The 72089-nt window shown below is 40.5% G+C and overlaps 3 protein-coding genes and 2 long non-coding RNA genes across 5 annotated transcripts; 4 read left to right on the forward strand and 1 right to left on the reverse strand.

The window, feature by feature from the left end:
* Positions 1-2521: 2521 nt before the first annotated feature.
* Positions 2522-3434, forward strand: iapp (islet amyloid polypeptide; the record flags this gene model as incomplete). The annotated part of the gene is made up of 3 exons (XM_080050747.1): positions 2522-2601; positions 2990-3130; positions 3260-3434. The coding sequence occupies 3 exons, from the start codon at positions 2522-2524 to the stop codon at positions 3432-3434; spliced, it is 396 nt and encodes a 131-aa protein (XP_079906873.1).
* Positions 3435-7750: 4316 nt separating this feature from the next.
* pyroxd1 (pyridine nucleotide-disulphide oxidoreductase domain 1) lies at positions 7751-14410 on the forward strand. Its single transcript, XM_080051395.1, has 13 exons — positions 7751-8070; positions 8185-8265; positions 8496-8615; positions 9094-9222; positions 9486-9559; positions 9858-10054; positions 10586-10683; positions 11263-11365; positions 11468-11583; positions 11899-12021; positions 12338-12475; positions 12658-12747; positions 14085-14410. The coding sequence occupies exons 1-13, from the start codon at positions 7993-7995 to the stop codon at positions 14241-14243; spliced, it is 1506 nt and encodes a 501-aa protein (XP_079907521.1). The 5' UTR covers positions 7751-7992; the 3' UTR covers positions 14244-14410.
* Positions 14411-17331: 2921 nt separating this feature from the next.
* etnk1 (ethanolamine kinase 1) lies at positions 17332-31815 on the forward strand. Its single transcript, XM_080051146.1, has 8 exons — positions 17332-17620; positions 19565-19824; positions 20418-20558; positions 22194-22336; positions 26979-27062; positions 27158-27318; positions 28685-28758; positions 28988-31815. The coding sequence occupies exons 1-8, from the start codon at positions 17474-17476 to the stop codon at positions 29058-29060; spliced, it is 1083 nt and encodes a 360-aa protein (XP_079907272.1). The 5' UTR covers positions 17332-17473; the 3' UTR covers positions 29061-31815.
* Positions 31816-46320: 14505 nt separating this feature from the next.
* On the forward strand, positions 46321-47226 carry LOC307268144. The gene is made up of 3 exons (XR_013845437.1): positions 46321-46391; positions 46851-47018; positions 47165-47226. It is a non-coding gene; the product is annotated as an uncharacterized lncRNA (long non-coding RNA).
* Positions 47227-54227: 7001 nt separating this feature from the next.
* Positions 54228-55166, reverse strand: LOC307268278. The gene is made up of 3 exons (XR_013845447.1): positions 55033-55166; positions 54516-54615; positions 54228-54366 (listed from the first exon to the last, which is right to left on the reverse strand). It is a non-coding gene; the product is annotated as an uncharacterized lncRNA (long non-coding RNA).
* Positions 55167-72089: the final 16923 nt, after the last annotated feature.

Consider the following 72089-nt stretch of genomic DNA (forward strand, 5'->3'; position numbering starts at 1 on the left):
TTTTGATTGGTTTCAATCAAAGCCCACATTCCGCGGAGAAAACATCAGCTCTTCTGCAGCAGAGGATTTTTCTTGCTAAAGATACAGCAGAAAGTGAGAGTTGAAGGTCATCTAAACAGCTTTGTCAGCAGTGGGCTTCTTAATGGACAAAGTTTGTTAGGTAACCGCTCACTCCAGAGGGTAATACCTGGGTCGTTAGCTGCTTAATGCTTCACCAAGCTAACCATAAAAGTCGCTTACCCGCTGGGCAGCTAGAATGCAGTCAATTTTATCAAAAATTGGTCCAAAAAAGAAAACTACTGCCTGCTGTGGCACAAAGCACTGATGATGCAGGGATGCTGCAGTAGGGTAAAAATCCCCAGTGGGTTCGTCACTACCAGCAATATTAGGGGAGACCGGGTTAAGTAGGCACACTTTTTACTCTAGTGAGAATTGCTCATCACCTAAACATCTTTCAATAGTCATTCCTACATTAAATTGAAGCTTAAAGTGTTGGCTTGAAATGTGAACCCCTCACTTTTTCTAACTTATTGTACCGTTCTCCCCTACATCATCGAGTCATTTGATCCGTTGTTAATATATAAAACTTTGATCATCTCTAGAACTACATAAAACTATCTCCCAAGAGTTGTGTTTGCTAAAACTATCCACTTAAACTAGTCATAATTCCAACTCTGGTGCCTGATAAGTGTTCCTCTCAAGTTTTACCATCATTAATTAGTACTTTCTCGGTTGTTTGTGACGTGTTCCGTCAAAGTAATGAGACACCTTTCAATTATTGATGATAATTCATCTTCACATTTATTATTCATTGTCAGTGAAGCCCAGGGGGAGGCAGCAGGGCCATAGTTTGGTGCCCTTAAACTTCAAACTTCAAGTGTCTCCAAGTAAAAGGCGAGACAGCTTTCCTCTCCCCCGTGTGGGTCAGTCCCTTCACGAGCGCTGAGGATAGTGATGACGAAGGTGATGATGAAGACGATGACGTGCAAAGATTGGTTTGTGTGTGTGTGTGTGTGTGTACTGTGAAATATTTGCATTTTTCTACGTGTGCACATGTTAAAGAGTTTACATTAGGGTACAGCTCAGTGTGCTTACGACATACTGTATTGAAGATCCCCCTTGGACTACCCTATGCCCGCATACTCCCCTCCTCCCCCTGTCCTCCCCATTCTGTGTCAATGAAAATGCACGGCTATATTTGGAGAGAGCTGATGTCACAAGTGGTTTGAGCGATGAGCCTATAACTGTTGGAGTCGGTTTGTGTGACAGTCTGACAAACCCTGGACTGCGCCAGTGACAGACTGGGATCTGCTGGCTACTGGCTATCACTGAAAGTAAGTACTGTCTTTCTTATACAGGACCTGTGACTGTGTCTAAGTATTGTGCATTTATACAAACTGGGAGCTACAGGAAATGGACAGTTGTCTTAGTTTTTCTTGTAGATATGAAAAGGATATTTTGCTATGTTGCTTCTGCACCTCTTTTTAGCTTTAATGTAATTTGTAGACATTTGCAATGTCAGTTGTTTGTTGTTCAGATAATCAACATTAATGTATATATGAAATGATAGATCCAAAGAATTTTCAAAGACTCCAAATATCTTGTTGCAGAAATTATGTAGAAATGTGGGATATTCTATTTAATGTAATGAAGCATTTAAAGCAATCAAATAATGCAATTACATTTCAACATCGATAGATAGATAGATAGATAGATAGATAGATAGATAGATAGATAGATAGATAGATAGATAGATAGATAGATAGATAGATAGATAGATAGATAGATAGATAGATAGATAGATAGATAGATAGATAGATAGATAGATAGATAGATAGATAGATAGATAGAAGCAAAAATGCTAAATATTTTCTAGATCCAGCCTCTTTGTTAGGATTTGTTACGTTCCTTTGTCTTATTCTGTCTTATTTAGTATCCTTGGTTTTGGACTGTCGGCCGAACAAAGCAAGCACTTTTTTGTTAGTTTTTACATTTCTTTGTTGAAAATATTAATTGACTAATCAAGAAAATAATTGGCAGATTAATGGATAACTGAAATAGTTGTTAGTTGCATTGCAACCCTATTTGTAAGCCTTAGGCAGCAGGAAAATAAATAATAATTACATCAGAGTTGAACGGGTTAATGCATCCGTAGGTCCTTGGGAATTATTGTCACTGAATCCTTGAGCACAGCACTTTAATTTAAACTGTACATGAATTATTATGGATTCATAGAATATTGAAATACCTCTCTTTTTTCTAATTATGGTGACTCTTCAAATTCAGAATTTCCTTAGCTTCTAGTCTTTTATCTGGACATTTCTTTTTAACTATATTTGGAAAAATTCTGACAAATATGTACTGATCATGTAATTGGTAAGCAGGACCAGATCTTGTAGTTTAAAAAAGTTTAAATTCAAAAATCAAATAAAACAAATTCTGTATTATTTTGTTTGGGTACTTGCCTTGCGTAAAAATAATTCCAATTTTGTTGTGTCTACTGTGTCTCCAGGTAACCACTATGTATCACCTGAGGGTGCCTGTGCTTCTCCTCATGCTGCTTGTGTTGCTGCGCTGCGTTACCACTGCCCCAAGCCACAGGTAAGTGTGTAGAACACAAGCAGAGCCATGAGCTCTTTGGTGTTAGTGCAATGACTTAAACATTCATCATATCAGATCAAACACCAGCTTAACTGATAATTGTCCTAACAAGTGGGAAACCTTCAGGAGTTTAACCTAAGGTCAGCAGACAAGCAGCTGAATATCATGGAACGATATGAAGGGTTGTAATGATGTGTGTGAAGAGCTGCATGGCCCTGATAACGCTGTAGGTGACAGACAATTGTGCTTGTCTGTGGGTAAAGTGCTTCATTGGGCCGCTAAGTGGCCACTTTTTCTTGGTGCTTTCGGGACTAGTGAATCTTTTGAAGGGGATATCATCAGCTATCAGTGAAATGGTTTGGCCCTTTTCCCTCCCTCTGTGATTCAGGTACTTCAGTCCTAGCTCATCCAGCGAGCAGGAAAGTGCTTTTGCGGATGGCGACGGCTGGTTAGCTCCCGGGCTAATCTCCAACCCATTCCTGGACTTCATTGTAACACGGCCACAAAGGGGGCTCACAGATATGAACAGGTAATGGCATTAACAAAAACCAGCAATGGCATTACAATATCATTACATGAAATTTGTGAAAATCTGTGATTGTTATTGTGACGTCAGTGCATCTCTCGGTGTCTGTACTTTCTCTTGTCCTATACCCAGTCACCACATACAGAAGAGGAAGTGCAACACAGCCACCTGCGTCACCCAAAGGCTAGCAGACTTCCTGGTACGCTCCAGTAACACTATTGGTACCGTCTATGCACCAACCAATGTGGGATCTGGGACCTACGGCAAGAGGGACCTACTGCAGTCTCCCATCTTCCTGCCCCTCTAACACCGACTGAGGAAGCTCCACAAGCATTACCATGATATAACCAGAGACATCTTATGTTACAATGATTGTTGTATAATGGTGACACTGATGGTGTTGATGATGAACAGTTTTCTTTTTTAATTTATAAACCTTTAAGAAATAGTGCCTTTAATTTATATCATTAAATTCAGTATAAGTTTTTAAAAGTATTTTTTCTTCTTCTGGCATTCTGTGTGTTGTGGCTCTGTTAATGCTGTTCCACAAAATATATGAAACAATAAATAAAAGAAATCATATGTAAAGCCATGTAAAATAAATATTATCTGTGGATTTTGATAATAAAATTGTGAAAAATATATTTTTAAAAATCTTCATGCATTTTAAGCCGCATTATTACATATCGTGACAGCTGCATGTAGCAGCTATGAGATACTAGCATATATCATCAGCTAATACACTCCGCATGACAACAATTAATAATGTAAGATTTGGGAATCAGCCTCCAACTTGATTCTCCATATCCTACTTAAAGCTATAGTGCGTAACTTGTTCATATAAATGAATGGAAGTTACATTCAAACTATTGCCAAACAAGTTTAAACAAAGATGATTAAGCATATTAGCTCCACAAACCTATATGTAGTTCTTAGTATGTCAGCGTTTACAAACTGGTGTCAGCCCCTGACCCTGGCGGAGGAACTCAGAAAAATCCCAAGGAGGGCCCAAGAAACGTTTCAGTCATCACTAAACGTTCCTACGTGCTTGTTGTGGGTCTTGTTTATTTACCACATTATGTTGCATAGGCCTACTATTTTTTTTGTTTCAGGATTTGCCATTTAAAAACAAAATACATACTGTAAAGAAACCAGGAAGTGCAATATAACGTGATAAATAAACAAGTCCCAACAAGCATTTCTAAATCAAAAATGCATGTACAGTTACAGGAATGGTTTCTGTCGCCTTTTCTTGAGCCGGAGACGGAGGCAAAAAGCTTTAAAAAAAAGTTGAACTATTCCTTTAATTAGATGCTATAGTGCAATGTGCTGGGAGTTGCCCATGGAGTTGCCACTGGTAACCCAAGAGGAATGCCTTACTCCCTATAAGTTGGATGGTCTTGACCTATAGACCATCATACCACATGCTGAAGTCATTGCCTGGAAACATAAAGGCCAAAAAGACCTGCACATTTGGTATGAACACTGTTAACATATACTTACTGAAATGAGTCTTTTCTGTTTCGGTCCAAACTCATTCTGAGCTTTAATGTTGTCCTCCAGGAACAGTTCAACAATTTGGGAAATATGCTATCTGCTTTTATGCCAAGATTTAAAAAAGGCAGACTGATTCCACTATCGATAGTGGACTATTTAAAAAATGTGATCGAAATAGCCAGATTCGACTGCCAATTTCACAGTCGAAAAGCTTAAAAATTTGATTATGAAACAGGGATCATTCCTTTCTGGTTGTATAGGGGTGCTGCTAATGGATGTTTGATTTTACATGGAGTTGCTTGGTTTATCCCAATAAATAATGATCCATTGCCTATTGTGGTATAAATATGAGCATATTAATAATACTGTGTTGTCATTGTCAGTCCGATCTGACATTTCGTCAGGTATTACATTACTTCCGAGATCGTGGTATGTTTTTAATGTTGTGTTATAGAGTCCGGGGAACCCAGAAACACTTCCTCTCCCTATCTGCTTGGTGTCGCTTTCTATTCGTTCAAATTTAGCTCTTTTCTCTGTCCTCTGATCAGGGCCAAGCTGTTTCGCCCAATTACAGTCTTAATGCTAGGATACACAAAGCTAACAGCTAGTAGTAGAAAAAGACACGCAAGAAGGCAAATGAGATAAAGGTCAAACCATTATTTTATCAAAAAAACAAACGCTAACAAACACGCTATGTTTTCCTGCATGAATTATTTCCTGAACATTTACATTTTTGACAATCACAAGTTGAAAAACTATTACCGGTAATAAGAATGTATTCAATTATGAAATTTAAATATAAAGTAACATTTTGGTCTTTGGATTCTAAGGAAACATGTAGCCCATGCTACAGACTGAAATAAATAAATAATAAAACAGGCTTTCGATCAATGTTACGTCCATGTTTACAATGTAGGCTAAAATAGCTCATTCATAGGTCATACATGTGATTGAGACAAGACAGATTAGGTGCAGAGTCAATAGCTCTCTGTGTGGGTGGAGAGAGTAACCCACAATTCCGATGTCAGTGATATTTCTCTGTTGTTGTTGTACATGTTGTGGTTGTTCTAATGTCTAGTGTCTGTGCACCGTTGCACAATAGTTAAGGGCAAACATCTTCTATGGTAGACTGTGAATGTGAATTGTATTGTTTATTGTTACAACCGATTTCCCAGTTAAATAATTAATTTAATTGGTATGTAACACAAAGGCCTTGTCCTTTTAGTTAATCAAACTCCTTTGCATTTAATGAAGGCTGCCAATCGAATTTAATTTAATTAGTGTAAAATGGCATTTGGTTGGCTTTTAAGTAGAGTAAAAATGCTTGGTTAATTTCAAAAGTAGCATGAATTCAACAAAATGGTCAAGGGGGGCCCACAAAAATATCCACATTCACATCCAGAAGGGGTTTTTATCAATGAAAAATAAGTCTACTACAGTCACAGTTTTTATATTGAAACCCCAAATTGCTTTGTGTGGTGCTCTGTGATCACAGTACTGTATTCATATGTTCATGTGTTGCCTTCCTGAAATGGGGAGGGGGTTATTCAGGGTAAAGTAATGCAAATCAAGAGGGAAGGTATGACGCACAACATTAACCTGCGTTTGATTACCAGTGACCCGATCATCTCAGACGCTGACATCAATACTCCCATGCATGGTTAACACCGGCATAAAAGGTTTTTCGAAAATAGAACAAGTGCCGGCTTTTGCTGATGAATCCGAAAACAATGCGGCCCATTATCCGCCAAAACACCCTGACAGAGAACAGGGACGGTGTCAAGATCTGTCGATTGCCTCATGTAAAATCACAAATGGCACTGTACTTCAACTGTTCATCTGGTGGGGAGTTGTTTATGCCTGCAGTAATGACACCCGATGAATGTTTTAATGGAATTTTAGATCTGAATCATGACCTGCTGACCACATTACTATCTGACATTAAATATAGAGGTAAACATATATCACATATAAACAAGAGAGTTGCCCTGCCAGCAGAAATTTCCAAACAAAGGACTTTAACCTGCTCTCACAGGAAAACTGATCTAGGCCTACACCTTTTTATACATTAGCTAAGAAGATAACAATAAATCAGCTGGTAACACTTTACAATAAGGTACACAAAAAAAGAGTAGTTACCCTTTTAAAAAGGGTAGTTTACCTTTTAAAAAGGTTAGTTTACCTTTCAGCTTTTTCTATAAGGCCTATAATATTTCTTGCTATTAATAATATAATATTGTTTAATTGTCAGATTTTCTAACACATGGAATATGCTGCACATATTCTACATATACAACTGGCATACATAATATAGAAACACCTTTTATATTAAAGGCTATTCAGTATTTAGAATTCACTGTATCTGATTTGTGTTCATAAAAATGCTCTTTGAAAAAAAGTAGTAGTGACAAACTCACAAATGTAGTGATTTATTTGGCTATAGAGTAAATAAAAACAAGAATTTTTGCTTTTAACAATGTCTACATAGGCTATAGTGGTGACACAGGGAGATAATTGACTGTTAGGCCTATAGAAGTAGCCTAGCAATACAAAAAATATCAACATTTTGTTTTATGCCGACAGAAAAAAACTGTGTATTTAATAGCCTATAAGTATGGTCCTAAAGAGGGTCAGCCCCAAATTAGATGGCAGGGTAGACGGATGGAGGGAATGTTCTGTGCAACAAAAAAATACAGGCTCTTTTTAAAGTCACTTAGGCTACCCTATCTCTATTTGATAAGCAGTTTTCACAGCAGATATTATGATTGAGCAAATGTATGTGAAAAAAGTACAATAGCTCTGTTATAATGTAAGTGTAAATGGAATGCAGACATTTTTCTTCATTTCTAATTAATTATACCTGTGAATTGAATAGGCCTACCTGTCCGTCCCATTTACATATCATTGCAATGAACCAATACCTCCACTAAAATGTATCACGAAGCAAACATACTTACTTACCACGTATCTTGACTACTTTCTTGCTTCCATAGACATCGTGTCACAAACGCGCGTGACTCCTAAATAAATGCCTTTGTTTAGTAGGTGCTTCTTTTACTTTGTGCGTTTGAGAAACGTTCCGTGCTACTTGCCGTAGTTACTTGTAAACACGGAAGTTAAGTTGTTTCAGTCAGTGCTCTGTTGTCATGTGCTGAATTAAATGTTGGTCGGGTAACATTCAGAAGAATTGTCTTAGGGAATTTTGACACTCTTACCATTTTCTAGTTGATCAACTTGTCCGTGACGAGAGAGAAATTGAATATTACAGCCTGTTGACAGTTTAACCAAATCAATGTTTCGCTAAATGCAAGTGAGCTAGTGTTAGCTAGATGCCGTTAGCTTAGCTTTTTAAAGTAATTAGAAAGAGAATGGCAGGTAAAAAGGAGAAAACATTTAGGTTTGTGATCGTGGGAGGTGGGATCGCGGGTGTGACGTGTGTTGAGCAGGTGAACATGAACTGATAAGTAACACAATTAAGTCCAAACATAATAATACGGAGGCTTGCTACTATAATGCATGCCATGCAGGTACCAACATTCATTCTGCATCTCTATTGACAGCTTTCATCCCAGGTTCCGTGTGCTGATATGGCTCTGATTACTGCAGGCCAGCATATCAAGGCAGTGACAAACTATAAACAGGTTTGGAGAAGGATGAGTTATTACACGCAAACACAAACATACACCATCTTGCATGTACACTAACAACAATGATGAAAAGATGCATGTCATTTGAGTCATCCACCAACATTAGATATTAAAACTTGCTTTTATTTAACATCCTCGTTTATACCTATTTGTCAATCACCTGTTTATTCCATGTTATTTTCACTGAATAGTCTGTGTCTTTTCTCTCTGCTATTATTTGCCAGGTGTCCAAAACACTAGAAGAATTTGATGTGGAGGAGCGACTGGCCAGTGTTTTGGAGGAGAAATTTCCCAACCTGACTGTCATCCACTCTGCGGTGAAGTCCCTTCACACAAAATCACATGTAAGTAGCTCTTGCATTGTATAATAAAAACAGGTACAAACACAATTATTTTGTATTTATATTTTACCAGTTTGGTCATGGTAGATTTAATAGAAAGTTGTGATAGTAAAATGTACTATGTAACTGTCAGTAACAAAAGCCACACTATTTTACTGCTGTAATTCCCCATTAGTTGTTTGTTTATAATGCTTATAATAATATAATTTATTATTATGACACATTATTATTTCAAAATAAATCAGACAGGTTTTTTTCTGAAAATATATTTCAATAAAGGCTTTTTGGTGATTTTTCATCTGTCTGCTATCGCCATCTTGTGGACATGTGGTTACAGTTCAGTGTAAAAAGACTGATTAGAAATGTGGGAAACAGTTTTATCAACAAATCCCTAAATTCAAAAAAAGAAAGAAAAGAGAAAGAGAAACAAAGCTTGCTGTGAAAATGAATTACTATTCATCAGTGGTCTTTCTTTTCTCAGACTGTGGAAACTGCAGATGGCCGTGTTTTTGGTTACGAGAAGCTGTGTATCTGCAGCGGGGGCCGACCCAAACTCTTGACCCAGGACAACCCGTACGTGCTGGGGATACGGGACACAGACAGCGCCCAGGTATACCCTCCCCCCCCCCTCAAATTATATGTTTGAGTTGCTATTGACAAGCGAGTGTGAAATTTCTCAAGTCCTTGTAATAAGACATAGCCTACTTAAAGTAGCAAGAAGCAGTTTGTCCAAAGAAAACAAACATCCTAAAATCTCTTATGTCCTGGTATTCGACGAAGTGTCAAAACAATAGGACTGATAACCCTCCTAGGTCTGGGTTCAAATCAATATTGACACTCACAGACAGCTTTTCCTCTATATGTGTTTTTCAGGAATTTCAGAAGCGGTTATGTAAAGCAAAGAGAATTGTTGTTGTCGGCAACGGAGGGATTGCACTGGAATTAGTGTAAGTAAACTATAAATACTATATAATTATAGATATATATAAATATAAATTACTAACCAAAATACTGAAACTAAAATTTCCGGTGTCACTTTTTTGGGTAAAATGTGATTGTGTTCGTATTCATCTGAGACATTTTCTTAAATGGAACCAGATGTAAGTGGTGTATGTTTTTCCATTTGAGTGTGTATGTTATTCCAAGAGCCTATATGAAAATCCCTTACATAACATTACATAACATGCTCAGGGGTTATTGACACTGCCTTGTTCTGCATGTTTGAACATGCTCTGTGTGCTAAAGGTTTGAGGTGGAGGGCTGTGAGGTGGTCTGGGCTGTGAAGGACAAGGCCATAGGAAACACCTTCTTTGATGCCGGGGCGGCTCAATTCCTCATCCCGTCACTGGAGACGGACAAACCGGAAAGAGCCGCCCCCTGTAAGAGAACCCGCTACACCACAGAGACACCAGCACCCGGACAGTCCCAGACCTTCACTGCAGGTCTTTAAATGTTTGATTTTAATTCAAACTTCTTCTCTTATGCTACAATAATCCGGATACCCGCATGGTCGGAAAAGCATAATAATGATAATAATAATAATAATAATAATAATTATTATTATTATTATTATTATTATTATTATTATTATTATTATTATTATTATTATTATTATTATTATTATTATTATTAATATTCTCAAACTAAGGCCTTTAAAGTGTTGAATTTCTTTACAAATGTCTTACATTTATTGATTGCCCTTTCGTAGGATAAAATAAATACTGAATGTCAGAAACATGTTTTCCAGGCAAGGCCTTATAAAGCGGTCGTTATATGAAAAATAAGTACTTTTGTTATATGAATGTGAGTTTATAATGTTCTTTATTAAAAGTACCTTAAATTGCGTACAGATTTTCCATTATATCCTTCTTACTTTTGCCAGTATGGCCCTGACGTTGGCATTACATTTACCCTCAATAGTAGAATCTGTCCCAAGTTCATCAAATTCCTTATATGTGTGTGAATGTGTCCAGACAGAAATGCACGAGGACACTGTTCCAGTACTACAGAGTCTGGCAGCGCTCTCGGTCCAGACTGGCACGAAGGAATAGTTCTAAAGGGAGCGGAGCAGGTGAGATGAGCGAGTCAACCTTTTTTAATGAACGGCCCTGTGCTGATCCTGAAGAATTTGACACATTTCAGTGTCCATTTTAGGGTAATTGTATCTCTGCATTATGAACATTTGTGCTAAAATGGAAAACATTCCTGCACTGCCCTCATTGCAAAAACACCTCTCTGAAAATATAGTAAAATCGAGAATGTTTATATGACCGCAATCCCATAACTGGGAATAATCAGGTAATGGTAATAATATGATTTGACACGATAACATGCACTTTAGTAATGCAATAACTGGAGAAAAACAGGTTTACACGATTCGGTCAATTCATTGGATTTCTTTCCAAGTACAATCCTGAAAACACCATGTCAACATGACGTGGCTTATGGCTTCTCTGCCCGGTCATAGTTGTCCTTGTGTGGGAGTTGTTAGACTATAAAGATAGATAACTACAATATGATTATGTGTAGTCATAATTCCAGATCAAGATATCTTCAATTTCCCTAAATAAAATACATGATCTATCTGTCTTTATTGACCTTGTGTAATGTTATACCTTTCCTCCTCTTCTCTCTGCTGGCTCATGCTCAGGTGTCCCGCAGAGTTTCACTGGAATACCAGTGTGAGGTGGAAAATATCTTCACTTCAGAGGAGCTGCTCAATTCCCCACAGCAAAGGCTCAGAACTGAGAATGGTGAGAAACAGACACATTTGAGCTCCGGACTTATTCTTTTCATTATTGTTTTATCCCCACTCCCCCTCATTTTTCATTCTTCTTTTTATTCTCCCCTCACAGATGGGTCCTGGCCAGTTTACGTGCGTCTGACCAATGGCAAAACCGTTGGCTGCGATTTTGTCGTCAGCGCCACCGGTGTCGTGCCAAACACAGAGCCGTTTCTGCACGGCAACAATGTAAAGAAAAGGAGGAACAAGCTCTCTTGTGCTCATATGTTGTTCATGATACATGTTCATGATATTTTGATGTTATGTGATGTTTTGTATTTTGTCACAAAAATAACTATTGTCCAACTGTGCTGATCAAATGTGGACAATTGCTTAACAGTAGAACAGATTTTAAACACTGCAAGGCTCTCATCAGCTACATTTTAATGTCAATAGATGTCACCAAAGGATGGATCATGAGTGTAAAGGGTTTACATATTACTTAGTATGTTTATCCTTTCTTAGTGAACATAAAGTATTGATCCTATGTTTAATGTGTTTTAGTTTGCCCTAGCAGATGATGGTGGCCTCCAGGTAGATGACCACATGATGACTTCGGAGCCAGACGTGTATGCAGCAGGAGACGTGTGCACTGCATGCTGGGAACACAGCCGGCTGTGGCAGCAGGTAAACTGACAGACCAATCATTGCACCCGCAAGTAAGATGCCATTTTTATTCCATTCCTCAGGCTTTGCATCTTTGGACACTATAATAGATCTGACGATATATTAAGTGTGCAGTCAGTCAGCACCACTATAATTCCCACACATGTCAGTTTTTTCCGGAACTGGGTCGATATAGGTCAACAGGCCTGTTTCACTTCCTGTGGCATTCCGCAGGAGTTTCCCTGCTCTGTTGACAGATTGTTCAAGGTGTTTAAAGAAGAGTGTTTTTAGAAGAACAGTTTTATATTTCCTGTGTGTGTGTGTGTGTTTTGTGCAGATGCGTTTGTGGACACAGGCCCGTCAGATGGGCTGGTACGTGGGCCGCTGCATGGCTGCACACGTCCTGTCAGAACCCATAGAACTGGACTTCTGCTTCGAACTCTTCTCGCACATTACCAAGTTCTTCAACTACAAGGTGCGTGACATGTCACTGCAGGGGGAGGGAAATGGATCAATCAATCAATCATCTACTGTGCAAATTATAGCTATCTCATACCTTTCGCGGTCACTTGACTGTACTATTTAGTGTCCTTTGGTCTCTACCTCTGGGCTCCTATACCATGAGCTTTGCATTCAAACAGCTTCCTCATTCCACAGGTGGTACTGCTGGGAAAGTTTAATGGGCAGGGGCTGGGGCCGGACCAGGAGCTTCTGTTACGCTGTACCAAAGGCCAGGAGTACATCAAGGTAGAAACAATGTGTTAATCCTTTGTGTGTTACGTATCAAACCGTTCAAATGTATGTAGAAGCAAAGCATTGCCTGTCAAAGCACTGTCAAACGTCTCAAGTTGTTTGGATTTATGTTAGACATATTTGAGGGTCCAGCGGCACTGGTATCTAGCCTGGCACCGCCCGCCTACCTACTTCCGCTCAATTTTCATTTCACTTCAGTAGTCAGTCTGGGGCTGCGGTATATTCATGGCTTCCTTCTCCAGCCAGACTTTTGGCGGTCCAATCAGCGAACAGAGCGAGTGACTGAGAACGATGACGTCGAAGTCGCGCGCGAATGCTGCGTTCCTTTATACTCGGAACTCGGAAATTTCCGACTTGGTAGTTCCGAGTTCCGACCTGTCTGTGTTCCAGTGCATCTGCTCGGGAAAGTATGGACGCCTACAACCGTTCTCATCCAAATAACTAAACGTTAGGCTCCAGCAAGTTACCGTTGCCAGGTACCGGTAGATCCTTAGACTACAATATGAAATAGGAAATTTCCGAGTTCCCTGTACAACTGGAACGCACCGTCAGAAGCCGGCTCATGACATACGCCACGACCAAACGTTATGCGATTGCTTGGCTGAGTGGAACTGGGCAGATCCAATAGTTTTAAACTTCAACAGACACCAGCCTCCAAGTGAGTGAACGTTTGCCAATAGGGCAGTTCCAGACCTTCTGTACAAATGAAATGAAGTAGATGGTCTGGTTGGACCAGGCTAACTGGTATCTATGCTATTTAAAAAAAATTGTATGTGGGTGTGAAAGGAACCAATGTTTTCCTGAAACCAAAACTGAAACAAGATCAGTTATCTGTTAAAGGTGGAGGCGGCGAACCTTATCCCAAACACTTGTTGTCAAAATCAGCGCTTATCTCCTCCCGGTCCACTACTTGTCTGTACTGTGTGTACGCTGATGAAAAGGTCTGGTGTTTATACACAGTGCAGGCTCCGTAAATGGCTATGTAAACAAACTGATTCGGCGCGAGCGAGAGCTAGCCCGGCAACGCTTCTCCAACCAATAAGCTACAAGCAGCGTTTGTGACATTAGTAACACCAACGCTATAGGACAGGTAGTTAGTGACGACTGATGTTGCTAAGGCAAGGCATGTCAGGGGGGTGCAGCTTCTGAAGGAGCAGGATTGGAGGGGGGGGCATCTAGCATGCTGTCCAATGGCTAAGTTTAACTTTAAAACTGTATATAAACGGAGTGCATATAGAAATGTCTTGCAATCATTGTCATAATGACTTCATTGCATACACGTCAAGCATAATTTTTTTCACGGAGGTCCCCTTGTAATTCCTCTGTTCCAGGTGGTTCTCAGTGGAGGCCGGATGGTGGGAGCGGTGCTGATTGGAGAAACAGACCTGGAGGAGACTTTTGAGAACTTGATCCTCAACCAAATGGATCTGACCCGCTATGGAGAGGACCTGCTCAACCCCAACATCGATATAGAGGACTACTTCGATTGATAATGACGGCTGTGATGCCATCGTCTAAGGTTTCTTATCATGTCCACGCACGCTAGAGGCTGTGCCGCATATTTTTTGTCGCTGCCTGATAAAGCATTATCAGTGATGATCTTGTTTCCTTTTCAAAGCAGTTATACGTTTATTTAAGAAAATACTTTTACTTTAAAATAAATTATTTTCAAAAAATAACTTAGAACTTGAGTGATATGTTCTAGCAAAGGCGTTTTCATTTAGTTGTAGAAGCATTGCAAATCCATCACTTCTTATCCTTAAATCAGAAATACTTGCAGCTATGAAACACTGACACTTTTTCACTCAGAAGAATGAGATATGTTCAGCTATTTCTTGGTGGTATAAAAAAAAAGAAAACACTTCTGGTTGCCAAGTTGTCTTGTGACTCCTGATCAAATTTCCGCCTAAACAGCCACTGTAGCTCCTCCCGTGCCTCAACAGGCGTTCTAACAATATACATTATCACACTCGAACAATGCATACTTTTGTTCAGTGGATTTGTTGCTCTTGGGGATGCTGCTATTTGAATAGCCACTTTAGAAAGTGCAAGAAACATTAGAAGTAAAGCGGAAAGAATTATCTCCACAAAGACACTTTAAACGACTGAAAGAAAGTCAACCGCCCCATTTCTGCCTGTAGGTATATAGGTAAGGGCTTTTTGGGTCAGTGGTTAACCAACAGGGACATGCCCCAACTGATTTATCTCATCCCATTGGCTGACAAAACATTCACTATATGTCAACCTTGTCTTCTAACTCGCTGAGCATTATGCTCAACAAGTGTGTCAAAGTGTGGAAAGTGCAGATAACTGTGATAAGCAAACTAGCAGCGAGGAGGAAATTGGGACGTGTTAAAGTATTTTTCCCTAATTTACAACTGAGGAAATATGTCACTAGTCTTTGAAACAGACTGTAGAAATACGGGCAATAAACATGAATGACAAACCACTCCTGATAAGGTCCGCCTGAGCATGATGACACCATCCATTTAGCTCAGCTGATGCTGCCCCGTGGCCACAGGAAATGACTTACTGTTTGCACTTGGCAGCACTCACTAGTGTAAGGGTGCCTATACCTGTCTGTGTCTGTCTGTGTGTGTGTGTGTCTGTCTGTGTCTGTCTGTGTGTGTGTGCGTGTGTGTGTGGAGAGCAGGGCATTGTTTACAAGGTGGACGTACACTGCCCATAGTGGCACATGGTATCAAGATAAAACTCAAGCCTCTTTTGGATTGTTAGAATGGAGGGTGGGACAATGGGTGTAATATGATCTCATGGTATTGATGCAGTTTGTTACTGAGCAACTAGTTGAACTGACATGAATGAGATGCCTGCGTAGAACAGACATCACGTGGCTGCTTATGTATGGTCAAAGTGGAAAAACACCGGCTGTGTCACCACTGACACAAAGTGTATTTAGACTAAGCCTCTTCCATGGGAGGTCAATGGGTGGGTTTCCTTAGGTAGGCTGTTGTAAACAGCCATAAATTGGTTGCTGCACATCCATTTAGCAAGTTGCAATGTGCCTCAATCTTGCAAAATGATTTCATGACATAGTAAGATGTCATGAAATAATTTTGCTATGACAATTTGATTTATATTTGAATCTTAAAGGTGCAGTGTGTAATATGACATCATCAAGAAAGTTCTAGAAAGTTCTAAAATGCAACGCTCCCTGGGTAATCCCACCCCTCTTGAACAATAACAGAAGCTACAGTGGCCTTCAAGGACAAGAACAATTCAAAATTTTAAACAATGCACCTGATGACATTCCAACTATGACACTTCCAAAATGGCGGCGACTAGGCCTTGGTCCAAGGTATGGAGAAATATGGACATATATGAGACCCTTTCTAAGGGAAAAAATAATAGTTATAAATTTGTTTCAGCTATTATGCACTATATTTAACGTACAAAATCTGCTATGAAATAAAACCCAAAATTCTACACACTGCCGGTTTAAAGGTGCAGTGCATATGACATCATCAAGAAGTTCTAGAAAATTCTAGAAAGTTTTAGAATGCAACGTTCCCTGGGTAACCCCACCTCTTTTGAATAATAACAGAAGCTACAGTGGCCTTCAAGGACACAAGAACAATTCTAAATTCTAAACAATGCACCTGATGACATTCCAACCATGACGCTTCCAACATGGCGGCGGCAATGCCTTGGTCCAAGGTATGGAGAAATATGGACATATATGGGACCCTTTTTAAGGGGGGAAAAATAATTCTAAAATTTGTTTTCAGCTATTATGCACTAAATTAAATGTACTTATGGATATTATAATTATTTTCTACAAAGTCTGCTAGGAAATAAAACCCAACATTCTACACACTGCAGGTTTAAGATCAATCAGCAAAATATATCTACTGGTCATTGACAGTGGAAATAATTATATGGCCATATAAGACGATGACTATGAGCCCACAAAAAAATTATTTCGCTCCTTGATAAAGATCTGCGTGTTCTTGTTCTGTCTGTCATTCAGTTCTTATCTAGCCTATAGGCTACAATAAAACCAAAGGTAAAGGTATTTTGTTGAGGTTGATATAAGCTTTTCCACTATGTGGCTACTACATAAATAAGACTGGGTACTGGTGTTAGCAGTGCAGAGAGGGACAGAGGAGAACAATTGTCAAATATTTTATATTATCCATGTCGCACCATATAATAGTCGCTCGCAGCTCTGACTTTTAAACCGCTCAGACAGGACACAAAGCTCATTTCATTCAAGCCGATTCCGGATGTGACGTCACTCGCATCGTGCGTTACGTTTGCAGTGAGTGTGCGCTTGTTCCTAATCACCGGGGACTACCGACTTGAATAAACGTTGACACTTTAGGCACGTACTTGTAATGTATTCATATATTTCTACGTTCTTGTATTTTCTTTTATTTGGTGTTAATAAATGAATTAGTATCATTGTAGATTAGAATGTTTCCATTACTCTAAAAGATATGTTGATTTGTTAAACTCCGCCAACGGTGTACGCTGGCGAATTATACACGCGCTTCTACGTGAGTCATGCAACTACTAGCAAGTGGAAACCTTTTTTTCTCCAGTGGGTGGGATCTTTTGAGAGGCGTTGCCGCACACCGACTACACCAGCATTACATACAAGCGCCTGCTCAAGCATTTCCATAGATTGTGCATTTCGCCGCCGCGTACAGTCAACAGTAGCCTTGAGTTTAAGATAATCAAAAACGTCAAGATTTTTGCCATGGCCAACTTCATCCACGTACCCGACGAGGCTCCCGCAGTGCCCAAAATAGCCGTGACAGTTGACGAGAGCGACTACAGGTCTGGTGCACTGAAGCTCATCAAAGAGCTGAGACCGAGTTGGAAGCCATCCGAGGTCAAAGTGAAGGTAATTTTTCTTAAACGTATTTATTTATTTTATTTATTACATATTTTATTTTTATTTTATTTTTTTAAATGTTCCTGCTAGTCTGCTTGGTGTTTGCAATGTCTCCACAATCCCCCATACCATGTACACTGCTGTCTTTGAAGTTGAAGTTATTAAAAATCGCCAAACCAAATGTTAGCTAGCAACGACTTCCTTCATGAAAATCTCCATTGCTAGCTAATGCTAACACTAATTTATTCAAAGAACAAATGACGCACGAAAAAATAAATTGCCTAGCATTACTGTGGCTATGACATAGCTGCTGACATCTTCAAACAGATGGCATACAATGTCCTCCTTACATTACGAGCTCCGAAGACATTGTGTTAACGTCTTCCCTCCCTATGGTTAGGGTTAATGTTTTGGCCTTGGCTGAAGTATCTGCGTCAGCTCAGCACAGGGGGGGTTAACCGTGTGAGCTTCTCTAGCTTTCCGACGCAACGTCTGCGTCACCTTATCGCGTATTGTATACCATAAGTTAAACATTATGTAATGCTTGTGCCACGCTATATAGGGTACGTGCTTGTTTTGGATGTGGATATCATGGTGGAAATGAGTGAATGACAAACGCAAGCAGCCATTGGCGTTAGTGGAGGAGAGGTGTGTGTGTGTGTAATGTATGATTGGTCGGGAAGGAGAGAGGCTACTATCTGTGTTGAGTATAGCTATTACTTTATTATACTATCTATGGGTATTACATAAGTGTAGTGGTATCTGGACTTTTCTTGTATACATGTAGAAGAAACACAGAAAGAAAAAAATACCATGATGACTAGATTATGCTATGTTTGCAGAAGTCATTAACTTAATCCCAGTAATAGTTCTGTTTTCTTTTTGGTTGCTGGGGCCAGACACTTAAAAAAAAAAAAGCAAACAAAAAAGGGCTCAAACATTATCTTCTAACACAACATTATATTTTCCCAGGGAGGTAGCCTGGGCAGATCCCCAGAAAGTGACTTATTTTCGGTTCCAGTAACAGGGCCCTGGAGGGGGGTGTGGCAGCTTCAGCTTGGTAAACACATTGAGGATGGTGAGCTGGTCACATGTGCTGCCGCCACCACCACCCCTGCCTTTTTTTAAACGTCAATGAGAGAGAAAGTTGGAACTCAGCAAAATGCCTGTTGTGGTTTCCCTAGTGCAAAAATAAAATTCCTGTCATTCTCAGTCAATCCCTTATAGAGTGAACAATTAGGTCTGGTATGTTGATAACAACCTCTCCCTAAAAAAATGTCCCCCGGCGGCTTCACAGCAGAGAGACGCCCCCAGTTTAAATCAAACCAGACATGCCCTCATTATTTAATAGCTACAGAAATTCCTCTACTCTCTGGGGTTTAGCCAAATCCTGGCTCTTCTCAGGACTTATGTAATACTCAAAAACCAATGTAGGTTTTCAGGCACATTGCTAAAAAATAGGGCTGCACAATTAATCGTAAAAAAAAAAAAAATTAACTTAATTCATAATATATCTATGCAATCTCATTTCTAAATGATGACGATTCTCTGGCTCATATTCCCTTATGAATTCCAACTGCTATATCAATGACAATAGACTTGTGCACCCAGTCCGTTGTACAACCGGACTGGGTGCTAGGTTGTATATATTTATATTATGTATTTTTCTAATGCTGTTACTTTACATTATATGTTTTTAGGGTGTCTAAGTGTCAGTAAATGTATTTTTTTGTGTGATATAAATTCCTCAGGAGAAAAATTATGATTCACATTTGAGCGAGAATCTTAGAGGCCCTACTAACAAAGTGAGTGATGCAGAGGGTGATGGTCCCCCTGTCGTTTGACCGTAGGCGGCAAAGCTACTTTGTTGAAGCATGAGACAAATTCAGATTTTCTTTCACCATACTAATTCACTTGTCCTCCGCCTCTTTCCCTCTGCTTTGTCTTGTGCAGTTTTTCACAGACGGAATAACCAATAAGCTGCTGGGCTGCTACGTGGGCCCGGTCATGAACGACGTGGTCCTGGTCCGTATCTATGGAAACAAGACGGAGCTGTTGGTCGACCGGGAGAACGAGGTGAAAAGCTTCCGAGTGCTGCAGGCGCACCGCTGTGCACCGCGCCTCTACTGCACCTTCAACAACGGCCTGTGTTATGAGTTTCTGCAAGGAACTGCCCTGGAGCCAGAGAACATCCGCAGCCAGCCCCTGTTCAAGTACGTTACAGAAAGTCTCAGTTAAGATTGATGTGTCACCTGACGACGCTTGACACGCTGCACGCACCCAAACTCAGATGTACATTTGCAATGTCAATACTGTTGACCACATTTATTTACATTTATTATCCTGCCAGACTTGAAGGACTGTTTTTGTTTTTTTGTCCGTTTTTCTCTCTTGCTCTCCTTCAATTTGAAGTTCTTCTCTGACACGGTCGCACATCAGTCCGATCAAGTCCAGTCTTCATACAAACACAGCATGGAACCATTATTCCAAATTCAGAATGTAAAAATCCTGTAAATGCTTCAGTGTATTTGCTACATTAAGCAAATGTTGTAGATTAATTGTAGTCTTAACTTAACATTTTGAAATTAAGATATCAATAAAGCAAAATAAGTTTCATTCAAACATTGTAATTAGGTTTAATTGTTTCTGTAACTTGAATCTGCCTTTCCTTGTATGAAAACCTATGCATTTTTTCCACTGTCACTCAGAACCAAATTAGAAATGGCATACTGGAGCCCAGTCACGTACTGCTGCCTGCTGTATTTTTTTCAAATCCTCAAATTTCCTTGTCTCTTTTACCTTACAGGCTCATTGCCAGGCAGCTGGCCAAGTACCATGCTATCCATGCCCACAATGGCTGGGTGCCCCAGTCTGACCTGTGGCTGAAGATGGGCAAATACTTTGCTCTCATCCCCAAGTACTTAAAGGACCCTGAGCAGAACGCCAGGTGAGGCCATTTAGAAGAAGACCACAGTGTCTTATTCACTGACTTTTTCATGTTGTCCTTTTTCCTTCTTTCTTAAAGCTTTGATTCATTAATGACAGTTGAAAGCGTACCACTAATTCTGTTTCATGCTCACAGTAGAGGCAAGCAAAATGTCTTCCAATCCACAACAAATGTTAAAGTTCATGTATTTATAAAGGCATGAACTTGCAGAGAAAAAGTAAGCACTGCAATGATAGATTTAAGGAAGTCTCATTTCTAAATCTTTTTTTAGAAGGCTCTAATTTCGTCGTTTGTGCATCTTGTGGGAACAGCCAAATCTGTTAAAGGAAAGGAACCTGGCTGCTGTTCTCAGTGCTTTGGCGGGCTGTTTGGCCCTGCAATGATGCAGAGTTGGCTTGTTTTAGTGACTTACCGCCAAAAGCTTCATGAGCATCAGTGGCAGCCAGCAGTCATTCAGATGCCACGGAGAAGGTCGTCTGGTGCCTCGGATGCAGGCAGAAGCTCAATGGCAGCAACCTGAGTGCCCAGAGGCGTATTTGAAGCTGTTGGTGCAAGTCCACAGTTACTAACAAGCTCGAGTTAGTAAGCTAGCTAACACTGATAGTTATCTCTAGCATACTTTCAATAGCTCTGCATAGTTCAACTCTTATGTTTGAGGGTTAAACACCACAACCCTTATATCTTAACTATGTAGGTTACATGTCGGTGCCAACACAAAATAAAGGTGCAGTACATCAAAGGCAAATGATGATTCCGATCATACATATGCTTCAGGCGCTTTGGCATCATTAAGTCTTGATTGAATGTAAATTGCGTTGGCAATAACGGCTCCCTTGGTTGAAGGTGACACCCTTAACAAATCCAAAACAAAAATGGTCTCCTGCAGGGCTGTTCATTTCCATGGAGGCCACCCGAATGTTAACATTGTATGAGAAACGCTGACAAAGGCCACGATCACCCGCAGTATCTCAGGGGTCCAAGTATGTGTGTTGCAAAACAATTCAATAGGTGGAGCGCTTATAATCGCCAGGATTGAAGCCTGCCATCTCGCATACTCTGAAATATTAACTAATGGACGAAACTAAAGCAAGAAGCCAGAGATAGGAAATGAGCTCTTTTGCGGAGCTGGCGAAAGCCTATGTGTCCTTTTTTAATGAAAATGTCTTGGTAGTATTCATGAGCATTTTCTGGCAACTATGGCTAAACTTATGTAATAATGGAGCTAAATCAGGCTGCAAATGTGGTTTTAACAAAATCTTATATTGGAGTAAATCAGGAGGATTTCAGTTGGACGTATTTCTAATTATTTTAATGATCAATATTATTTATTATTATTTTCAGAAAGGTTCCCTTTTTGCAACTTTGAGACAGAGCTGTGTTTCGTACGTGACTGTGCAGTCAACTTGACAAATTGTCTCATAAATAGCAGCCTCTGTTCCAAGAGCATCTTTTTTTTTTATGGTGGATAAGATTACATTTCTGTTCCTCTTTCACTTTTTTCTCCAAGTCTACTATCAGGTTCACCTGGCCCGTCTTTACCTCCTGCTGTCCTTCTATTAATACTCTAAATGCTCCTACCATCTCTTCCCATACACGGTATCAAATATTCCCCCTCTCTTCCACTGCCCCCTTCAGGTTGAGGATGGAGGTGCCCGACCACCGGTGCCTCCGAGAAGAGCTGGTGTGGCTGCAGCAGAGCTTGTCGGTGCTGGGCTCCCCCGTAGTGCTCTGCCACAACGACCTGCTCTGCAAAAACATCATTTATAATCAGGAGTCAGGTGAGTATATACTGCAGGACTGTAGTCGTAGACATTTAACCGTGTGACTGTCTGAACTGTGTTGTAGTGTGAGCTGCATTGGTCGCCCGCGCTCAGGTAGGATTGCATTAAGTGAAACCTCCTCCGAGGCTAGTCACATGCTTCACTCATTGTCGGTGTTTGCATTGGGCTGCAGGCCTGGAATTAGAACGCACAGACGAGACAATCCTGTTTGAAAATGCTCTGTTTGGCTCTAGATGGAATCCTCATTCGAAATGCAAACACAACCTTACGTACAGTAGTGTGTCTATTGATAGACAATGAAGGGCGGGGCAAAGTTAAGTGCCTCTGCCCCCAAATAATTCAGAAATTGTCAAATTTTTTCCAGATTCCAATTCTCTATATCTAATAGGCTCAGAAGCTCGTCCCAAGTTGGATTTCATTCTATTTCCTAGATTCTGTCTGATCTGTCGTTCTAATTCTGTGGTGAAAACGTAGAACGTAAACCACTGTTAACTGCCTGAACAAAGAAATGTCATTGCATCATACCACATACGAAGTCTCAGGTGTATTGACAGCACATGTCTATGGTGCTTTAGCAATGTTGCTGGGTTTTTAATGGTATACATGTCAAGCAACTGTTCCTTAGGCAAACTTATTTGTTTACTTTTGCACTGATCAACTTTAATTACACCGGTCAATGAGACTGTACCAGTCTGTGAAACTGTTGTAGTCATTGTCTTTGTAGCACAGGAATGGCGAAAAAGAATAAGCAAGGGTGGGGACAGAAGATGTATGTGGGAGGTGGGGTGGGGGTGTTTAAGAGCTGTTAGCCCCCTCGTCCAGTATTGCGGCGAGGGGCGGGGCCCTTCTCACAGCTCCTTGTGTCTAGCCTTTCTCCCCTAGGAATGACAGCCGAGGCTGTGGCTGCCCAGCGCCGCCCTGCCCTGGCGAGGCAATGGAGAGAGACAAACCTCACGCACAGTCGGCTCTGAGGGCCCCCTCGTGTAGTCTGCCCTCTGCTCAAGCTAATCGGGATCAAATCATGGCAGCAGTAGGAGCCACGTTTACCCACCCATTACCCTCCAATGCTACTCGCCCACCAGTTGTCCCTCTGACAGTAGCTAGGCTCACTTACGCTGCTGGTTGTTACACATATGTTTCTATGGTCTTGCGCTTGCTGTAACGCTACTTTGCGTCACTGCTCCTTCATCTTTAGCACATAAGTGAAAGGACGTGTCTGGTGTAATTCTGTGTTTTTCTTACTGCCAACAAACGCCATTAAAAGATCAAAATCAACATTGACATGATCCGACCCAACAAGTATTGCTTGTTTACCTTTATAAATAGCTTTTTGCTCTGTTTTTATTGCAACAAGTTTATAGAGCACCATTGTTGTTTTTGAACTATAAATAACACAACATTGAGTCACAGTCATCGACTGTTTATAGGTCACACTGTTTCACTTGTGGCATGTTGGATTTCATCAAGATAAACACACCAAGTAGTTTATTTCTGAGTCAATATCACACACATCATCTTGCTGCAATAATGTAAATTTGTTCACCAAATGGGTACTCATCCGGTGCTGAAAATAGTCCACAATAAATGTACTGTAAATTTACTGTTTACTCCTGTTTGAGTCAGATGAGCTTAAAGTGCCAGGAGTTTCGGGAAACTACTGAATCTTTTATTTGATTGGAAAGCTTACATTTGTGTGTCCAGATGTTGAAAAGTAAAGAGATACGGACAAAGGGTTTGTTGGTTTTCATCTTTCCATGGATTTTGTTGTCATTAACAGTGATGCACAGTATCATCAGCGTTCTCCTATGAAGCTGAAACATGATTCTCCATAAAATGTGGGAAACCCACTTTGCCTAATCACCATGAAAAACAGGTTTCTGGTTCATGAGTGCCTGAAAAAACTGATTTTGAATAAGTAGTTCTGCGTTACAAACAAGTGCTAATTGTTTTCACGACACACCCAGTGTTGTAAAAAGTGTGACAGACTGCACATGCTATAAATCATTATCAGCATCTTACAGATTTGTAAAAGTCTGGGCATGTCATCCGTGCATATTTGCAGACTTGCAGAATCATGTTTCAGGCTTTTTTAACTTAAGGCTCAGGTTATCAGTACTTCGGTTTAGAAGCATTATTCATTAAAAGACAGAATAGAAAGGAATTTTTCCTTATCTCAGTACCTCCTAGTAATCACGCGCCTTTTTATCAATGCAAACACAACTATAACGCATCTACAAACGATAACCACAATGAAAAGGACACTACAGCCCAGGGACATTAGCTCCTCGATTTTTCAACCTCGCCCACTCAAGCTATCTTAAACCGTAAACTCAATCCCTACCTTACCCTGCTCCCTACAGCACAATTTTTGTTCAATTTGAAAACTGAGAGAAGCCATTGAAAAGTCATTAAATCGCCACCAAGCAGTTTCCTGTACCTACGCTCAAACCACCTTGTCTGCCAAACAAGACAGCAGAGAAGCCACTACTTCCTGTGTCAACTTTCCTGTAGTCATTTTATAATGATACTGTTAAAAGTATACACTCTCAGTAAGTGCTGTACTGCTTTACTTCCCTCTTTTTTTTGTCTCTCTTTACTTTGTCTCTCAGCCTCAGTTTTCCCCCTGCCCCTCTCAATCTACTCTGTACACATTTCACTCTTGGCCCTGAAGGCCACTATATCTGCAGCTGAGCAGCCAACAGGAAGCCTCTCAAAGACTGTCATATTGCAGAAGCAGCAGAGGTGTCACGCTATTGGGTTCCCAGCGTGCCAATGGGGAGGGAGCATTGGAGAGGGAGTGTTGTGAGACGGGGAAGTGCGGTTGCATGTTTGAAGGAGGGGTGGTGGGGATTCAAGAGAAAGAAGGAATGGGAATTTGGCTTCAGGGCCTGATGTTTCGACACTGTGCGTGGGAGCAAGAGTGGCTTAAGGACAAAATATGTCAGCGAGAGAGTGCGATGTGTGAAAGATGTGTTTGCCCCAACCTTTTCATCTGCTGCACAGGGGGGCTATAGCCACTGCCCGGAGGTGTTCAGTTGTGTCCCGCTAGGACCTACACGCCGGCTGGTAACCTACCTCAAAGTGTCTTTCTCTGTAGTCCAGCACTACTTCAGAAAAAACTAATGTTCTACATGATAGGGTAAAATACTTAGCCAAGGCCAAAAACGATAAAAAAAAAAAAGATTCAAGAATAGAGACATTTAATTAAACGTGTTCTTAAAAATGATTTCTTTGTTTGTTTTGTTTTTCTTAACGTCTCTATAACAATCGGGCTTGTAAAAGTAAGGGTTTGTATTTTGAGATCAACCACTTCATGACTGAACGCTTCTCTGTTTGTTCATCATTTCATGCAGACGCCTCCCATGTTTTTAAGTGGCCCACGAATGCAGTCAGACGGCAACACATTCCTTGAGCCATCCTCTCCGTGCACTAATGTCAGATTTAAGGTTACATTTAGACGATCAGCTGTAATTCTCGGTCATTTTCTTTTAACTGTCCATTTCCATACGTCATGGGCCCATTTCCATACGTCATATAGGCAGTTAAAGAGACACTTGTTCCAAATGTAGGCGCAGATGCCGAGGCTGTATATTTTAACAGCTTTAAACTTTACGACTGGGGTTAATGCACAAGACCCACATTAACGTCACAAGAGTATAAAGGCACTTTGAATTGGTGTGTCTAAAAGGTTAAGTGTGTATCTGTTATTGAAGATAGATCTCAGCAACCAAACAACGACGTTCTGAGAGGGTGTGTATCAAAATGGTGTGTTGCTGAACATTTGCTGAGGCTGCTTCGCGACCACTTTAGTGTCTTTGTATTTGACTATCTTCCTGCCTTTGTCCCTCTTGTTTTCTTTGCCCTTTTCTTCGCCCCCATCTCTTCAAAACATAACTTTGACATGGCCAAATTTTTCCTTTACTCAGTGCATGTATCCAAAACAAACATTCACTGAAAAGCCAGATGTCCTCCTTCCCCCCCTTCCCTCCCTTAGATATTTGTATGAGTTCCATGTGTTTCATCAGACTTTTGCACGTCCTTAATCTTTGCTAATGTATCCCAGATGACTATGTTGTAGTCCTCGACAAGTTATAACTCACTCACTGGTACATCTAATCTGTTTGCCAAAATATCAATTGTTCTCCACAAACTGTGCGAGCTATTTACAGTGTACATTCATCCTTTTGAATTGCATCTCTTGCAGTTCTAGGGTAGGCCTTAAAAGAATGGCAAAGGCAGCATAAAATGTCCAACATTCTATTAACAAGAGCTTTTATTCTGTGTACATGTTGACTCTGACTTTGCTCGATCTTAACAGCATGTGTTTGTCCTTAACAGCATTATACTGCATGTGTAGGTAGCGTTTGTCGGACGTTATTTTAAGTCTGAACCTTTTTTAAATGTATTTCACTTTCTGTGCTGTAGTCTCCTTCTACTGTCTACTCTCCTCAAAATGCAAGCTCTTACTCCTCGCCCCGCAATCGGCAAATTAGCCAGCCAGTCCTGTCAGACAGGAAGCAAGTTACAGTATGAAATGGAAAGCCTTGACATTTCTGAGTAATCGAAAGGGAAAAACACAACATCATTTTTTTCTCTGCTTCCCATGTCTCTGTCTAAACAACACTGCTTCTCTTTCCAGGCAACGTAAAGTTCATTGACTACGAGTACGCTGGGTACAATTACCAAGCCTACGACATTGGGAACCATTTCAATGAGTTTGCTGGTAAGTTTAGCTTGTACCGCACGCCATGCGTAAATACATGTGTGTATATGAATATGAAATGCGAGTGTTTAACGCTGTGCCTTTGTGTGTTGCAGGCCTGAACGAGGTGGACTATAGTCATTACCCAGCTCGGGCCTTCCAGCTGGAGTGGCTCCGCTCCTACCTGGAGGCCTATAAGGAGCTCAAAGGCCAGGGGGGTGAGGTGACCGACGGAGAGGTGGACGTTCTTTATGTCCAGGTCAACGCATTTGCCTTGGTAAGCCTTTGTTATATCTGTCTTCGTGGTAGAGGCTTGAGCTTTAAAGGGCGAGGTTGTTATGGCCTCCGATTGGCAGACGAACAATGTTTAGATATTCACCCGGTTAGGATCATATTCTGAATAAGACATTGGCATGATGTAGACAGCAGTTTCTGTCTACATCATGCCAATCATTCAAATTTTGAATGTCAAACCCTTAATTTCCTGCATTCTGGTGGATTTTTATCCACCGATCTGTGCCTTTTCGGCATCAATTTATGGTGGAAACATATCACATGTTTTGTTTTTTTAGGAATCATGACGCAGTGTTAGCTATTTATGACACTTTACATTGGTAATGAAATGCCAAGCCACCATTGGAAACGAAAGGGGTGGGCTATCAGCAGCAAGCTAACGTTAGCTAGTTGGCTATATTGTAACTTAAAGCAAAAGTTAGAAACCAGATCATTTTCGCATTAATCCTTAGACACTTGACACAATCAATCATCAATATTAGCATGCTATTTAGCCACATATATTGGCCTATTTACAGCCCTCAGAAAACTGGGGGTTTCTTGGGGGCGAGCCCAGCCCCCTATGGCCCGCCCATAGCGACGGGTTTGTTAAGACGTAGAGTGTTTCACTCTTTGTTGCATTATTGACACATGTATACACACTTAATATTCCCACTGGAATATGTCGTGCTTGTAGACGTAGTATTTCTTTTGTGTCAAATTATTTTCCTGATTATCTTTTATTTAATTTTTTGTAATGAGACCTATGATTCAAGAAAGAAAAATGTATTCTAACAAGTTATATGTTAGTGTTGTCATGCACTGTATGGTCAGGGACAAGTATTGTTGTCTTAGTCATTCCTTCTCCAGAAATGCTCACAGTAAGCTCCCTGAGGGCTTGTTCCGAATGAATTGTTCCAGGCACTGTGCCAAGTGGTGGGTCAGCAAACATGGATTTCTGTGTGATGTGGGTTAAACAGAGCACATTTCAATGTGGGCTATAAACCTGCGCCTCCTGATCTGAAGATAAGGAGAAGGATGTCTGTGATGTGTGTGTGTGTATGCAAGTGTGCTTGCCAGCACGGCCACCATATGGGAGGTGCTCTTAATGACAACTGGTAACCCTTGTGAGGCTTGTCCTCTCCCCTGAGCCAAATTGTGCCTTGTTTACTGTCAAGAGGAAAAGAGGGCAGTGTGGAGGATGGGCAAGTTGAAGCAATTGTATTTCTGTGTCAGCTCTTTGTTGTTGTTGCCATAGGGCTTGTGCTGGTTGTGTACATGCTTGGGTGCACTGTGTTGGTTAATTAGAAACATTTACTTTTCGACAGTGAGTCCATGCTAATCCTCCTTGTCCTCTCCTCTGTGTCCAGGCGTCTCATTTCTTCTGGGGTCTCTGGGCGCTGATTCAGGCAAAGTTCTCCACCATCGACTTTGACTTCTTGGGGTATGTCCATCTTGTAATAAACCATTAAGTGCATTCTTATCAGGAGCTCTTTCCCTTTTTTTAATCCTATATTGAAGAACAAACTGGAAGCATCCAGATTAATATTTATTTGTGTCATGTCAGTGCATAGTGTTTTTAAACAGTCTTATATTTTTCAATTAGTATTCATTTAATCTAACATGTCACCTTCATTTTTATCTTATCGGTTTTTCTTCTCTTCCCCTCTCAGATACGCAGTCCTGCGCTTCAACCAGTACTTTAAGATGAAACCAATGGTGGCCGTGCTGCACCTGCCGGAATAAAAGCCCTTAACCATAACCCCCCTCATCTTCCACCTGCTCTTCCTCCCTTCCAACCTGCTCGGCGCCTCTCATGACGACTACAGAGCACACTTCCGGGGCGTATGTAGGGAAGAGCCAGACTTTGAGTCTGTCCTGTTCAGTGCCTACAGGTCCCCTCTACATGTCCTTATCTTTTAAGATTAAAGGGACCACAATCTTCTCCATCATCTGCTCTCACACCATTAACAAGACGGGCGGCCCCAATCATTTCTATTGTGGAAATGTGTGAAGTGAGACTTTAAGACCTGCTTTAATGTGAATCCCACATGACTAAATTCACCGCGGTTATTTCAATTGTCCTGATATCCATTGTGATGTTAACATGGTATCAGCATATTGTCTTTGTTAAGCCGCTTTTCTCCTAGCTCCAATCACTGTCAATGAGACGGAGGTGGAAGTTCACAACATGTACATGGTATCCACCCACATGACTGGACTGACCAGTGGCCCTAACACTAATCAGATCGCCTGGAGATACCTTCCTCATATGCACAATCGTGGGGAAAACCCACAAGAGCCAGCCCGGCTAACGACCAAATTTAACTTCACAGAAGCAACACAAAACCTACTTTGTTTGCTGAGGAACCAAGTTGAAAAAAAAACATAACAAAAATGAAATGCCAATACGGAAAGGCCAGTGCTGTCCCTATATATCATGTGACATTAGCAACACCACGCAAGGGGGAAAAAACGTTTGTGGTCTGCCTTGTGACTTTCTTGTTTTCACCCTTATTTTGTAATTTCATGCATGGGTGGTGCACCAGATATGTCATGTAGTCATTGTTGCTTTGTAGGTCAGTGAGGAGTGAGGGCTTTTATGTTTTGGCTTTCTAGACTTAAGATAGAAACAATAGTGGGGGAGCGTCTTGTGTTTACATAAAACCTCTACCTTGAGTTAAATAGTGGCACTGTTTATCGCTGAGCAGCCTTTTGACTTGAGGGAGATTTTTTCACTTTTTCATGTTTGTTTTTGATCTGTCTAAATATTAACTTGGGGATGGGCTTGCATCTAACTGTAATTTATTTGCCTAGCATTATGAACATCCCATGTTCATAATGCTAGGCAGGAAAATGTGGTTGTAGCTCAGTTCACCTGGTAAGTCAGTAGTGTTCACTGAGACATCGACTGTAAGACATGCTGTACGAAACGAGACCAAACCATTATTTTGTCTGCTTCGTGTTAGGGAAAGATGGAGAATCATATTTAATATTTCAACTGACTCAACTTCTTGTACACTAATAGACCAGTTTTATTATCATTTACTTGTGTTACAAAGATAAGTGCAATTCTGGCCTTGCTTACTGTCAGATCGTTGAGCCACTGTTGGCATTCATTATCTTTAAAAATGAAGGTCTGCAGAGAAGTAGAATTTTGGCGTAAGTGAAAGTGTAGTTGGTTGACTCATTCTGTTGAGTTAAAAGTAAATGAATTGAAAGTCGGTATTTAAGTGGGACCCGAAGAGCAAGGGCTCCATCTTGTGGATAAAAAACAAAATGGCGACTGTCAGTACTTGTTCTTGAAGTTCACCTTGGATCTTCGTGTTAAATATTAATATTTTTAAAATGAGGTCCTTTAAAATATATAGAAAAAAGTTAATCTCTTGGTTACTTTAACAAGCGTACACCAAAGTGCTGACTTTTTTCCTTTTTTTGCTTGTACATAATGCACACTATCATTTCTCCTGTAGCACAAAGAGGATAAGTATAACAGTTATATGTAGAGTTGTTTTTATACTTATTTAAATGATCATGTGAAAGCGGAGGTCTTTGAGAGTGTGTAGATGTTTGCTGGTGCAGATGACCCTGGTGCAAAAGTAACAATTATTACAAAATTGAAAGTGCCAGAAGAACAAGTTTTCTTGTTTATTTTCCAAATTCAGCCTCAAATGACATGTTTGCCCAGGGAGTCTCTGCAGTAAGTTTGCAGAGCAGAGCTCCATGAAGAGACCAGATTGTCCTCTCAATGTTAACACTCCAGCACAGTAGTAGCTATTGAGTAGACAATGAAGTGTCAGTCCTGTATGCTTGTTTTGAACTTGAAGTTTGACAGTTGGACGGTAAGCCTGTTACTTTACTTCTTTCTCCAATTAGGTGTTGCGTGTCTTTTTCCACACGTTTGAACTAAGATGGAAGAATGAAGGAGCACTTTGATGCCGACCTAATATACAAATTTGAAATATACGTATAAACATGTTTAGAATCTGTGGGCGGTTGATTTCTGTCAGGTGTCCGGTAACTACACCATTAGACCGAGTTTACTGATTGCACGCCTAAATAAAATAAAATAAATGCAGTTTGTCAATAGACTGACGCATAATTAGATTTTTCTAAATGTTAAAACCGATACAGCTGGAATAGTTCCTAAATGCCCCATCCACCTCATAACAACAAGAATGCATTTTCACTGTTCATACATAGGTAGGTCATCTCAGTACTGCTATTAATATGAGCCTCCTCTACACTTGAGTGCGTGTTCCATAGCCTATTTAACATTGTACAAAGTCTGTCCTCAAAACTCTCTGGCCACTTTATCATTTGTTTATATGTACAGTAAACAAATGTAATAATATCTTTGCTTGTTCTCAAATGTGAATGAATGTACATAGAGGGAGTTCTTTTATTTTTTTTTGTTTTCTAAAAGTTGCATTAAGTGAATAGAAATGACATTTTTCAATACTGTAAACATGCTTTGAAAAATAAAGTCTATTTACCCTTATCTGTGACTCCTCGTTTTGCATCTCAAGGTATTGTAGAGGGTACTTTGTGTTGCCACTTGCCAGGTTTACCCTTTGAAATCATAACCTAAATCAACCTAAGTAATTTTTTTGAATCAGTAAAGTGACTTGATGATTATAACTTTAATTTATTATCAACCATTTCCTAATTTTCTTTGTCAAACTCTTTATTTGTTAGGGTTAGGTATTCTGGTATTGAGTGAAACAGCGCCCCTTTAGACTATCGTCTGGTAAAGCGCAGCAAGTCGGTGTGGTCAAAGACAGTATTGCAGTCTATCACTAAAATAAAACGTTCAACAACAACAACCTGTTGCTTGTTCTCCAAAATGGCAAACGATAGGATAGCAGCTACAATGCTTTGCTTATTAGCTAGCATAGCAGCAAATAGGAAAAAAGAAGGTGAGGAACGCTATATAAAAAAAAATTACCATGAAAAAAGGTAAAATTCATCATATGCCTCTGTTTTTTGTGTTTTTTTCTTTCTTATAGGTGTTTAAACCTCGTTGCGTGGTTTCCTTGGAGCTGTGAGTAGGCCTACTTTACTCGTGTAGATGACGTGACGTGGCTTCTTTTTTGTGTCTAAGCGTCAAACATATTTTTTTTAAATTGTCAAAAAAAATTCTTATGTGATTCAGACCATAGACATACTGAACATTAATAATACATCACTCACATGTTCACAGTTTTCACCCTAACTAGAAGAAGCTCATATGGTGTGAGCGTGTGACTGTCCCAAGACTCCCAACCACATTTCACGCATTAAACTTGAATAAAACTAAGAAAAACAAATGCAAATCTTCTCAAAAAAGTAGGCCTACAGAATGATCTTACAGATGTCTATTTGGGAGTTAGTTCTTTTCAAAGTCTAGGTACAATATTTTGAATTAATTATAGGCCTATGATGAAATAGGTTTTGTCCGAGAAATCAATGTCATATGGTGTGACACCAAATTGTGATATTTAAATGTGTAATTTCTTGGACACGTTTGGGTGGAGAGTTCCCTGTTTGATCAGGAAGTACAGAAAACATCTCAGAAGGAGATGAGGTCCCTAGGCATGCTGGCTGTTGTAATATTTTGCATAAATCAAATATTTTCTGTAATCCCAATTCCGTACCAATTCTCAGTGTCTTTTAGTGTGACGCTTTTAAAATTGTTTTCATAAAATTACAAAGATAAATACCTTTTTTGTCATTACTACATTTATATGTTGTCAAATTACAGTTGGTATGCTGTTAGCATGCTATCATAAAATGACATAGCAAAAAATGGTCTGAAAATGCATGAAACCTCATATGGTGTGACGCTACATCATATAGTGTGACAGGCTTTCCTATCACACTATATGATCCATTTGTCACACTATATGATATGAAGTGTATTTTTTCAAATCAAAATGAGCTGAAACTGGGAAAGAAAACAGACATAGGCCTACTCTAAACAAAATATATTAGGCCTATATATAATATTTATGTGGCATATCAAGATGATGATTACACAGCTTGATTATTGCACAGATGTGCACAATAAAAGGCCACGCTAAAATGTGCAGTTCAGTGTATTTGTAGGATGCCTGTAATTTGTGGAGAGTTTGTACCAGAGATGACCACAAGATGGCAGCACACCCCATAGAAAGAAATTAGTTTGTGAACAGGTCCCCGAAACTGGCAGAGAGCTCACCACACGCTGCAAAAAAAAAAAAAAAAAAAAAATCCTATTCGACGTTTATTATTTTTAATATTAATGCTTTGCTTGTCAACTAAGGCTTCTATATTTGAAATAAAGGCAGCTCATTGATATGCCTTGAGTTGAATCTTCTGGATTCAAAGCAAATAAGAAAATACTGAATTTACAGAAGAAAACATAACATGGAAATAGGCTTTGATTGCTTTGCATCTGTGAGCCCTGAATTCCATAAATGACTAGGTGAAGAGTAAAGGGCTCAAGCAGACAACACATTATTAAGTGAGTGAAAAACAATATAACATTGGATAGAGTGATGCATAACGTTGTCTGTGTGCTGCAAAAGTTCTGGAAGTCAGTAAGGAATGCATAGACGGGCTTCAGTACTGCACATGTTTATAGTTAGCCATCCCAAGGGTTAAATTAGAAACCCATTCATGCCTCACACCCCAAGACCAAACAAGTAATTTCTTACCATTCTCTGGAAGCAAAACAGGCCTGCATGCCTTTTCGTCTCCCTAATGTGAGCACTGTCTTATATACAGTCCAACAATTACAACAGTGCATTATCCAACTCGCTGACTGTAATTCAATTAACTTCCTCCCCCACGGCTTCATCCACCCGGATAATACACACATTAATTAACAACAGAATCCAATATCGGCTGTTCTGCGCCTTCACTTATTTTCATTTCCCATATAAAAAAAAAGGTCATATCCACCACTTTCAACTGAAGACAATGTGTGTCAGTGCGTAGTAATGGATTACACTTGTATATCACCAGAGCTCAGAGTGTGTGTGTTGGGTTGAGAGGGGGAACTAAAGCCTGTTGGTAGTCAAGAGGCTGAGGCCCCGGAGAAGAGGAGAAGGCGCTGTGATGCACAATCCATCAGACAGAGTTGTCACCAAACTCATAATGCACAAGTCCCCAGTGGAGTGGAGATGGAAGCAACAAACATTCTCAGGCACTTGGCACAACAATCTCATTGGTGTCGTTGCTCTGCAGGCAGAACAATGTCTTCAGTTAAACCTCATGTGGATTTCTTTCCCCAACTTTTTCTTTTTCGGGGCAAGGAACTAACTGTGAAGCCACTCCTGCTAACTTACAGTATCTAGTTATATCCCTAATAGCCAAAGTAGTTTACCCCTTGGACCAAGTGGCCTTTTTTGTAGGTAAGTTAGTTCATTACAATATTTGAATCAATCTAAATAGTGAAAGAAATTTCGTGGTCCTGTGGTGGCTCATATCTCGCAGCACACTTAATCACAATCAAATCAAACTGTATTTATGAAGCACTTTACACAAACACAAGGTGGTATGAAGTAGAATGGATATAAGAATAAGAATGTAGATTTGCCAGACAAAATATCTGCTGATATTGGCTCATTGCAGATCAGGCGATTGTGTTCTATTGGCCTCAAACATCCAGAATCAGTAAGGCTATAACCCCAGTATCACACTTTAACAGTTTATATACATACATCGCCTGGTGTAGATTATTTGAAATCGCTAACGTAGTCTTATAGGCCTGTAATCTTAAAACAATCAATCCATAATTTTACTGGTCTAATAAAATGTGGATCTGATTGATTTGACTTTCCCTGGATAAACTGCTTTTTTTTGTTGCCCGTTTAAGGAAAATCTGATTATAATAAAATGCTGTTGTTTCTGACAAGATACAGCTCAATCGTTAATAAGTTATACATTACTAACCAAACATGCACAGATGCACACAGAGGCTGGAAGGTCTCTGTCTTTCCTATTAGAGAATGCTGCAATTGTAAAGACGTTCTAGTCCTCTCTAGCAGTGCCGCGTCAATGGGGTCCGTCTCCTACTACAATACATTCAAACAGGAGTATGATATGTGTGTGTGTGTGTGTGTGTGTGTGTGTGTGTGTGTGTGTGTGTGTGTGTGTGTGTGTGTGTGTGTGTGTGTGTTTGGTTGGGGTCAGGCTAGTCTTGTGCATCCCCATTCAAAGCGCCAACCTAATTACCAGAGGAGAGGGAAACAGTAATTAGCAGCGAGTCTCACCTCGTTAATCACAAAGGGCTCCTTCGTCTATTTATATCTGATTAATGGCTTGCTTAAGCACAGCAAGATATTTATGTTTCTGTTAATTGTGTGCACACTGTATCCGCTCCCCCCCACCCCATCCCCCCACCAGACACACAATGAAACAGACACACCTCCGCTACACCCCCCTCATCTCATTATAGGCTACTACTTACTGTTTTGCTCAAACAATCAAAGCTATTAAAAGACTCTGTCATTTGTCTCATACCCGGTTTGTTTCTAACTCATAATAATAAGCCTGTTAGCCTGCACCCCTCGTCTACCATGGGTTTTGATGACTCTCCGTGAACTTAACTGCTCTTAAGTGGAAGGAGAGGCACAGTAGAATCTGAATATTTTACAATTAGCATTCGCATTTCCCACCTGATCAGAAAATGTCCTTAAACTTATACAATATTTTCAACGAGGGGTTTTCTTTGCCTCAGTTTGTGCCTTATTTTATGTAGTTATCACTGTTAAGGAAATAAACACCTTATAAGTTATTATTCCAAAATATGAATACCTTATTATTCGCAACAGAAAAGGTACAGATTTGGGTGATGCTTTGTAGCAACAAGAAAGGCGAGGAGAAGTGTGTCATCTCTAAAATCATTGGAATATTTATGGTTCTGGCAGAATACAGGATTCTTTGAGGATGCTGGAAACACCTTCAAAACGGTGACAAGTTGTGAGAAGTTAACCTGCCAGCTTTACCACATTTTGGTATTCATTTATTTTTGAGAAGTTTTGAGACTTAAAAATAGGCCCTTTTGACCACGTCCAATGAACTTTTATTCAACAGCTCCATTTGGTTTATGTAAGTTAGAAACCTTTTTTTCCATGTTCGAACTGCCTTTGGATTTAGCAAATGGGCACCAAGGCAGAACAGCAGTTGCAGGTTTAAAAAAAAAACAGTAGTTGTAAAATGTTCATGGACAATCAGAAAGTACTGTCTCAACGGCAGGTTATTTTCTAGTTTTTTCTCCTTGGTTAGAGCTATGGTCTAAGGGCTGAATCTGGACCCTGGTTCTTCCGGTTGGAAAGTGAGAGTTCCTCAAGAGTAGGATTGCTGCTGCTGTAAAAATATATATAAAAAAATCCTGATTCAGACAGGAGACCTTTTCTAGTAGGAGCAACATAGTAACCAGATGTAAATGTATTTTTTCTTATTCAAGGTGCTGAAAATGTGGTTGTGGCGAATCTACACTCCCTGCACAAAGTCAGGAGTTTCCCTATTGACTGATGAACTTCTGATCCCACAAGTATCGGAGTGCTGTAACACAGAGCGGACCACTTTTAAAGAAGAGGTAAGTCATGGCCGACATTAGACTACTACACCCACTGACGATGTGTTTTCCTTCACTTCATACATTCTACATCCGGCTCCCACGGGCAGTGTAGGCTATTCTGTCTTTCTTCTGCCTTGCCCTGCACTGTAAATGGGACCAACATGGAAAGCTGTTTTTACTATGTTGGAGGTATTAAGATTTTCTTTGCGCCACGACTTGTGGCTTACACACTGAAAAGTCTGAATGGAGTGATGGAGAACAAATGAAGGGGCTTGTCTGACCAGCTGTCACAGGTGTAAAATCTCAGCGATAGACACACATGGAACAACAGTTAGAGGAACATCTGTTAATAGACGAGCCACCGATGGGAGCATTGTGTACATTTTCCTCCTTCTCTCTCTCTCTCTCTCTCTCTCTCTCTCGCTCTCTCTCTCTCTCTCTCTCTCTCTCTCTCTCTACCCTGCCATCCATCCAACATTCCAGCACGGCTTTGCCAGGCTGAGTCCTCTCGTCATGATGGGTAGGGAGTGAGGCATAGCATAGTGGGAGAGGATCAAAGAGCTAAACGAGGGGCTAAAGATACTGAAGCAGATTAGCGGCACTTCCCCACAATGCCGACAGCTGCTCATAACCGCGGCGGGCCTTGAGGTAGCTGCCGTCTGCTGCTGCTGCTGATGCCCATAATACAATAGGAGAGGGGGGGATGGATCAGCGCTCGCACTGGAAAAACATGTGTTATCATCACAAAGGGGATTGTCAGCTTCAAACGCCTTACATCCCTGTGCCATCCCTCAGGATCAAACAGGCTGTTGGCTGGCAGTTTATCGCAGAAGAAGCTCTCTCCTGGTCCTAGTCATATTCTCTTCTTTCTTTCTTTCTTTTCGCCCCCTCTTTCTCTCTCTCTTTCCCTTTCCCTTTCTCTGTCTCTTTCTCAGCGGGGCCCTAATCTCACTCCCTGTTATCCTCCAAGCCATCGCCGGCGTTCAAAATAATGTGCCGCTGACGGACAAATAATCAAGACAATCCCCTTTGTCTGGGAGTTTGTCTCTGTCTCAGTCAAACCCCCCCTGTCTCTCTCAGCCCTATTTAAAACCATCAACAACACAGGATCTCCATTGTGGAGCTCTTGATGCGTCTCAAAGCGACACATTGTTTTGCCCGAATTCTCCGACAACCCCAGAGCCCATACTCAGCATCATAAAGAGGGGGAAACGTCTGAAAAAAGATAGGGGCCCGCTTTGTTCTTTCATTGTAATGGATGAACTCTCTAACTGAATCCAAAGAGTCCTAAGCAGGCTGCAGCTGAATGCCTTTTCTCTGACGTGAATGTGTCATATTATGAGGCAACAATTACAAGAATTGGATGAGAATTGTGCTCAGGAAAAATAATAGCATTCCTCCACACAGGAAGATCTTTCCCATCGTCGCTGGCTGTTATCGCCCCTTTTCCTCTGTCAGACGTGATTTCCCGAGTCACACGTGGCTTTGGCTCCATCAGCTGAGGGACAGAAAATAATTGTAGTAATATTTGTCCTGTGCATTTTTTTTATTTTAGTTATTGTGTGGTGTTTCGTGTAACATTGCTGCTTTTACTGCTCTTGTAACTCACGCTGTCATGCCATAAATTCATATTACATAGACTTCAGGGAGAGAAGCAGGATTTGCCGACAATGCTGTGGTGAATAAACATGAAGTCCTGAGTGCACACAAATACATACATCCCACTAAAAACGTGCTTAAAATACTTTTTGAAAGGCCAAGGCAAATACAACAAAAATTTAGCTTTTGAATGTAAGTTCCTTTCATTTTAAAAATTGTATTTTCACCTTTTTTGTTGAATGTGCATCCATTCCTCATCATGGCATTCTGTCACGTCTAAGTCCTGGCAAAAGACAATGAACATAGAGGTTGTGAGATAGAGGTAGGAAAATCTGTTTTCCTATGGTTAAATCTATTCTAAACAAGTATAGAATGTGTGTAAATGAAAACCTAAAGACATTGAAGTATTAAAATATGGGTTGTGCAACACAGTATCACAGATGTCCCTAATATTATGTACATAGCACTTAGCAGTAGGCTAGATGTGAAGTTGAGATGTATACTGAGTTGACATGATTCATCTTACACTGTTTTACTTTGTAGCTGAAAGTGTTCCTCATGAGGAAATCTGTCAATCTAGTGCATCTTGCTAAAAAAAATCTTTAGCCAAAGCACATAATGTCCCATGATTCATAGTATATATGGTGCTGAAATTGGAGGTGAAGCCCCACCTATGGAGGTAAACATCGATGTGTAAGAGAAGAGAGTGAATAGTGCGAGTCCAACGAGTTGTACTGTCAGCACAGGTTTTTTTTTCTCTGTTCCTCCAGTAGATGCCAGCAGTGAACCACTTAAAAGGCTGCCGCGTCTCTTTCCTCCTTCTAATTCGAGGGCACTCTGCATGTAAACTGCTCTGGAGTTGGAGATGGTACAGATGGCTGGCCTAAACGCAACACTTATCCAGACATTTCACTGTTCGCAGAGTGATATCAAAGTCAACTCAAAATGGAGGCTGTGCCATCAACTCGAAACAAATTCTAACACTTCTCAACAAAACTGTATTGTGAGTCGAGTCGCAGCGGATTTTTTTGGTCAGCGTTCAGCACAGATGTCCCCCCCTGTGTGTGTTTGCGTTAAATAAAAAACTAGTGCTCACATCCTCTTAAATATTCAGCTGTGGATTGTCGGGTATGGGGGGATAAATGCTCACAATTATAATGTTTTAATCCAGATTGGATTCAGACACATTTATTTATTTTAAAGCGTGAGAGTTTAAATCGTGCATCATAAAAATAAATAAAAATAAAAACAAATGCGCAGTGCCAGAACAAAAGCAAATGCCCTAAATGATGTGAAATATGGGAGAATAAGTGATGGGTTTGTCTTCAAGGCTTCAGAGGAAATGTCAAACAGATGATTAACACGCGATAATTCTGCACATAAATCTAATAGAATACCAGCTGAAGATGACACACTTCTCCTCCGCTCTTCTTATTTTTCTGCCCTTTTGTCCACATTTTGACACAAGCTCAGATCAAAGTCGTCAAATTTCCCACATGAGCTGGCAGACCGGCTGTCATTTTAATGTTACAGTGCAAACGCCACATCGCACATTAACACGTGCGCATTTAAGACTACAAAGTTAGCTCTCTGTATGATCTCCCTTTGCGTCCAAAGTGTGTGAGTAAATAATACATTTTTGTGAAACCTGATATTACATTTGTTAAACTAGTAACCACTTTTATTTTGTACCCTCTGACAGCCCGAGTGCCCACTTTCTCACTGTCTTCCTCTACTCTGTTTTTTTCTCAGATCCATTAGTTTCCATTAGTTGTTTTTTTTTCATTGCGTGTAGAATTTTTGGGATCAAATAGCTGTGAAAACACTAGAGTACCTGCTGCTCACTCACATCCACTATATTTATTTATTTGTTTTCGAAAAACATGTTTGCAGCTGGTTTCAGAAGCAATACTTACTCTGAATATGTGTTTTTGTGTGAGGTCATCTGTTTGAGCTCCAACAATAGGTTATCTGTGCCTATTTCTGGAGGGCGGGGCCCCGGAGACCTGGCCTCCACCGCGTGATTGGCTGGCTCGCCACTGTGAGAAGTTTACTTTGGAGGGTGCTCTATGCTGGATTCTCTCGCTTCCAATTAAATGTGGAATGCAGCACACTGGAAGGCCATTTGAAGTGTGTTGTGTTTGCATTTGTATGTACATGTGTGTGTGTGTGTGTGTGTGTGTGTGTGTGTGTGTGTGTGTGTTTGTTCGTCTCCGTTCCCCCCTCCTCTTTCATTTCAACACACACACAGGTCTTTCAGGAAAGAGAGAGACAACCTCCCGAGCAGGTAAGATGGGACCTGAACACCCGCTCAGCTCTTTTACCACGCCATCCTCCGTGTCAGTTTGAATCCATCTGCCTTTGCCATCGTGACCTTAAAAGCAAACGAGGAGGCTACAAACACACCGGCAAAATTATTTCCCGCTATGTCGAAATCTTTTCATCCGGAGACGAAATAACACTTTCTGTAAATGTAGGTGTGTGTGTGTGTGTGTGTTCCTGGTGAGTCATAAAAGGACTTCTGGCTCCTTGTTTACTTGTTTGTCAGAGGTGTCTTTTGTGTGGATGTGATTAGTGCCAGCCTTTTTCCCTCTCCCATGTATGCACGCACAGGAGAAGATGTGCGGCCCTGCTTTTTCAAAGAGCCCCGTTTGGACAGAAGACTATTGTCGTGGGCGGCGAGCAGAAAGAGAAAAAAAAAGATGTCACTGATTTGCACAAAACGTTCAGTTTTTCAAGAGAACTTGTGCACCGTTGCGAACACGGAAGGAAACACAAAAACACAAATATTAGCACGCGGTCTCAAATGTGAAAAGGGAGGTGGAAATAAAAGAGAATTTGAACTTAATGAACATGCATTAGTGGCATAGAAAGTGCTTTCATCAGACTCCTTTTCAAACGTGTTTTCACATCCCCTCAGATTCAACATCACAGCACCAGCCAATCTGACAGAGAGGAGAGAAAGTCTTTATTTAGACTCAAATGGGTCTCATCTGAAATAATGAATATGTCCTTGAGAAAAACAAAGAGCCCCGCAAAACAGGCTACTCTTCTACAGAGGCAACGGAGATGGCATATAATTGTTTTCAAGTCTGCCACTGCTCTGTAAATGAGTTTGTTCTGTTCTGCGGGCGGCTAACTGTGTCTTTTCCTTCCTTTCATTTCTCTCTCGCCTTTCCCACACAAACACACTTTTTGATTTTCTTCTCTTTGCCTTTGTTTTCTTGTTATTTGGCCTCCACGTTGACCCTCTCCTTGGCTCTCTCATCGCCCTCTCTTTCACGTTCTCTCAGTTCTACATTCTTTGGCGCGTCAGGCCTTTTTACATCTTTGATTTACTTGTTGTTCCCTCTCCTTGTTTTGTTTGCTCACTGATCCCTAACAACAGAGATATTCGCTATTTTCCTGCGCGTTGCTAACAACAAATAGTCTACCTTGACTTCAGCAGCCTCATCCTGCCGTCTACTCCTACGCTAACGGTCCCGTCAGTGCACAAGAACAATTGAAGATCCCCACAAAAGACTCCGAAGCCATTGTGGATGTTCAAGTTTCCTTCAGAGTGAAGTAGCTTTGGAAGTTGTTACCATTACAAAATGGCTGCCTGAACAGTAACAGAAGAACACAATTTCTTTAGTGTTAGAGCAACTTCAATGAAGTTCAAAAGGACAGCCAGCTTTCTCCTTTTTCTTTTCTCTGCCTATCTATGGTGTGGGCTACGTTTCTCTGTGGAAGAAATGTTGAGAGACCAAACAAAGTTATGACAATGAGATAGAGGCCATAGAGGCTAACTAATGTCACTTCTTGATGGCTTCTGTTGTTGTAGATGTTTAACTGATCTAACAAAAATCAATTCTCCGGAGCAAGTTGGAATGATTCCAGATGCACAAAAACTGTAACCATGAACTGTTGGACAGCCACTATTTCCCAAAGCCACAGTCAAAAGGTAAGATGCGAAATGTACCAGCTTGTTTCAAGTCCTCCGAATTCAAATTTGAATAAAACCTTGTCCGACAAATCTCTGTCTGGTTTGAGAAATAAGTCGATAAATCAGAACCTAACAGGCAGGATTAAGAGTTAGGACATCTTTTTCTTATATTCATGAAAATAGTGACAGAAAAATTAATAGAAGTCTAGATGAGATTTAGCCTGGTCCTACCTGACCATCGTACTTCATTTCATTTGGACAGAAGATCTGGAATCGCTCAATTGACAAACATAACTCACTTGAAGGCGGGTGTCTGTTGAAGTTTAAAACTATTGGATGTGCCCAGTGCCACTCTGGATCTGCCAACCAATCGCATAACGTTTGGTGGTGACGTATGTCATGCGCCGGCTTCTGAGCTACTCCCTCTGTTCGCTGATTGGACCGCCAAAAATCTGTCCGGAGAAAACCAAAGAATATACCGCAGACCCAGACTGACTACTGAAGGGAAATGAAAATTGAGCGGAAGTAGGTAGGCGGGTGGTGCCAGGCTAGATGAGATTGGCGCAGCTGTACAAGTCGTTGTAAGTCCACATAAAGAAATAACAGCCCATTTCTTTGATTATCGCTTAAACATCATTAAACTGCTTGTAGCAAGCACTGCCACAGCCTTCCTGTAAAGTGCAGACTGGGTTTCTTTCCCCAGAAGCATACAGACAATAGAAAACAAGTTTTGAGATGAAAGATAAACAAAGGCACCAAAGCGATTGATAGCTAGCAACTAATCAACATTTATAGAGCTGCTACACTGGCTGTTCATGGTCAATAAAAATAAATGAAGGGTAAAATGTAGCATTCAATTTGGAATAAAAAAAAAGGCAATGCAAAAATTTGCTTTGCATGTAATCTGAATGCACCTGCTCCATGCATGCTCTCACTACGTCCGCTTTCATGTCAAAACCAACACACTCTCACACCGGAAACGTCACAGTGCGACTGTGGTCCACGTCACATTCCCGTCTGTCACTGACGTGAAAGTCACCTTTGTCCGTCGTCTGCTGACGCAGAGTGAGTTCAATTCACTACAATGTAATCCATACCCGGTGATGTTTGACGTTGTGAGCTTCTTTCCTATTGGATAGTTTTTATGAAGATTTTCTGTGAAAATGGCCGACATTTTTTTAAATTCTGGGTGGAAAATATGATTTTTTTAGTATAGTTACGCCATTAAAAGTGTTTGTGTAAACATTTTTAGCGAGAAATGTGCATTCCACTTTCATAATCTTTGCTCGGTGAAAGTGTAGGATGTTTGGTTTGATAGTTATGACGAAGAATATTTCGCTATGTAATAACATGGTTGCTATGATGGTTGCTATGGACGCTGAGATCAGCAGCTCGCATGCTGCTTGAATCATGGCGGACAACGCTTCTCTTCTCATCGTCACCAGCGCATTTCAACAGGGATATTTTTCATGACTTTCAATCTACCGGTAATGTATTTTAGTATATTGTGTCGTGCTAAAATGCACGTTATTCTTTTCTGTACTCCTGGAAGCAGAGAACAGCAGCTACATTGTTCTTTTCCTAGTTTGTATTAGTTCACAAACTATTATTTTTGATCAATTTGCCTAATTTAATTTTATAATGGCACCTTGTGAGTATTTATTGTGTTTTTGTGATCGTTGGTGGTCCTATTGTCTGATTGCATTTCGTTTTATAATCTGTTAAATGTTCATGATCTCTGATAAATTATCAGAGATCTGATAATGATTTATTTTTATAACGTTCCTTTGTAATATTAATAATCTATTTTTACCGTTTATTTTTCGCTATCCTACCACGAGCGGGGCTCCTATTAACTTAACGATCGCTCTCTATTAATCTGTAAATGTTATTTTTTTATTTATTTTTGGTGAGAGCTGATTGAGAGCAGTAGAAGTACCGGTAGGGGGCGATAATTAAATGGCAATATCAAAAACTCCCCACAGGCTCCATGAAGAAGAAACCTGCAGTCAACAGCAACAAAAACATTCCGGACTCCACCCATCCGGCCCTCTTCCTGTCCGACTCTCAGGTATGATTGATTAACGTGATAAAACGTGTGCTGTAGCTTCATTTTCGGTAAATGTTATTTACGTTGACGGTATCTGACGGTAGGCAACCGAAAGTAACTATCAAAAGAATGTAACACTAACAAGTAGGCTATGCTATTTTAGCTTTAAAGCTAGCTGAAAGGCAAGGTAGCCTATTGAATTGATAATCAACCTATATCTGTAATTCAGAAAATATAAGTTAACCACTTACTTTGTCAGTCTGAACAAAATCTATCTTGCTCAGATTACTCCTTATTGAAAAATATTAAGCAAGTTAACACTGTGGATTGTTTGATAGTTAACTAGATTGTAGGCCAGTAGTTTAGCACACAGGTTATGGAGTAATGTAATGTTCTTCTTTCAGACAGACAGAGATGCAGACAGTTCAGTAGATTCTGGCATCCTGGGTTTAAGTCTATAATGCCTTGTTTCCACAGAGTAGAGCGGGTTGTTCATCATGGAGGATGTGCTAGATGTCGGGCTTTTGGCTCAGTTATCAAACATGTGTCTGGGACAGTAGAACATGGGCTAACATTCTGTTTTCTGTTTTCATTAGGGTCTGAGGAACCATATAAAAGGCAGAATTATTGCCAAGAATCCAGATCCTTGTTCTTTGAGTAGATCAGAAAAAAAGTAAAGTGTTTTGGATTAGTCTTATCTAGATACATTTTGCATGCAGACTCCAGGAAGAGGTAGCTGTTAATCATGTAAGATATTTGTATAATTTATTTCAGATAGAATAATACTAGTCTTAAATGGTGCTCACATTAACAAGTGAAACACCTGGATATAATGTGTGTTATGGAAATATTTTGTGAGAATCTATATATGAATATATACACTCACCGGCCACTTTATTAGGTACAGCAGTTCATTTTCTTGTTAACACATATAACTAATCAGCCAATCACATGTCAGCAACTCAATGCATTTAGGCATGTAGACCTGGACGGGACAACTTATTGCAGTTAAAACTGAGCAACAGAATGGGGAAGAAAGGGGTTTTAAGGGACTTTGAACATGGCAATGTTGAGGGTGCCTGCTGATCTACTGGGATGTTCACTCCAAACCATTTCTAGGGTTTACAGAGAATGGTCTGAAAAAGAAAAAAATATGCAGTGAGCGGCATTTGTGTGGACGTAAAATGCCTTGTTGAAGTCAGAGGTCAGTGGAGGATGGGCATACTGGTTCTAGATGATAGAAAGGCAACAGTAACTCAAATAACCACTTGTTACAAGCAGGGTATGCAGAATACCATCTCTGAACGCAAAACACGACCAACCTTGAAGCAGATGGGCTACAGCAACAGAAGACCCCATCGGGTGCCACTCCTGTCAGCTAAAAACCGGAAAATTAGGCTACAATTATCACAGGATCACCAATATTGGACAATAGAAGATTGAAAAATCATGCCTGGTCTGATGAGTCTCGATTTAAGTTGCGACATTCAGATGGCAGGTTCAGAGTTTGGCATAAACAACATGAAAGCATGGCCCCATCCTGCCGTGCACCATCAACCATGCCATGTTCAAACTTCACAGTCACCTAAACCCCCTTTCTTCCCCATTCTGATGCTCAGTTTGACTTCAGTACATTGTCTTGACCACGTCTAAATGCCTAAATGCATTAAATTGCTGCTATGTGATTGGCTGATTAGCTTTTTGTTTTTATAAGCCTCTGAACAGGTGTACCTAATAAAGGGGCCGGTGAGTGTATATACTGTACATATATACATTCACACAACATGTGTTGTGTCTTTTTTGAACAGTTGCGGCGAGACTAACTGGTGGCTAAGAACAGAAAACTCTGTCAAGCGATACAATCAGCAGGTGCCAGAGAAGAAGGGCATAGAGGAGATGATGGTGGAAAGACGACTGTCCGTGGTGGGACATGGCCATGGGAAGTGTACAGCAATGGTAAAGAAAAACATCTGAGTGATTACATTTATTCAGAAAATTAGTTTATATGTTCTTGATTTTGTATTGCAGCGAGAGGTGTAAAGAGTACTAAAACATTCTAATAAAGTAAAAGTACAATAGCTATGATGACATTTTACTTACTGTAAGTACAAGTTCAATTATCAGTCTACAAATCTACTCAAGTAAAAGTAGCTGCTGTGTAGTGCAAAAAAGACAAGGGGAAATAAAAATGGCATGTATGCAACGCTACAGTGGCAGTTTGCCACTATACTTCAAACAAAACATACTAAGGTCAAAGTAAAATTGCAGATTGTATAAACTACTCAAAAAGTAAATACACTAAAAAAACTACTCAATTACAATAATGAGTAAATGTAATCCGTTAAGACTTCTGCTTGCAGCGTACAGGTTACAATTTACTGTTGGCCATTATGAGAACTCTTTGTATGATTTCAGAATTCACAAACATCCTCACTAAGAAGAAAAATCTTCTATGCTGAAAGAGCAGCTGAAGAAGACAAGCTCTTGGTCCTTAAGGAGATGAGACAGCACTGCACCTATCTCAGAGGCTAGCTGATGTCATCAGGAAGCTGATCGTAGAAATGCCTGGAGGAAAGAACTATGGTAAGAACATGGTGAGCACACAATGGAGGTCTTCTTATGCTATTTTGAGATGGAATTTAAGTCAGTGATCTTACTTTGGTCCGATTCTAACCTGGCAAGAATGACTGTTCTAATTGTTCCCTGTTTCATTTTGTATTTCCTCCTAGGAACTGATGAGGGACTGCAGGTGTGCTGACAATAACCGGCTCCTTAACACCAGCAATAGTACACAAGATCATCTTGGACCTCTCCTGGTCCACTAACACCTCCAGTCTGCTGAAAAAGGCTCATCAACCTTTTTCCTGTGGACACTGAAGAGACCCCACCTGTTTTCAGCTGTACTGATGAACTTCTACCACTGTGAGATCAAGAGCATCCTGACCATCAATGTCACAGTCTGGTAAGGTCACAGACCGTAAGGCGCTAAAGCGCATCACAGGGTTTTCAGTTCCTGCCATTGAGGACGTCCAAAGGAAACGCTGTCTTCTGCTAGCTCACAGCATCCTTAAAGACTCCTCCCACCCTGCCCACAGACTGTTTGCCCTCCTGCCCTCGGTAGATGCTTCAGAAGCCTCTGGACCAGAACCAGCTGACTGAAAAACAGCTGCACATCACCTCACTCACACCCATCATCGCCCCACTACTCCTCCTGGTCATACACACACATCTCTTTTCCACCTGTATTTGTGTATTATAGTAGGTTCATATCACCGCAAAAAGTTATCAACCTGTACAATTTGTCCATATTCTATATATCTGTAATCTAGTATATCATGCTCACTTCACCTTAATCTGTATATTATAATCCTAAAAATATACTTATATTTATAGCATTTATTTATATGTATAGTATCCCATTAATCCAGCCATCCATATATACCCAATAATTCACATTTTTGTCATTATCTGTACATCTTGTAATTACATGTACTGTACTTAGCAGATTCCTGCACGTTCTGCTTATTGCACTTCTGGTGAGATGCCAATTCTCTATACAATTGTGTTGCACTTTGTGCAATGACAAAGAGATTCTGATTCTCTGATTCTGATTCTTATGTGTGATGACAATAAAGTTCAATCTCATCTCATCTTTCCTTATTTGCCTCATTTGTTTGTTGTTTTGACTGTTTTTGAAATGCGTCCGTGGATCCCTTGTAAATGACCTATATAAATGAAATATATTATAATTGTTATTATCCTGCTAGACACATGAATGGTTGATGATGGGAATAATTATTAAAAATGGACATTATTATATCTGTCTGAGAATCATATTGAATGCAAAATCGATTTAACCTTTGCTTAATGCAGACTTAACTGTTAAATCTATGAAGGTCTATCTAATCTCCGGAATCATACTTAAAGTAAAAAAAAACTATAATGTTATTGATACTAATTAAACCATTTTATTCATGATAATTCTATGGAATCCCACAAAGACCACAGCTGTCTCATTTATATTAAAATATTATATTAAAGCTTGCTCTTTTGTGTTGGACATTAATACATAGTTTTGGATAACATTGACTCTTCAATCTGAATTACATTTACTCTTTAGCTCTGCTGCTAGCTTACAGCTTCAACTGCCAACATTTTTCCAAATTTGAGTTGCACTGATCTGCACCGTTCATTTTCTGAAACCACATTATATGTTACCAAATTACAAATCACAGTTACACATATATAGACCAAAACCATAAGAACGTTGATTAATCCGTTTTGTCATTAAACGCACCACAGTTTTTTTTTACAAGCAGCAGTTAGAAGAACGTCTAAATAGCACTGATGAATGTATAGGCCTATATTTATATGTGACCAACATATGTTGCCACATAATGTAAACAAATGTGTTAAGTAGTACTTTCTCAGTTGAAAAATGGGCGGAAAGTTGTTTTCTAAACAGAATGTCACAATCCTCAGCCTAAACCGCAAGAACAATAAAAAACTACAAACACAGGGAAATGCAATACGCAGTAGATTGCAGCGCCATATTGGTTGTAGTTCTAGTGTGTTTTCCCTATTATATGAACGTTTGACCAGGGAACTTGCAAGTATATTATGGGCCGGTTTCACAGACATGGATTAAGCCTAGCCCTGGACTAAATGGAGTTTTGAATGGAGATTGTCCATTGAAAGTACAATTTAGTCCAGAACTAGGCTTAATCCATGTCTGTGAAACCGGCCCGATATGTATTTGGTAGTGTTAAGCACATATATTTGGTCAGATTTAATTTTTGATATTGTTAAGAGGGTGAACTCATGTTTTGACCCTACTTAATGGCTCCCAGTGTATTTTTTACTAAGGTCATGATAAAGGAGGTCAATAACTTTCCAAAATAGTTAATCTCATGTCTCTATCACTTTTGGTTGTTTCCCTGTAAGCCTTCAAACGTGCTTCAGTTTCAAGGTTCAAAGGGCAACCCCTAGGGGTAGGTTACGCCCACAATGTTCACAGTGACATATTTGTAATCTCCTGATTAAGACCTTTCCAATGACGTATTCATTGTCTTCCTACGACAAAGTTTTAATTTTCATCACTCTTCATGCGAAGCCCCTTCTATATGTACTTGTGGACACCCTGTTTGTGCCAAGCTGTATAGCATCAGTCAAAAAAGATTTAAGGGGTATTTAGTTATTAAATGTGTTCAAGATATTGATGGTTACCTTATCCACAGTCATGCTTTTCAATTTGGACCAGTTTAGACCCAAATTAACCTGTAAACTACATTCTGTTTCATATCAATATGTTCCCATTCACTTAAAGCCATTTAGTCATTGTGTGAAAAAGGTGAAAAAAAATATTATGACTGATTACATGCAAAGTGGGATCTTTATTTGTTTATCATTGTTATTATTATGGCTTACAGCTTATGAAAACCCCAAATTCAGAATCTCTGAAAATTTTAATATTACATGAAATCAATGAAAAAGAGATTTTAAATACAGAAATGTCGGCCCTCTATAAAGTATAATCATACATGTGTACTAAGTACTTGGTTTGGGCCCCTTTCGCATGAATTCTTGTCTCAATTCCAATGAATTTTCCATGATATTCTAATAATATGAGTATCACCTGTATGTCTGTGTGCAGCAACACAATACATTTTTAATTAACCAAGATATGAGCCTTAAAAGTACAAGCACAAAGTAAAAGGCCTATGCATGACGTTATGCGATTTACTGATTTACTAAGGGCTATTGACGACTCTATTGAAGAAGCCTACAGTCTGCTTATTTTAAATAAAATACAGCAATTGTCTTTTTGTATATCATAGTTATATATGTACTATAACTATACATGTTTAATCCACAGAGACTGGATTTAAACACCTTCTACAAGTCAACCATATTCCATATATTATTTTTCTTAATAATTCTTGTATAATCCCTAAAATACCACAAGGGAAGAGATTTTATGAGACTTAACTGCTCTCTAAATACATGTTTCTTATGTTGAGAAAATGAAATAGAATACTTGGAAATGTGTGTTTAATATATTTTCAAACAAAGTACATCTTTAAACAAACATGTGAAGCTGTAACTTTAATTTTGATGCAAAAAGAAAAGACAGTAGGACTTAATGCAATTATAACAAGTGCTATCCATGAGGCATCTCGTCTCCTCGTCGTCACAGCTTCCATTCCCCCTTTCAGATGAAAACAAAGTATCGGCAGCTTACAGACAAACTAGAGACACCATGCCTAAAATCTGATGTACCATATAATAAACTTCAAATTACAGGAAAGATACACAAGATTATGATTGTATTTAATTCCACTGTGACAAAAGGACAGAAAAAAAAAGAAATATGAGGCTTAACGCCAGCCCTCCACAGAGGAGGAACATGGTAAAATGGCTCTTCATTTAGGCTCCAGTTGCTAAAAACCTGTACACCATCCTTATTTTTGTAATGCCATTGGCAAAGACAGATGAGAGCAGACCTTTTCGGTAACACTTTACAATAAGGGTACATCAATTAACTGTTAATTAGTGCTTAGTTAATGATAATAACATTTAACATTTAGTTCATCCTCATAAAGCATTAACTAACTGTTAATATTTAGTTATTGTGGGTACGTTTATGCTTGGTTAGGCATTGTTAACTAATGCTTAGTTAAGAATGAACTAAGCATAACATTAAGTTAAGGCTTAGATAATTCTCCTTTTCAAATACTAGCAACAAATACAGAAAGGACACATAAATATCAAAACAATCCCAATCTGGGGCGTTGAGATGAATTCGAGCCTTCAGCATCCATCTGCCACCCACTCCAAACGGCCATTCTTTTCCACTGCAACACACAAACAAGGAGATATAAATGAAGATGTTATCTTAATGCATTTTACCTGTACCTTTCAGACCTGCCGTGCTTTGTTTGATTAAAACAAACTCAGGTTTTTTTTCCACCTTTGCTGTGGTAACTGAAACCCTGAAACATTAAGTTCCAAACAAACTGGTGCGGTTCGTAGTAATAATGTGATCTGACTGCAGGAAGCACTGACGTTCTCACGTGGCTTATGCCACTGAATTTTGGTTCTTCTCCAAACATTAACCCAAACTGTTGATTAACCAATCAATGGATCATTCTCACATCTGGTGAGAACCAATTAAGTGGAGCTATGACGTTTTAAGCCGCCTTAACATTCCCTTACCTGTTTTAAGTCAAAAAAGTGGCATATGGTCCCGGCAACTTTCTCATGCCGTGTTGTCATATTGGTCCTTTTTCACAAAAATCACCCTTTTCTGTTATCATTATATATCAAACTGTACAATTTGGGCAATTTGAACTTTACCATGATAAGAAGTACTCAATCTGTAATTTTGTGAAACTTTGCTGTTTGTGAGCATTGACTTGCTAGACTTTCTATTGAATTATATAAAAAGGTAAAGTCAAGTTGACATTTCACTTTGAGAGAAAATATAATCAATTGAGCTCAAAAGCTGACACTAACCCTGCGTTCCAAAACCCATACTATTTACTATGGTAGAAAAAATATTTAAGATGTTCCAATTTTTGTGGCCAGATTTAGGTTAGTAAGCAATACCCAAGATCGTTAGTGTTGAAAACAGCATCCTATTTGGGTGATTCTGACCCATAATCCGGTGCGCACGTGAAGTGAAGTCACATCGACTAAAGGCTGTAACATACTCCGCGAGAAGAAAGAACAAAGTTCTCGGTGACAGAGCTGCGAGAAGAAAATGACGTCATTTTCTTCTCTCAGCTCTTGTTTAGCTGTTCTCGCAGCTTGTTCTCGACACATCACCCGGGCCGAACTTTCTTCTCGCAGCTTGTCCGAGAACTACTGTGTGATTGGTCAGTTTGAAGTCAATGAGGAAAGCGAAGTGAAATCAGCTGGCGCTACTGAGTCAAATTTCCATGGTAACAATGCGCCGCGGTGAGGAGTTCAGCAGTTGAGTTCTCGTGAAGTATGTAATGTCAGACCAGAAAGAACTTCTCGCAGCTCTGTCACCGAGAACTTTCTTCTTTCTTCTCGCGGAGTATGTAACAGCCTTAAGCCTCCATATGATAACAAACAGGGATGCGACGGATTTAAAAGCAAGAGGCAAGATCAAGTTGCAATGTTATAAATATGTTATTTAAAATAAGTAAAAGTATGTCCGAATAGTGTGCCTACTGTATCCCAACTAGTTTTTTTTATCTTCAGATGTGGAATTTAAAATAGAGAAAAGAAAGAGTATGCAATTCGGAAGGCAGGGTAAGCCTGTTTCTAAGTATGTAATTTCTGTAATAACACAATATGAAATTATTGCCCGAGCTCATTTGCATACTAAAGTCTAGAACGTTTGGCTAGTGTGACCACGCCATCCGTATTGCAGCACGGAACAGCCCCTTGGCCACGGCACACATGGGAGAGGTGTGCCGTGGCCAAAGTACAGATGCTAATGAGATGACACGTGCACACGCACGGATACGCAACCTGAGCTGGATGACGTAGTCCATGCGCGACCCTTCTTCCCCACAATAATTGTAAACAATGGCGGCAAGAGGTTCACGAGTGGGTTCCGGTGCGATCGCGAAGTGGAGAGTTTGCTAGAAAATTGGGCCGGCGACAGTATTCAGTCGCAGCCATGGTCGCAGCTGGATAAGACCCACAACATTTCGGAGGTGTTTGGGGCAATCCACGACTACTGCTGTTCTCCATTGTTGTTCTACTAATTCCAGCAGCGAGTACGCTTGGTGATGACATATGTATCGTATTACGACGTGATGACGTATGTATGATAGAGCAATCGTGCCCGGGCTGCGGCCTTTGGGAGCAGTGTGACCACGGGCCAGCGAGGGAGTGGGGACAATCGTACTGGAGCACGGAACAGGCAAACTTGCCTAGTGTGAGTGCGCCCTTATATATCTATGTGAAACACCTAACAGCTATTGACAACATTTGTTTGTCAAACTGTACTTTTCTGTACTACTTTGTAAAAAATGTGGGTATCTCTTTTTCATTTGACAAAATATGTTGACAATTAAAAATAATTAAAGTACATAACCACTTTTGCAAATCCAAATGGATTGAATACAGGAATGAACATGCTTTGAATTAGTTTACATTTGATCAACTTATCAAGCACATTTCATTGGGGGTTAAACTTAGTTACAGAAGTCTAGATAAAAGATCACTTTTGCATACCTGCTTCAAGAAAGACTGAGATGAATTCTGGAAGTGCTTTTAGAGAATTGGATCATTCCGCCAGGAGGTCAGAGGGCTGATCTTTTTGGTCGGTAGGTCAGGTCTGCTGGCTGTCCAATTGAGGTACTGGTTGATTAGGCAACAGCAGGGCTACCTGGACATGTGGGGCTGATGGTTCCTGTACATGTTCTGCAAAGTATGTGGAGTTTAACATCCATTGGAAAAGAACAACATTTTGAGTGTTATAAACAACATTAAGTTTAATATTTACGCTGAAAGAGCATTAACCCAAATAGGAAGCAATCAATACTCAATATAAGATTTTCTTGTTAAAAAAAATCCCTTTCTTGACTTCAGCAGATAACAACTTAAGAATATTTTGCATTATTGTACATTGATGTTCTAAAACTTTCTATTCAACATTAACAGTGAAACAAATATAGTGCTGAGGGCTTCTCATACTTAAAAATAAGTAAATTCATATGAATGCTAGTGTAATAAAAAAACACATGGAGACATGGCATCAACTATTAACATTCCTTTTATGAATATGAATAGATGTTACCGTTAATAACATATATGCCCTCCATTCTTTCAGGAAATGCTGATGATGTCTCTGAAAAATGACAACAGAGAACATACACCCAGCCTTTGGAATTTCTTTCAGATTTAGCCAGGAAAAAAACGGTCTCAATCCCAGGGCTTGCAATTTCTCCACCTAAAAAACATAGACAAACAAAAAGACGGACAAGAATGTTGAACTCAAGCAAGACTATAGCAACAACATGTGTTAACAATACATGTCTGGAATCACTCTGGAGGGTAATACGCAGCTGTAAGGAAGTAGCTCACTGCTATGCCACTCACCTTGGGCTGCAGACTGCTGTAAGCTCCATGATGACCAAGTAATAGACATGAACCCTTGATGCCAGAATCTACTGAACTGTCTGCATCTCTGTCTGTCTGTCTGTCTGTCTGTCTGTCTGAAAGAAGAACATTACATTACTCCATAACCTGTGTGCTAAACTACTGGCCTACAATCTAGTTAACTATCAAACAATCCACAGTGTTAACTTGCTTAATATTTTTCAATAAGGAGTAATCTGAGCAAGATAGATTTTGTTCAGACTGACAAAGTAAGTGGTTAATTTATATTTTCTGAATTACAGATATAGGTTGATTATCAATTCAATAGGCTACCTTGCCTTTCAGCTAGCTTTAAAGCTAAAATAGCATAGCCTACTTGTTAGTGTTACATTCTTTTGATAGTTACTTTCGGTTGCCTACCGTCAGATACCGTCAACGTAAATAACATTTACCGAAAATGACAGATATCCTAAAAACGAAGCTACAGCACACGTTTTATCACGTTAATCAATCATACCTGAGAGTCTAGGACAGGAGGACAGGAAGAGGGCCGGATGGGTGGAGTCCGGAATGTTTTTGTTGCTGTTGACTGCAGGTTTCTTCTTCATGGAGCCTGTGGGGAGTTTTTGATATTGCCATTTAATTATCGCCCCCTACCGGTACTTCTACTGCTCTCAATCAGCTCTCACCAAAAATAAATAAAAAAATAACATTTACAGATTAATAGAGAGCGATCGTTAAGTTAATAGGAGCCCCGCTCGTGGTAGGATAGCGAAAAATAAACGGTAAAAATAGATTATTAATATTACAAAGGAACGTTATAAAAATAAATCATTATCAGATCTCTGATAATTTATCAGAGATCATGAACATTTAACAGATTATAAAACGAAATGCAATCAGACAATAGGACCACCAACGATCACAAAAACACAATAAATACTCACAAGGTGCCATTATAAAATTAAATTAGGCAAATTGATCAAAAATAATAGTTTGTGAACTAATACAAACTAGGAAAAGAACGATGTAGCTGCTGTTCTCTGCTTCCAGGAGTACAGAAAAGAATAACGTGCATTTTAGCACGACACAATATACTAAAATACATTACCGGTAGATTGAAAGTCATGAAAAATATCCCTGTTGAAATGCGCTGGTGACGATGAGAAGAGAAGCGTTGTCCGCCATGATTCAAGCAGCATGCGAGCTGCTGATCTCAGCGTCCATAGCAACCATCATAGCAACCATGTTATTACATAGCGAAATATTCTTCGTCATAACTATCAAACCAAACATCCTACACTTTCACCGAGCAAAGATTATGAAAGTGGAATGCACATTTCTCGCTAAAAATGTTTACACAAACACTTTTAATGGCGTAACTATACTAAAAAAATCATATTTTCCACCCAGAATTTAAAAAAATGTCGGCCATTTTCACAGAAAATCTTCATAAAAACTATCCAATAGGAAAGAAGCTCACAACGTCAAACATCACCGGGTATGGATTACATTGTAGTGAATTGAACCCACTCTGCGTCAGCAGACGACGGACAAAGGTGACTTTCACGTCAGTGACAGACGGGAATGTGACGTGGACCACAGTCGCACTGTGACGTTTCCGGTGTGAGAGTGTGTTGGTCAAAACAGTGATACATGAAACAGTGTGATTGGCCGGTTATCCAACCCGATTCCTTTTTCATGGGAATAATTGTACTTCATGTTTTCGGCAACAGAGAAAGTTGGGGAAAGTCTAATTTTTCAAGTTACATGGCTATATATAATGTAAATTGTTTGGTTAATGTTACATAGTGGACCTTTAAGGAGGCACCTATTGACCATGTGTAGATATGACTGCATGTGATGTGAAAAAATCTGAACCCTCCCTTCAGTTTCAAGACAGGACTGACACTGCAGGGAAAGATATGTACTTCCTCATTCCATTCCTTCCTCCCGTCTTGTTCTCCAGAGGTTTCTATTCCCAGGGTTCCACTCTGAAGAGCCCGTCGTCCCATGAGAACCCTACTAACCCTCTGTGGCTGGGTAATAATGGCTTTCCGACGTCGCCTATTTAGACTGCAAGTTTCCATTAAATCTCACTGTGTCATTACAGTTCATATTCTTAATTATGCAGCAAATGTCCCCAAGGGAATATCATGGAGGCCACTACTCCACAATCTGTCCATATGGCACTTAATTAAAAGTTTTTCTTAAGAATAAATTGCATTCAATTCAATTAAAACTGTAATGTCATACCAAAATAATGGGCAAAGCCTCCTACAACGTGCAGCTCAGAACACACACACAAAAAAAAATCTTTTCTGTTTTTTTGCAATGTTTGCAATAGGAAAAGTGCATATCTCCCTTCCAAAAAAAGCCCCCTAGTAGAAAATATGCAAAAAGCAAATATCACCAAAGCCTCCTACATGCCACGAGCCCCAGGCAACAACGCGCTTGAACACTCAAGCTATTTCTAGATTCCACTCTTGGAATTCACACCATGACAAATGAACCATTGGAGTTTGGAATTCCTATTTATCTGCCGCGCACAGAGGCACTTGATTTGGGTGTGAAGAATAAAGGAATTATACGGACAAAAAACCAGACGACTTAAAGGATAAATGATAAAAAATAAATAAATAGATTGTGTGTGTGTGTGTGTGTGTGTGTGTGTGTGTGTTTTCTCCTCGGGAGCCAGAGATGTTTGTTCATCTGATTGAGGGCGTTTGGGTGGGCGTGTCCTTATCATCTGGATGCTCTGATCTCACCAAAGCAAAGACAATTTTCAAATAAGCAGCATCTGATATTAAACATCCCCCTGCCACAGATACACTTCCACCAAGCCCTGCAGGATTAAGAAAGAAAAGAAATGTTTTCCTTTTGAACAATAATAGATGATTCATTTTTAGTTATGTTTTTCACCCAGCTTTTTTTCCCACAGATCTGCAATGAGCGCCAACACGCACCTCAAATATTCACGCTGTTGCTTCAATTAGCAACTTCCCAACCTTTCACAGTTCCGAGTGCCATCTCAAAGACAGCGAGCATTGAACAGTAAATTGGTAAACAGAGAAAAGAAAATTCCATTTGATAAAGTAGGCTGCTGTTCCCTGCGCCCCATCTGTTGGGTGTGAGATGCTGACTTCATCTGTTGACGACGCGGCGGTGGCTAGGGAACCAAGGGATGAGTTGATTTCCCTCTTTCGCTGGTTGAGCAGTGAAGGGCCCTAAAGCGTAAACAAAGTGTTTTTCTTGTTCTAAACACAGAGTCTTGGCTCAGCCCTGGCTTGGACTTGGCTACTACGTGTGTGTGTGTGTGTGTGTGTGTGTGTGTGTGTGTGTGTGTGTGTGACTGACTCTGCTGTTCACTCAACCTCACTCTAAAGGGCCTGTTCGGTGTCTTCAACGCAAACACCCCGCAACCAGCAGCCTACAGGTGTTTAGCCCGCGCAAAAACACTCACGAAAACTTCCACACCTAACCAACGACAACCACACCCACACATATCCCCTAAATCACCCCCGCCCCCCTCTATCTTTCACACACACACACGCACCATGCTGTATCTGAGTAATTACCATTGAATGTCAACGCTTTGAAAGCTACCTCTGAATGGAAACACGCTTAAAAAGATTGCAAGGTTGAGGGTCATATCGTTTTGTTTCATTCACTACATGCTGGTATTTTTTCATTTGCTTCCTACACACAAAAACTCTGACTCACCGGAAAGAACGCCGGGTTTCAAAATCAATCATACAATCAACATCTATCACACATCACACAATATCTCACAGTTTAGGTACATAAAAACATGCCTTTCTATCACCGCGACCATTCACTCTGATATCAGAAGGAAGAGAGGCTATTACAGCAGGCGCCGAGGTGACAGATGATAGATTGTTGGAGTTATGTGGCCTCGACCTGCCGTCTGCCCTCTGGATATGGGGAGGTTGAAGAGATACCTGGGCAAAGCATTTATTTCAAAACGGCTTCTACGTATTTCAACTGCTAGAGGTATAATTGATTTAACTTGCTGACCAGTACGCCTCAGCCGCGCATGAAAGGAAAACCAGAGGGAGACTGAAAGAGTTTTGCATGAGAGAGAAGGCACGACATACAGCGAGAAAGAAATGGCATAAATGAATTTGTCCTTTTCTCTGCACAGCGGCCTCCACATACAATAAGTCACAATGTGGGCTTTAGTGAAAACATTTGCTGTCAACAGCCAGTTCCACTGTACTAAGCCAGTCTAACAGATGTGCACTCGCCCAAAGACTTATCCAGCTGCTACCGCTGCTGCTCCTGTGTGTGCTTCCCCATGTCTGTATATGTGTGTGTGTGTGTGTGTGTGTGCATGTTTGAGAGCTTGCTTATATGTGGGTATATGGCTTTGTTTACCTAAAGTTCAGCAAGGTTTATGGGCATGACAGTATGTGCACCTTCATAACTTAGAAAAGCACCATAAATAAACAAAAAAAAGCCCAAATCTGTTCTTGTAAGATTTGATGTTGATTGCATTACCATATGAACACATTCTTGGCTATTGTCCTGGTCCCCTGGGCTGAGTCGGGCTCAGTTTTAGGCCGTGCTGGGCTGGCCTCCGGATCCTCTCTGCCCTGCGAGAGGCATTGCGGGGACCGGGGGGCATCCTGCGGCCCAGTTTAGCCTCTCATTCTGGGTCAGGGCACCTGGGTGGCTGCCCTAACCTCTCTCTGGAGGCTAGGAGAGAGAGCCTGTTTATTTAACCAGCATCCTTGAAAGTAAACAAGCAAACCATGACGCTTTGAGCTTTTTTCCCACATTTTTTTTTTTTTTTAATTGATAAATGTCAAAGTAACTCCCCTCCAAGTAACCTCTTTTTCAAAAAATTTTAATTTAGATAAACTCAGTAAGCTAAGTAATATGCAACAGTATGTATTTGCTTGTCATTTTTAGCTTATAAAAACGTTTTACGAGTCGATTCATTGAGTACTCATTACTTACTACTAAGTTGACTGATTAATATTTTTTTCTATTATTGAAGTAAAATCAAGGGTTTTATAAAGTGTTTATCAAAAGTTTTTCGGTGTTGGCCCTGTTGGCAAACTTATTTCCTAAATAATGAGAACACGGACACCAAAATCACCAAATCCTGTTGCTGTTAGATCATTCACTCTGCGGCTGTTTTTTATAATATTACTCAAAAAAATAACTCTACTGCAACTTGTGTTATAGTCGCAGCCAATTCTGGGGAGGTTTGAGCATTAGTTTGTTTTCAACTAATTCAAAATGTCATAGAAAATGTGTGTTTTTTGAAGGATTACTTTTTCCTGTTGGAAGTGTGGCATTCAGCTAAATGACCAGCCAGGGTATTGATATGTGATTCCTTATATAAAATATGACCACAAAGCATCTTGATAAATCAGATTGGAGAGCCTGCGATTCAAATAATCATGTATTTAATGGGAAAAATAAAATATCTCAGAGAACAATTTGAGAAATGCAGCTATTGGTGTTTGTAACGCCTATTCTTTGTTCCTATAAATCCCGTCCACAGGCGTCACATTATGAGGATTCAGCCGTTTTAGTAAATGTGCTCTCATTAACTCATACTGTGTAAAAGTGTGAAACTATGGGAAGACTCTGTTGCACTGAATGCACAGGAAAAGCATCCACACAAGCTCCCTCATGTATGTGTGCGTGCATATGCATGACTGACACACACAACTTGCACACACCACTTTTTTGTTCTTGTCTCATTGGCAGGCTCATATCCCATCTGCTCTCCAGGGGGGCACACTGAGAGATAGTTGTCATTGTGGAACATCTCTCCACAGACAAACACACACACACACATCCCTTGATATCAAACTCACCAACACACACATACACATACATAAGCGCACCCCATGAACCCCCTTATACACTCACTTTCAAGCATCTTGAGTCCGGCTACATTCTTCCCTGCTAATTGACTGTCATAACGGCTGGAGAGATTAACTTCAGCCCAATCCCTGCCAGATAAAGGATCAAGACATGTGGGACCAAAGTGGGCTGGGATGAGGGGTTTGGTGGCGCTGGTTGGAAGTGGGCTAATACCACCACATCTCCTATTTGTTATTGATATTTACAGGCCGTCTTGTCCCTCCCCGCTCGCCACTGCCCCTCCCGTTCCCGTCACCCACGAGGATTAGTGTTAATGGCAGGCTTACGGAGGAAGCGAGCCCCTGTCAAACCCATGTCCCCTCTCTGCCATCTCCACAGATTAGCTGACGCTTTGTGATGGGCTCTCTCTGCAAGACACAAGCCTCCAAGTGTTGGGGAAAAGGAGGGAACTTTGTCTAAACTTCTCACAGTGGAGAAAAAAGGAGCCTGTGGCAATTCTGCTTTTCTTGTGTCTTTGTGCGATGGGATGATGGTGCACGCCAGGGGGTATTAGCGTTTGGTTATAGCACATTTGAAAAGTTTTATTTTATGTATAAAATGATTGATAGCAATGGCTTGAAACAAATCATGGTAGTTTTTTTTTTACGATAAAACTGACTAGATCCTCAGGATTTAACAGATGCTGAATGATGAACAAAGATTGGATTTAGAGCAGTAAATGTTGTAAAATATGTATTCAATTTCACATGGTGTAACACATCAAAACTAAGGTCAGAAATAGCCCCGGCTTCACTGGTTAATATTTTAAAGATGTTGATTGTTTTGTTTCCATATTTTCTTTTTTTTTCTTTTTGTTAAAAAAAAAATTCCAAAGCTGCATATTTTAATTAAGTTGATTCGAATTGATTGATTTAATTGATAGAAAGTAATATTCAGACTTGTGATTATGATGCATGAATAGGTTGCCCTGTACTCCACTTAACTTTTGAATAAGGAAAACTGAGTTTGAAGATAATTGTTCCTTTGTTCATCTCTGCATATTAAGGCACTGGTTAAGTTGAATTTGTATTTGCATTTAGAATTACATCGTAGTATTATCAATATACATCAATATACATTATTAGAGCAAGGTAGAGAAAAAGAGAATAATATGACACAATATGAAGTATATGAAATTAAACACATTTACTTTAACCAAATATTTTAAACCTTAAATGACACCAAACTGGGCTGTCTTTTTGTCTAGGTATTTCTTGAATGTAATGTTGCACTGTGCAGATCTACAGCTACAGTATCAGTAGTCATAAAGGAACAATTATAAACCACAGTCAGTATGGACATGCACAGACTGTGAAATGAGGCAGCGCTTCAACAGAAAAACATGATTCCTACCATTTCTCCCATATCTTTACATATTTAGGCACCAGCTTATTTGATTACATTTATTTTTTTAAATCGGATAGTAATTTATTTTCTAAATGTCACTGCACTAATGGTATGAGGCAAAACTATGTCATTGCATACATCCTGCTTGTCCATTGGATATAGTTTATTTAAGGAAGAGCGCAATATTATTTTGTTGCACAAGATGCAACATTGAAAGAATAAATTATCTTTCATGCAACACACTTCCGCATAAAAATTTGAACTGTTACAGTAGGCTACATATCAGAATCTGAGTTTTATTGCCAGGTACATTAACACACACAAGACATTTGCCTTGGTCAGTTGCTACACTGTAAACCCCAATAAGTAGGCAGAACTCAAGTTTCTTTAATTTATTTAAGTTGATGAACTTAAAAGTCAAATGTTTTCAGAACTTAAATATTTGGATTACATCCTACATTTACCTTTTGATATCAGTTAAATTAAGTGTTAAGTCAACTCAAAAAATATCTTTCATACGTACGACTTAAAGTTTGACTTCACATTCGCATAAAATAAATAACTACACAAACAAAATGACTTTGTGTTAAAGACACTCAATATTTACTAGTCTACAACAAACATATACATAAATATAAAAAAGTAAAAGCTAGTCAAAGAAAATAACTAAAATTAAAAGTATCATAAAAATGAAATATTTCAAATATTTGTTCTTTGAAGAGTTCCCTGTACTTTCATGTACTCTATTTCAAAAATCTAAAACTTTTTCCTTCTTCTTTCTTTCATTTCTTTCTCTCTTTCCCTTTCCCATTCCCATTCTTTCCGTTTCTTCATTACACCAGCCCTCTCGGTTGCTTTCATCCTGCCTTTCACTTCCTTCCCTTCTCCTCCTTTCTTTTTTTCCCTCTTTCTTCTTGTTCCCCCTCTTCCTTCCATCCCTCCCTCCATCCTGGCTGTGTGGATGACAGCCGTGCTCTCATGGCATCTGTCTGCTGCTCCCCAGCTTGTCTGTGTGTGATCAGCTCCTCTCCAGCTCTCCTCCGCACTTTATCTCCTCGTCTTAGTGCTCCCTTTTTTTCTTCTTTCCACAGACCGCCGCTCAGCCACCTCGCTGCCAACTCACTGTCGCTGTTAACTCACATACCATCTTATGTATTGCCAAAGCAGATTGTGTTTGGAGGGCAAGCAATTAAGGGGGAGGCAAGCGCAAAAAACTGTAATGTAATTTTGGCTGCGATATTTACGGGAAAGAAATTAGGAAGGGGGGTTGGGGGGGGGGACAAAAAAGCATAGAGGAGGGCTTATGCAGGGTCGGACACTGCAGAGTCAACACCGTCGAGAAGAATGATTTTGAGCTGAGATTTAGTGGGACGAAATCTGGCACTTGCCTAATTACGGGAGGCCAAATGTCAAGCCTGCTCGCTGTCAGCTTGGTGGCGGGCGGTGCTGCTTTTTCCTGCGTCGCTCGCTCTCAGTCCCTCCCTGTTCTCTTTTTTTTCCGCAAGTTTTCTGCATGTTTTACGAATCTCATTAAAAGTCATTAAAAGTGCGGTGAGATATTCACAGCCTCCGCTCCGTGGCCCTGTAGTGCTCTCTCTGTCTGTCACATATTCTGAGAGGGAGAAGAGAGAGTGAGGGAGGAAAAACAACTTAAAAACAGAAGCAGATTTGAGTTTGAGAGAAAGACGTTTAAGGTAAACAAGAAAAAGAGAAGAAAAAAAGAATGAGGGAGAGTCGATACGGAGGGCACGGTATCTAAGTGGATTAGGTGGTAAGCATTGCTGAGCTACCTCTCCGAAAGGTCTCATTTTTACAGGGCTGTAGCATTATTGGCACTTTTCGAGAAGCGAGCTCTCTTAACAAAATAACAGTGTGCGAATGCGAACAAACACCTTGTAGGAGGGCTGTTTACTGACAATTTGGCCTATTTGGCGGTAAATGTCTTTCCACATTCTTTTCAAAGAAATACTATTATGCATTCGCCGCTCCATATTTTGCTATTGCCAGATGCAACCAGGGGGTCGAAGTTAAGGTTGCGTTGGTTAGTGAGTGGGAGAAACTTCACATCCTGCTTACAAGCCATTACAAAAGACTTGCTGTTTTTCCTCGTTGTGGGGGCCGTGTCAGGTCGGGGTGAGAGGTCCGACCCCTTGCACGTACGGTACATTCTTTGAGGCAGAGTCTCGGCAGGGATGTTTGGCTGTGAAAAGAATGAGCTTCCATCCTATTCAAGAGAGACGGAGGGTTGGGAGGTGAGAACAGTGCAATGTAAAGCGATGGTCAGAGATGAAAGAGTGCATACGTGTGTGTGTGTGTGTGTGTGTGTGTGTGCGTGCGTGCGTGCGTGCGTGCGTGCGTGCGTGTGTGTGTGTGTGTGTGTGTGAAAGAGGGAGAAAGACGAAGGAGAGACGGCACTAAAAGCAGTTGGTCTGACATGTAACCTTCCAGGCCGCTACGATGTCGGCCGTGCTCCCAATTACACCAGTTCAATAGACGGGCTGAAAATCACATTTGGCCCCTTGTGTTTACGCTCTCCTGCTTCAGTATCTCCCTCAGGCGCAAACAAAACACACTTCCACACCTACACAAATTCATCAAAAGCCTTCCTACCTCAACACAAATACACACACACACAAAGGCATACATTGTTGCTAACTGTGTAGCTAATTGAAGGTGTGCATAGCCGCATGTGAAAAGTTGTAAAAGTGTAGTTGTGTAAAAGCTAGGTGACTTGGCCTGCCGCACCAGCATAACACGACTCTACAAATGGTCCAGTGCTGTCGAGGGGGTGCCCGCCTGGGAGTGAGTGTGTGTGTGTGTGTGTGTGTGTGTGTGTGTGTGTGTGTGTGTGTGTGTGTGTGTGAGTGTGTAAGGGAACCGGCAGAGATATGAAATGATTTGGAGAGGTATCGGGGGCTCGTCCGAAGGGCAAGACGTCGGTCAGAAGAGTTAGTGAGGGTTGAGGAGGTGTGTGTGTGTGTGGGGGGGAGGGGGTGATGGGGTTCAGTTAGGGGTCCAGGTAATGTGAGAACGACAAGGAAGTAGTATTATCACGGTGAGAAGCAAACTACATGTCAACAATTAAAAAAATGTCTAGGTATTGATGTTGGTGACATCACTTGTCCTGTAAACACCAACCTTTAAAGACGTGATGTAACCTACCAGCATTGAGTCTGGGCACACGCACTTTCTTTTGTTTCTTTGTGAAGATATAATTAACTACAACATTTATTTTATTTTGTGTTAGTGCAACTTATCTTATGGTAACGCTATTATAGAAGGAGCTAATAACTTCTCAATGAGGGACTGTGTTCAGTTACAGAAGCTAACGGTACAGCAGCTAGCCACAAAAGTAACATGAACCAAAGGACGTTTCAAGAGGAATCAGACTATAGCATGAAGCAATGGCAAATGAATAAATTCAGCTGGCACAAAAGGCAGCTGATTTAAAAAAAGAACATTAATATAACAAAGGTTTGGAGGGGGTGTGCTTATTAGAAGAGCACGGGAACAAGAACACAGACTTGGAGGTTTGTGTCTTTCATTTTCTTCCCTCAACAGTGATTCATTTGGTCTTTGTGGGCTTGCTGAGTGCATGTATCGGAGGTGAGAGTGGCCGATAATACTGGAAATAATAAGGCAACAATAATGGGGCTCCAGTAGCCTGCAGGGACTGAAAGAACACTCATTAAAGGTAAAATTCTTTGTCTGACAACCAGTGAAAAAATATATCCTTGCTTGAGCCTAATAGGCGCTTTAATTCAGGGTAAAGCCTGCTAACCCAAAGAGAAGTACAGCTGGATTTTTCTAGGGTCCATTGTTATCAAACCACTTTCCCTTTTCAAACCTATCAGTTGGCTCATGTCACACACTGAGGTATGGGAGGAAGTTGAGTGCAGTCAACAGTGTGGAGGAGGAAAATGAAGGACATTGACATCATAGTAACAGACAAGGTTAGCAACTAGCTAGTGAGCATTTAGAGGCAGTCATTTCAGTCAGGAGTAGCTACCAAAACCGAGCTAAAAGAAGACGGTTTAATGGGCTTCATTAATAATTCATTAATTAACCAGGTGGCTAGAATACAATGCTCATGTTGTTCCTTACCTGCTGGATGTATTCATGGGGGAGTGCATGCTAACATCTTTGCCATTTGAAGTAAAAAGGCATGTCACTGTTGCGTTCAACAGCTTGATGCCCATGCCCTGTGATGTAACATATAGCTATGTAATGTGGATTTATTTCATAGTGGAGAGACAATTTGTCTAGCTGATCGGTACAGCTAATGTTTAGCATATTTAAATTATCTCGTGTTTTTTTCATCAATGGAGCTTTTTTTTTTTTTTTTTTACTTTAACATTACATTACATTTCATTAAGCTGATGCTTTTAACCAAAGCGACTTCCAAGTTAAGGTAAGCAGAAAGCATTACGGGTCTTGTCTAAGGGCCCACACTGGATTTGCCCCGAAAGACCTCCCGTAACAAAGTCAGTGGTATTGCCCACTAGCTAACCAGCTGCTTTAGACAAATATTCACTCCAGTAATACCTATTTCTCAAAACATGACCCAGAAAATACATTTTAAAACAAAAACAAGACACACATAATGTATCATCCAATTAGTCTGGCAGAGATCAGGGTCCTGTGTTTTGGTTGTGTATACACCACTGTGTACACACACATCCCTCAAACCCCCCCAACCCCTGAGTGATGGCAGGAGGGAGCAGTGATGTGAGGAGCAGTGGAGGGGCGAGAAGTGGGAACGTGCAGGGGAACCCCTACTGGGCACGGCAAAGACACACACACACACACACACACACACATGGAGACGTCAGACAGAGCCCTGCAGTCCCACCTTTGACACTAAGCTTCCAGAAGCAGGGGAACTCTGGCTCATCCCCGTTAACACAGACTGGCAGGTGAAGCTAAGCACCCTCCCTTCTTTCCTCCAGTCCTCTTTCCATCTGTCTCCTTCTCTTTCTCCATCTTCTATGTGTGTGTTTCTTTCTTTCTTTCGCTCACTACTTTTTTCTCTACTATTTCTGTTTCCTATATGCATCTGTTTATTTCTCTTACTCCCCAACACCCCTCCATAGTTTTTTCCTTTTCTCTCTCTCTCTCGGAAGCTGCAGGCTGGGGTTGAACTCATCAGTCAGGATCAGAAAGGGGCTGGAGTGACGGGAGACTCCTGTTTCAGCAAGATAAACAGCCAGCACAGATCAAAATACTCTCCCTTTAACACACACACACACACACACACACACACAGGTATACGTACTGGCATGCACAAAAGCACTCAGAGATCCCACTCGCACAACGGCAAGTCAGCGTCAGATGGAAGGTGTTCGCTTCCTTGTCAGATTAGGAGAGAAAGAAAAAGGTGCTGCATCCGAAATTCAGTATAGGCACCTGGTTTATTTACAAAGTTAATCAGGGTAAATTCTGCTTCACTTGGCCAGAGAACTCAGGAGAGGCCCCGTGATTGACGGTGACCGAGCGAACAGAGACGCCTCCGATATAGCCTAGATCTTTAGAAGAGACAAACACGTTTTTGGACGAGGCATAGAGACATCTGTATTTGCTTTGACTGATGTGTTGAGAGAGGCTGAATATCCAGAAAAATCAAAAAATAAAATAACTTCCTTTTCTCTCTCTCTCTCTCTCTCTTTCCTCTTCGCTGCAGACGAGAGCTACTTCAACACTTGCCAAGATGACAACGGTTGCCCAAATGTTCTATTTGATGTTTGGAGCCTCAAGAGCAAGTGGGAGAGAAAGAGTGATACAGAGGGAGAGAGAGAAAACCGAAGGGGAAAAACAGAGAGAACATGCGAATAAACGGCAATGAGAGAGAGAGAGGGAGAAAGGGTAACGACTGAAAGCGAATGAGAATGAGAGGAGTGGAAAAGAACATTAGCTTGAGAGATGCCAAGTTCACTATCTGCCAGCCTGAGGTGTGTGCAGTCCCGGGTGTCGTAGTATAGTGGCAATAGGGGGAGAGAGGGTTAGGCAGTGGGTGTCAGGTATGTCTGTCTTTCTATCTATCCCAACACTCCAACACACGCTTTGCTTTGCTTTCTTGCTGCAGCTGCTTGCTGCTCGCCCGGATAACAAATCATTCCCTACAGCGCCTTCTGGTAACCTCGTCATTCCCCGCTAATAACATTTGGAGATGCTAAGCTTGTAAATTAGCGAATCTGGACCGAGGAGATATTATTTATGCTTGTCTCCCGTCCTGAAAGACTTGTCTTGATGGGTAAATTGTGTTTAATTCTTGGAGGAAGCCGTTTTTTTCTCTGCGCCCCAGCATGAGATGAGATTAATCCCTTGACAACCTTTGCAGGCGCACTTAAAAATTGCTCCCAAATGTCACCACCACCGCCGCTGTTGAGATTTGCGGAAGCAGGGAAAGGAACAAGCACCGTGCATGAAATGGGGACACATCCTATCCTACACACACACACACACACACACACACACACACACACGCACACACACACACACACACACACACACACACACACACACTTACATTCACAGACAGACATATTCTCTAAATGTTATTTTTTCTTTCCCTTCTTAGCATTCACAGAAAAAAACACGCACAAACTCGAGGCACAAGCCATCGCCCGCCCACATACACAGACATACACCTTGCACCCTCCTATAGATTATGTTCTTGTTACACTGACACACCGTTGCAAATAGGAACTGTATCACTTTGAAAATGTTTGAGCAACGACGACAGCAAACGTTCACACGCAGGAGCAGTTGTCCTAACACACACACACACAAATCACAACACTTACAGCTTGTTCCCCAGATTGCCTTTCACTAATTTGTTCCCTCCATGTGAGATTTTGTTTTTTTGATTTAATGTTTTTCTTTAAGGCTCTCGATGGAAAAGACAGTTTTAGATTTATTTACCGAGAAGACAGACGTGGCCGGAGAGAAGGCATTATCGCCCCGGAGCTGCTTTGTTATTTGCACATAAATTCCCACAGTCAAAGTTAAACGCTGACAAAACATCTCCAGTCTTCCTCCTAGGAGCACAAAGTCTCCCTACCCCAGCTCGCCTTCACCCTGGTGGGGTTGGGTTGACAGGTTTTGGGGCCTGGGTGATGATGGGCCCTGGACTTGATTCAAACTCCCTTGCAGCTTTCTAGATCACCTCTTTCTTAATGACCCAAAGAGCGGCGGACATACCAACTGTCAACACACATCCGCCTCTTGCTCTTCCTCCATCCCTCCTTCCCTGTATTTGTCTCTCTCCGTGCGGTCTCATCCTCAATTTCCCCATGTTGTCAGGGCGTTTTAGTCTTTCTACACTTTAAAGGTGGAGTCAGTGATTCTGGAGAACAAGATTGTTGTCGAAATCTATTTTTGTCAAAATTAGTAAATATCTCCTAACGATCCGCTACCTGTCCAAACAAAATCTGGTGTTAATAAATAGCCTATCCTCTGTAAACGGGCACGTAAACAAAGGATATTTTAACAAAGGGGGCCTACCGTATATGCTGTTTACAGAGAATAGGCTTCTTTTGGACAGGTAGCGGATTGTGAGGAGATATTCACTCACTACAAGCATTCTCCACCTGTAATTCACAGCTGGGATTGGATAGGGGGGTAGAACAGAGAAAGAGGGGGGGAAAAACAGAAACGCACATAATTAGATTGTAAATGCTTCATGATATTTGAGGACTTCAAAGGGGCACCACTGAAACGATGAGCGGAGTTTTGTGTGTGTGTGTGTGTGTGTATGTGTGTGTGTGTGCGTGCGCGTGTGTGTTTACGCCTCTCTGTTGACAAGTGCTTCTGTGGCCTGCTTGTTGTCCTCCGCAGGCCTGCTTGTTATGTGGATCCGTATGCTGGCGTGTGTTGTGCATTATCATTATCAAAGGGGGGGCAGCTGACCCCTCTTTCTACCGGCTTTGCGGTGGTAAAAAAAACACTCGCAAGTGCATTTCACAGCAGCATGTGAAGAGTTTGCGGCGTGACTGAAAACAATGCGCTTTAATGTGTTAAAAATGAGTTGCAAAGTGCTGCAGCCCTGAAGTTCCGCTGGCATCTGACCCCCCGCACTCAAACACAAAATGACATGCGTGACTGTTTTCATGAAACAAGTAATTTCTGGTAATTACAGTTATTTGCGGCAGCCGTTGCCACACACACACACACAGACACACACACACACACACACAGCAATTACACCCGTCTGGGGCATTTCTGTGTTTTACATGCATTTCTAACAGAGGTAAAAAAAAAGTTGAAAGCAAACAATTGTCACATAAAAACGCTGAAGCAAAATAAGACTAGACAACCCTCACCATAGTCAGCTTCAGTAAGCAGGACGTTAACCTCTGATGCCCGGCTACAGAGAGGATTAGTGGACTATTGGTCCACGTCCAGTTCAATTTCTACAAGGCCTTTTGAACATGCTCATTGTGGACTCATTTATTTTTGGATAGAATTTGATGAAATATGTTAAACTACAAAAAAAGGGGCTTTAAAGTTGTTTTTGCCTGAGCTGAAGAGATGTCATTTAAACAGAACATAATCCATAAGCTGAATAACAAGCAGAGATGTTCTCTGTGTCCACGCTCCTCTGTGTGTGTGTGACACAGCTTCATAATATCTGTCTGTCGCTGTCTGGATGCAGGCTGTGGATCTGGCAACACACTTTAGGAGCACTCACAAACACACACACACACACAGCCAGAGAGAGCTGTCCTCTTGCGCAGTAATGTTTATTTATTGGAACATTTTAGAGCCGGCATACTTCTGTCTGTAAATTGACAGCTTGGCTCAATACTGAAGGGAAAAGCTCACTGGACCGCTGCTTCATTTCAAGACTGATTGATTGGCAAGGCTGGAGAGAGAGAGAGTGAGAGAGAGAGAGAGAGAGAGAGATGTATCCTAGTGATGAACACGGCCACTGTTCATGGAAACATTCTACTCAAGTTGAAGTAGATTCATCACGATTGAGTACATTTCTAATAAACCATCACATCTGAAGTTATGAATCTGATTTGGACAGGGTCATGGTTTCTCACTTTCGGATCAATCATTTGCTTGTAGTTGTATGTAATATTCAAAAGGAGCCATCACTACTGCACTTTAATTTATTTGATTGAATTAGGGGCAGCTTAACTTATACATGTGCTATGATGTGGTCTTTTCCTGGTCTTTTTTATTTCTTATTTGGTTAATTTAGCTGTTTTATGTTTAAATGTTGCTATTTTTGCCTCATGTATTTCAAATGTACAGATAAGCCATTCGTTAGCGCCTTCTATAAAATACATTCATTCTAAATGAATTTCTTTATTATCACTAAGCATGTATGGTAATATAAGATAGAAACAGTCCTGTTTCATTCCCTTTAAAAAAAAGACCTGTTGCGCAAATGACAACATAAATGGTGGAAGCATTAAAATGTGGATATTGCATCCAATCCCAGTTGTGTCCAGGTGCAGGACAGAAAGCAGCGAACACAGAGAGAAAGCCCAGGTGTGGGATCACTTGATAAATATTCTTGTGATCTCCTAATTGTAGACAGAGCTGTCATGTTGTTCCGAGCAGCATATTTAGCTGTGTTTGTTTAGTTTTTGAAGCTCACCTTGTAGGTCGAAAAACTATACTAAAATGAATTAAATAAAACTTTTGGCTGAACTTCTGTGTTAGGACAACATGCGCTTTTACAACCGTAACAGTGAAACTAATAGAATGGACGCCACAAATTAAAGCCATTTCCTCACTAGAAAACATGTTAAAATAAAAAAAAGAGTGCAGTTTATTGACATCACAGCATGTAGTTTCTTGGTAATTATTCTCTCAAATTGTCTAAATAAATAAATAAAGGGAAAATCCCCTGCTTTCCTTTGGGGCCACCAAAGTGAGTTTTTAAGCATATGCAGCGCTTTATACTTTTTGCAGACATTGCTGAAGAATATTGGAGATGCATTAAGTGCATTCCCAGATAGGATGTTCTGTACAACATACGGTCCAACGTATGCAGTTCAGCGCATTAGGTTAGAGATAATCTACCCTCCGTTACTCTGTGATGATGTGCGTTCTGACTTTTATTTCATGTATTTTCTACAAGTTTCAAGGGGGCTCTGATGTATCTTGAACACAGCATGCTTTCTCACACCTTCCTCCACCTGAAATCCTCACTCACTGCTGTTAAGTCTCATCACTGACACTTTCCAACTGACGAATTTGAACTGGTAAACAAGGTGAGTGGGGGAAGCAATGCCTTTGTGTTGTATTTTTACATAAAACCTTTTGAATGCAGCTGTGAACATCCGCAACAACTTCTGTCTGGTGCGG

This window comes from Ammodytes marinus, assembly GCF_949987685.1.
Source record: "Ammodytes marinus genome assembly, chromosome: 22".
Taxonomy (NCBI): Eukaryota; Metazoa; Chordata; class Actinopteri; order Uranoscopiformes; family Ammodytidae; genus Ammodytes; species Ammodytes marinus.

Excerpts from the sequence above, each read along its gene's own strand:
- etnk1 (XM_080051146.1), top strand. The coding sequence starts at position 17,474 with ATGGCCAACTTCATCCACGTACCCGACGAGGCTCCCGCAGTGCCCAAA. Across the intron at positions 19,825-20,417 it reads CGCAGCCAGCCCCTGTTCAA|GCTCATTGCCAGGCAGCTGG; the intron begins GTACGTTACAGA and ends TTTACCTTACAG. Across the intron at positions 28,759-28,987 it reads ATCGACTTTGACTTCTTGGG|ATACGCAGTCCTGCGCTTCA; the intron begins GTATGTCCATCT and ends TTCCCCTCTCAG.
- pyroxd1 (XM_080051395.1), top strand. The coding sequence starts at position 7,993 with ATGGCAGGTAAAAAGGAGAAAACATTTAGGTTTGTGATCGTGGGAGGT. Across the intron at positions 8,266-8,495 it reads CAGTGACAAACTATAAACAG|GTGTCCAAAACACTAGAAGA; the intron begins GTTTGGAGAAGG and ends ATTATTTGCCAG. Across the intron at positions 10,684-11,262 it reads TTCTAAAGGGAGCGGAGCAG|GTGTCCCGCAGAGTTTCACT; the intron begins GTGAGATGAGCG and ends GCTCATGCTCAG.